Consider the following 71,214-nt stretch of genomic DNA (forward strand, 5'->3'; position numbering starts at 1 on the left):
CGCGATCCCCGCGTCCGCCCCCGCCCGGGCCGGACGCCCACCCATCGGGTCCCAGGTGCCCCGCGCCGCCTACCGCGCCCGGGGTGCCGCCGCCGCCGCTGCTCTCCAAGGCCGAGGAGGCTCGGGCGCCCGGGCCGCGCCCGCCGCAGGGAGCGAAGTCGCCTCCTCCCCGCGGCCCCGGCGCCGGCGCCTGGAGCCTGGTTCCTGCTGCGAGCGCGCAGGCTGCCCGAGCGCGACTTCTGTGCGGAGGAGAAAAATCAACCGACGGCTTTAAAGTGAAAAAAAGAAAAGCGCCGGTGGGTGGGGCCGTCCCCGTCCCCGCCCCGCCCCGCCCCGCCCCCGGCCTCGGGCGCACGGACCACTCAGCACTGCTTGGAAGGCCTGGGGCGCGGGGCGCGGGGCGCGTCAGCCCGACGCTCGCTCTGCCGCCCCCTGCGCCCCCTTAGTCCGCCGCCCTCTGCCGAGCCACCGCCTTGGTGTTGCCAGCCCGAAGCTCCGGTCCCTCCGGAGGCGTCTTTGGGAAACGCGTGGCGCAGGGCCTGGGTTGCAGCCGCGGGAGGCTGGAGTGGGGGCGGGGGTCTTACGAGAAGCAGAAATCTTCTCGGAGAGTGGGGTTGTCCCAGTAATCCCGAGCAAGGCCTCGCCGGCTTCCTCTGAAGTGCCCAGCGGGGACAGGTGGGCGGCCGCCAGGGGGTCCAGGGAGCCTCCTGCAGCGCTGTTTCAGCCCCGCACGTTTCTGTGTCCACGGGGACGGGGGCCTCGGACCTCGAGAACCTGAGGGCGCGGGCACCTGGCATCCGCAGGGGTGCTCCCTGAACAGGTCCCAGCCTCTGAGGACTTGTCCTGTGGCTCTATCTCGTCCAAGGAATGTTCCTGCCCCTTCCCCGAACAGAGCAGTCACTTGGGACAGGGAAGATTTCAAAGACATTGTTGTTTTGAGAGCAACATTTTCTTGCATTCCCCACCCCTCGCTGTGTAGTGTCCATTGAAAACCGTGAGGAGTTAGCCTTTCTGGGGAAGTCGAAACAAATAGCGGGGCTACCGTAGTTATTGCGTCTTTACCATAACCCAATACAGTGAAGGGGGTACTAGTGTCACCCTCACTGTAAAGAGGAAACAGTGCCTGGCCCGAGGCCAGCTGTCTAGAGCTTGGAACCCAGCTGAACTGTGAGATTACAAAGTTTGATGTCTCCCATCTTACGATGCTGAAAATCAGTTTAGTTTAGCTTTGTTTGAACTCAGAATAGGAATACGGAGACTCAACCGACTGCCCTGGGCTGGGCGGGCCTGAGTGGGCATTCTGACTTTCCAGGTGCCAGCGGTTTAGGAATGCTGAACCCAGACTGGTCAGGTGGGCAGCCATGGCCAGCAGTTTAGGGATGCTTCCCAGTTAAAAGAGCACTTGAGGGTGGATGTGGTGGCTCTCACGCCCTTAATCCCCACACTTTGGGTGGCTGAGGCAGGCAGATCACTTAAACCCAGGAGTTCAAGACCAGCCCGGGCAACAGAGCAGGACACAGACTCAGCACAAAAATTAAATAATAATAATAATTGGCCGTGCACGGTGGCTCACACCTGTAATCTCAGCACTTTGGGAGGTCGAGGCGGGTGGATCATGAGGTCAGGAGATCGAAACCATACTGGCTAACACAATGAAACCCCATCTCTGCTACAAATATAAAAAATTAGCCGGGCATGGTGGTGGGCACCTGCAAAACCCAGCTATTTGGGAGGTTGAGGCAGGAGAATGGCATGAACCCAGGAGGCGGAGATTGTAGTGAGCCAAGATTGCGCCACTGCACTCCAGCCTGGGCGACAGAGCGAGATTCCGTCACACACACACACACACACACACACACACACACACAAACACACACACACAAAAGGAGTTCAGGACCAGCCTGGCCAACATGGCAACACTCCATCTCTACTGAAAATACAAAAATTAGCTGGGTGTGGTGGTGCCGTGCCTGTAATCCCACCTACTCGGGAGGCTGAGGCAGGAGAATCTCTTGAACCCAGGAGGTGGACGTTGCAGTGAGCCAACATTGTACCACTGCACTCCAGCCTGGGCAACAGAGCGAGACTCCATCTCAAAAAATAAAAATAAAAGTAATAATAATAATTTTAAAACAGCATGAGTCACGCCTGTAATCCCAGCACTTTGGGAGGCCGAGGCGGGCAGATCACAAGGTCAGGAGATCCAGACCATCCTGGCTAACATGGTGAAACTCCGTCTCTACTTAAAAACAAACAAACAAAAAAATTTCCCAGCTACTCCGGAGGCTGAGGCAGGAGAATGGCGTAAACCCGGGAGGTGGAGCTTGCAGTAAGCTGAGATCGAGCCACTGCACTCCAGCCTGGGAGACACAGTAAGACTCCGTCTCAAAAAAAAAAAAGAAAAAAAAAAAAAAAGGGAGCATATGACCCCCTCCAGCCACTCTGTAGTTTGAGAACTGTTGTTTACTTGGGAGTCTGGTGAGAGCCTCTGGGACAGGCCCATGGGGTGCAGCCCACTGCAGTCATTGCTGAAAATCACAGCTGCCTCTGATGGGTTCATTTCTCTTCCTTGGGAGAGTAGCCCTGTTTGGTGGGTTGGTTATTCACTGTGTGTGTGGCCTCTACCAGGCAGTCATCTCATGGGGCTGGTGCTATGGCCACGTGGTCTGGGGCCATGGTGGTGTCACCTTTCCTAAGAGGATCTCCTCCAGGACTCACCTCTTACCATCTGGGAAGCTTCCAGGGTAGACTGGGGCACTTTGGAGCTAGAGACCCGCTTTGATATTTAAGGCCCTGAAAGACAGTTCCTGATGAAAAGTCTTTAGCACCCTCACCCCACCCCGCTTCGGCGTTAATCTGGAAATCTCAGCTCTGATCCAGTTGAATAATTAGATCCTCCTGACCTAAATTTCCCAGAAGAACCCCTGGGGAGTGGACCTCCTCTCCTCCAGGTCGCTGGGCAGGTTGGCCAGTTGATGGAAAGCTGGTCAGCCGGCAGTGACTGCTGCGGCCTGGGGCAATGTTGAGCAATCCTGGAGGCCAGGTTATGTATCAGAAGGGTCCAGAATCACCGTAGCATGCTGATACTATTGTTTGTTAAAAAAAAAAAAAAAAAAAAAAAGATACGCAATCTTGCAACATTGTGACATAAGCTGATAGATACTATCCAAAAGTTTGAAGGGTGACTCAGGACTTCTTCAAGGATCTGTGTACTGCAGGGGTGAGTTGGGAGGGAGGTGGCTCTGAGCTCCCAGTGGTATCACCCCCAACCCCCCCAACTCCACCCCACCCCCACACACATTTTATCACTTGCATCAGCACAATTTGCTCCTGTCTTTAATCTGTCTCCGGGAAATGGTGAAGAGAAACTGTTAGATGGTGAATTAGCATCAGCTACTTTTTCTGATGATGGCTCTGAGCTTTGAGCTCTTAGCGCAGAATCCTCCTGCCCTCACAAGCATTAAGGGCTGCCATCTTCTCTGAGTCCCTTTAGCCGACTGGAGCGAATGTGCAAAGGATTTGGTAATAGACAAACACAGTGCAACCCCCAGCTCTGCCATTCATCAGCTGTGTGACCTTGAGCAAGTTACTTAACCTTTCTGAGATTTCCTGTTCTCATTTGTGGAACTGCTCTACACATTTCCCCAGAATTTGGGGAGGTGGTGCAATCATTCAACAAACATTAATTAAGCACAATTAATTGTGCTGGAATGAAATCAAGGATTTTGAGAATTTTCAAGATAATAGATTTTTTTTTTTTTTTTTTTTTTTTTAAAGAAAAGCCTGGGATCCACAACACAGAATTGTAGCAAGATCCACCAAAACATAAAGAACACTGGAGCATATTAATAAAATTTACATCTATTATGCATCCTTAGCATAAGATGTATACTTATCTCATGATGCAAAACAGAAGTAGAGTGCTTTATATGTTAATTTAAAAAAAAAAATAGAGGCAGGGTTTTACCATGTTGCCCAGGCTGGTCTTGAACTTCTGGGCTCCAGTGACCTTCCTGCCTTGGCCTCCCGAAGTACTGGGATTATAGGCATGAGCCATCACAGCCAACTACTTACAGAATTTTGATCTCATAATATTCCCTAATTTAGTACATTAATTCATTTTGTAGATCATTTGGTCATAAACTACTGTAGTGCTCACACCGGATCACATATTGTACTACTGTAGTGCTCAACCGGATCACAGATTGTCAGACAGCGACGCCTTCTGGCAAAGCATGATATTGCACTATAGCTCTATCAGACATTGTTAATCACGAATAAAGGAAAAGATTCAGAGCAAAGTTTTGGGGAGATTTAAATGAGACATTAGATGATAAACAGTCTTGGAAATAGTTCCTATGACTTTGTGAAAAAAATAATAAAGAGATGATCTTGGGTTTGGGACAATAACTATTGCAAAGTTCTTCAAAAACACAATGAAGTAATAGTGAGCAGGCTGTGATATTGGTGCCTATCTTAAATCTTCACCAGTTGCTTTTAACAGTATTTCAGTTTATCTTTATCCATGGGACATCTTGAATATACCTTATAATATAATTAACTAATTTTAGTAGTATTAATGTAGTAAAACTCCATTAAACAATCAAAGCAAAATCCCCTCCAAGTATTTATTATTTGATCCCTCAGTATTTATTTTTATTAAAAATTTAGGAACCTAATAAATAAATATGGAACAGTGCTATTCTGCATGCTGGAGAGTGATAAACAATATGGACCAGGCTCTGGGCCTTAGAGAATTTCCATTTCAGTGGGAGAGACCAATAGTAAACAATAAATGAGATCATTCCAGATGGTAACAGTGTTAACAAATAATCATTTTATATAAGTTTGCTGTGGTCTTTTTTTTAAAACTTAGAGAGAGAGGGAGAAAGACCTGTATTCAGTGGCTTCAGTTCAAATTTTAAGGGTCTATATAAATATTCTAGAAAAGTTCACCTTTCTGTCTCAAATAACAGATCAGAGACTTCCAATAGTCAGGGACACATCTCACCCTCCTGTTCCCCACCACAGAGCTTGCAGTGTTTGGTCAACACCTTGACCAAGAGTCCAAACCGACAGGTCCAGCTTCTCTGCTCCATCCTCATCTCAAGATGCCCCTGTCCCAAGCCAGAGGATCAACTGCCTCATTCATTCAGCAAGCATTTACTGGATGTAAGTTGTATGCCTTGCTCTGTGCTGGGAGGTTTTAAAGTTAGCGTTGATCCCATGAGGGACCAGTTTGGAGAATGAGAGTGAATCAGCTCCCATTCTGCCTCATTCCTGGAAAAATACCCCCAGGAGCTTGGAGTGTCAGTCCTGCCACCCTTCTTTTTTCTCAGATGGAGTCTCCCTCTATTGCCCAGGCTAGAGTGCAGTGGCATGATCTTGGCTCACTGCAACCTCCATCTCCTGGGTGCAAGCGATTCTCCTGCCTCAGCCTCCCTAGGAATTGGGGCTAGGGGCACCCGCCACCACGCCTGGCTAATTTTGTATTTTTAGTAGAGATGGGGTTTCACCATGTTGGCCAGGCTGGTCTCAAACTCCTGGAGCTCACGTGATCTGCCTGCCTGGGCCTCCTAAAGTGATGTGATTACAAGTGTGAGCCACCGCACCCAGTCTGTCCTGCCACCCTTCTGCACAGAGCTTGGCACATTCCAGCTGAAAACTCAGTGAGGCTGACTCTGGGAGGGCTGTTTCAGTGGGGATGTCCTGGATCTTTCAGAAGAAATAATTAAGGGTTCCAAACCCATAGAATGACAATAGATGTTTTCAAAGCTAAAATTTATTGAGTGCTATGTGCCAGACACCATGCTCTGTATGGTACAGGGACCATCTCATGTGACCCTCCTAGGAGGTAGGTTCTATGAGGTGGGTTCTATGATTATCTCCACTCTACGGTGGGGAAGCTGAGATACAAAGTGGTTACATAGATCTCCCAGAGTCGCCAAGCCAGTAAGTGGTAGGGCCAGGACTTGAACCCCTGAACGCAAAAGCCAAGTTGCATGTTGGCCCAGGTCAGATTGAGAGTGACTCTTCTGAACCAGAGCACCAGGAGTACCAAGTGGCAAAGAAAAGGGTAGGTGCTCCTTTCGCAGCCCCAGTGACGCTCATAGGCAGAACAATAGCCAAATAAAGGATCTGTGCAAGTCAGGGACAAGCCTGACCGCACAACAAGGAAATGAGCAGACGCTGACTCTAAGGAGTGGCTCCGTGGCCAGAAAGAAAGGTCAGAATGTGGTCAAGAAAAGAATAGGGCACCAGATGGCCCACCGGTGGCCCCCTCCCACATTCCATTCATTTCCCTTCCTCAAGTAACCCCCAACACTGTCCACCCTGTCACATCCTCTGCCCCCACCCCATGCCACTCTGTACTGGGTTGAAGAGTGTTCCCCCAAAATTCATGTCCACCTGGAACCTGTGAATACGACCTTATTTGGAAATAGGGTATTTGCAGACATAACCAAGTTGAGATGAGGCCATACTGGATTAGGACAGGCCTTAATCTAATGACAGGTATCCTTTTTTAAGAGGAGGGAGATTTGAACACGGAAACACAGAGAAGAGAAGCAGAGATTGGAGTGATGCGTTACAAGCCAAAGAATGCCAACGATTGCCCACAACCATCAGAAGCTGAAAGTGGCAAGGAAGGATCCTCCCCTAGAGCCTTCAGAGAGAGCACAGCCCTGCCCACACCTTGACCTTGACCTTGTCAGCCACGTACCACCATCGCCTCTCACCTAGTTGACTGCCGAGCCTCCTCATCCACCTCCTGGCATTCACAGCCCTTCCCAATCTGTTTCCCACTCAACAGCAGAAATGATCTTTGCAAAATGCACATTTCAGACCCCCACCTACCGCTTTTAAAATAGAGTCCAAAAACCTTCTGTGGCCACAGACTCTCTGTGGTCTGACTTGCTCACTGCTCCTATGGCACATGCTCCCATGAACCCCCTCATTGCACTTGTCATGGGGGTGATTTTCACACTTACTTGTCTGATTCTTTCGTTAATCTACATCTCACCAGACTGTTCATTTCATGAGGGTCTGCCTTTGCTTGCCACTGAACTCCCAAGGCTTATGTGGGTGGGGCCTTGACCTGTGGTAGTCCCTTGTGTCAGTCATCCATTGCTGTGGAACAAACCACCCCCAAACTCAGTGGCTTCAAACCATTTGTTCTCACTCTCATTTCTGCAGGGTGGCTGGAGGGGGCTCAGCAGGTCCCCCGGGCTTGACTGGGTGACTGCTTTGGCATGGAGGCTGCCTGGGCTTGGCCCACAGAATGGCTCTGCATGTGTTCGTCCTGGAGCTTGGGCTGAAGGGCGGTGGGAGGCCTGGAAGCTCTCCCTGCGATGGTAGAGGAGAAGAAAAGCCCGTTAGAGCAAGTGCATTTCAATTTGGCTTCAGTCCCATCCATTCACTTCCAGTGGCTTTGCAAAACAAATCCTATGGTCGAGTCCCAGGCCATGGGGTGGAGAAGGACACTGCTCCACTGGGTGGGGGGACAGTAAACATCTGAACACTAATGTAATCTTCTACTGTCCTCAAACAATGTTTGTTGAACAAATTGAGACATTTCCTTGAGCAAAACTGAGTCAAGTGGAAACAAACAGACAGCAGGTGAAAAACCAAAGGAGGACCTTGGGAATCTGTAGGTCTAATGGGCCCCAGCCCCGGCCTCCTGAGGTGGCCTTCAGGAAACCGTCTCCAGGGGACCTGCCAAGGTTAGCATTAGGCTCCTGTGGAAGGATATACACGTACCTGCCCACCTTCACTATGGGGCGACACACGCTGGCCCTGCCATGGCCACAGAAGAGGATTCTGGGACAGGACCCTCTGCCGCTCACTTTCCCCACGGTTCCCATGGGCCCCCCTCTGATCACACCGAGTCACACACCTTTCTACCTTTGTACCCTCTGATCCCCAGTTGATCCTTCGTATCATACTGCTTTCGTATATCGCTTTCTTTCTCCTCTGTATTTAGACTCTGTACCACCTTCTAACGCGGATTATTTCTACTCACTGAGGTCACAGCTTAAATATCACTTTTTCAAGTAACCTTTGCTGATCTGCCCTTTGCCCTAGTAAGATTAGGTTCCCTGTCAAACACTCTCACTTTTCCTATACTGCACTTACCACAATTATTAATACTTATTTCTTTTACTGATTTGTTTAATGTCTATCTCATTTATAAAAATATGTTAAGCTGGGTGTGGTGGCTCACGCCTGTAATCCCAGCACTTTGGGAGGCCGAGGTGGGTGGATCACGAGGTCAGGAGTTCAAGACCAGCCTGACCAACATAGTGAAACCCTGTCTCTTCTAAAAATACAAACATTAGCCAGGCATGGTGGCACATGCCTGTAGTCCCAGCTACTCAGGAGGCTGAGGCAGGAGAATCGCTTGAACCCTGGAGGCTGAGGTTGCAGTGAGCCAAGATCACACCACTGCACTCCAGTCTGGGTGACAGAGTGAGACTCTGTCTCAAAAAAAAAAAAAAAAAAGTTAGCACTAGCACAATTAAAAGTATGCAGTATGTATCCATAAATATTAATTGAATGAATGAATTTCCATTCTAGGAAGCCAGACTCAACCTGGACTCTATGTTGATTTCTAGTCATGCCACAAGTGTAGAATGTGTATATCATATGTATACTGGGCATCCCTGTTTATTAGAATATATGTTTTCAAGTGTATTGCCATAAAGAAGTTTTTCATGGTCTATTCTTTCGATCTTTATATTTTCTATTGTCTCTATATTTAGCTCCCATTTTTCATTTCTAATACTGTTTGCATTTCTCTCTCTGTTTTTCTGTCTTTGTAGTTGATCAAGTTTGCCAAGTGTGAATGTTCTGTTTTAGTCTTTAAAATCATCATTTTTTGCTTTATTGATCTTCTCTACTATTTCTTCATGTTCCATTTCATTGTTTGTAATATTTTCTATTATTCCTTCCTTCTACCGTATTTGGATTCACTCTGCTATTCTATTGATACCTTTGCAGTTCACCCGAGAGCTGAAAGGCAGGAGGAGTGTGTTCTCTGTCAGCCCTGGACCCCAACATCGACTGCCCTCCCCTCCCTCTCCTTATAGCAAAAGAACCATACATTCCCAGCTTCTGGAAGTTTCCTTACAGACCCCCTCCCCAGAGGCAGGCAGCAGTGGACCAATGCTTCCCCTACCCACCTGGAACATGAGCTGGGCAGCCCCCAAATCACAAAATCCTCCAATGCCAGCACTTGGGGGAGTGGATGATCCTGAAACACCCATGATGGCTGAGTGGGGAAACTGAGGCATGCAGACCTAAGTGACTTGTTCAAGGCCCAGAACTAGCGGGCAACAGAAATTAGAAATTAGTCTTAGTGTTTTAGGTTTAAATTCCAAGACTGGAAGTAGAACTGTTCGTAAAGTCTCTCTCTGTGCCATGGACCCCAAGCAAACTCATGTCACACAGGGAGCCCCTCTCCTTCCTCCAGAGTGAGCCCCAAGCTCAGCCTCAACCCCTATGGGAGTCCATTATTTTGATTATGATTTCTGCCATGCAGGCAACTCACAGTCAGGGCAGCCGATTGCTTTTACTGGAGAGAGATATTTGGAACTCAGGATTTGGGTGCCCATTCAGACTGGCCCTTGGCCATGCTGGACCCCTGCTCAAAGAGGCATCACAATGGGGAGGAGGAGGAGGCCAACAGGCTCCAGAAGTGGAATCAATGGGTGACCTTATGTACTGGTTATATTGACAGAAAAGTCACAATTCTGTCAGTGATTTGGAGGGAAAAACTCATGTTAGGAAATTAAAAGACACGGCAATAATTACATACAGGAAAAACAGAGCAAAAAATAAACTAGAAAGGAAATTTAATCATAGTACACTACATGGCTCAGCTGTAAACAATATTTATATACTGATAATAATATGATGAATATTGATTTAACCAAAAGTTGTAATACAACCATACCATGAAGTTGGAAGAAGAGTGTGACTCCTCATCTCTCATACCTGGAAGTTAATAGTAATAATAATAATAGTGCCAACACTTAATTGAGAGTTTATTATGTTCCAAACACAGAATAAATACTTACATGTGTAAACTCCTTTAATCCTCACATGAGCCCTATGGTGTAGGTACTATGATCCCATGTCATAGATAAGGAAACTGAGGCACAGATTAGTGACTTGTTCAGGGTTGCACAGCTAGTAAGTGGCAGCGCCTGGAACTGAACCCAGGTAATCTGGCTCAGAAGTCAGCATCTTAATCATTATTCTATGTAGCCTGTTAGATTTCAGACATTTAGGTAATGCCAGAAATGAAAAGATTATGAAACAGAAGCATAAGCAGACTATTGAGAAATAACAGCAGTAAATATCAGAACAGCTAAAAAGAATAGGAAGTTGTCACCTCTTGGGTGTAGCAGTTGGGTGTGGGAAGGGGTGGGGTAGGAAGTGGTTGGGGTTTTTTGTTTTGTTTTGTTTTACTTGTAACACTCTGACATTTAAAAAACTATTTGTATGTGTCTTAGTCCATCCAGGCTGCTGTAACAAAGTACTGTAAACTGGGTAGCTTATAAGCAAAAGATAAATATATGACATAAATTTTATTTCTCACAGTTCTGGAGGCTGGGAAGTCCAAGGTGAAGGTGCTGGCAGATTTATTGTTCCCTGAGGGCTGGCTTCTTTTTGTGTGACCCCACGTGGTGGAGGAGTGAGGGAGCTCTCTGGGGCCACATTCACAAGTGCACTAAATCCCATCCTAAGGGCTCCACCGTGATGATCTCATCACCTCCCAAAGCTCCTCACTCCTAATACCACCACCTTGGGGGTTAGGATTTCAGCAGAGGAATTTGGGGGTTGGGGGGAACACAAACATTCAGATCTGAGCAGCATGCATTATTGGATGAAAAGGCAAAACAAATCGAGAAAAGGAGATTCCGACAGTATAAAAGGAATCGCCATTCCCCTCTCCAGTGGTCACCCTCTGGCCAGCTTCCTGGGCATTGCCTAGAGCTTTCAGACCCGTCTGTGTTCTCCAAGATAGGTACCTCACACCACACACAGGGCTGCCTCTTTCCTCTTTCCTCAACAGCCTGACTTGAAGATGGCTCCCGTCAGCGCGTCAGGGTCTCTCCTTAGTTCCTATCGCGTGGCTGTGCCTCGTTATCAAGTAGGGCTCCCAGCTGCAGGGGCCTGTGTGAGCTCAAGGGCCCTTATGAGGCCAGCCACAGATGCAGGAGTAGAGCCACCGGGCCCAGGGGCCTCTCCTCTCAGGCAGAGCTCACGGCCTTGGCACCCAACCCAGAAGGAGATGCTCCTGCCCTGGCCACTGTCCATTGACTTGCTTTTCATACAGGCCCAAGTAGGGATCTGGGGCAGGGAAAGCTCAGTAAGCCCTGGAGATCTGGGCAAGGCCTGCCTGCTTCAGGCATCAGAGCCTCCCTGTCACCCTCTTCCTTTTCTTTTTTTTCTTTGTTTAGAGGCAGGTTGCAGTGCAGTGATAGAATCACCCAGGCTGCAGTGCAGTGGCATGATCCTAGCTCACCGCAGCCTCCAATTTCTGGGCTCAAGTGATCCTCCTGCCTCAGAATCCCAATTAGTGCCTGTAGACTACAGGCACATGCCACCATGCCCAGCTAGCTTTTTTTTTTTTTTTTTTTCCGTAGAGACAGGGTCTTTCTATGTTGCCCAGGCTGGTTTCAAACTCCTGGCCTCAAGGGATCCTTCCACCTTGGCCTACCAAAGTTTTGGAATTCCAGACATGAGCCACTGTGCCTGGCCCCTGTCACTCCTCTTGTTTTATGGATCATCTGGTAACCGTGACCACCTCATCGTCTGATTTATATATGCCACAGAGACATCCCATTCCTTAATCAGAGGCCATCCCTCTCTGGATGAATGGGCTTTGGGATATCCAGCCAGCCTCACTCCCACCGTACCCCAGGAGACCTCTCTCAGGAGTGGACAAGCCCCACTCCCTCCTGCATCCTAAATGGCTCCATCCCTCCGAACTGAGGTGGCTCAGTGAGGGGGCGGCTGAGTCTGGGTGAGGTCCCAGGGTGCCCACTCAGAATCCAGAAAGAGGAGCACTGGGGTGGAGTGAGCGAGTTTCCTGTCTATTTAAAGAAAAACACACGTCAATATTTTTAGGTGCCAGCTAAGAAGTTGTTTCCTTTGCAGAGGGTCTGTTGTGTGGCCAGAGGTCGTGGCTGACCTGGTTACAGAGTTGGAAGGGGGAGAGGAGGAGGACTAGGAGGGGGAGGGGGAAGGGGAAGGGGGGAGAGGGGAGGAGGAAGGGAAAGGGGAGTGGGAGGGAGAGGAGGAGGAAAAGGAGGGAGCAGGAGGCCTCTGTCTCCCTAGGCTGGTTCAAGACAGATGCTGACATCTGGTTTTAAGTGAGGGGTCTGTTATTTTCCACACTCAACTGGTGGGTTTGCCTGGAGCTCTAGAGGAACTTTCAGGAAATTGGTGGCAATTTGAACCCCGGGCTCCTTCTGGCCTCTGGATTTCATTCCGATACCAGACCACCCAGGCAGCTGGCACTTCCCAAGATGGGCTGAGCTCTGTCTGGAAGCCGCATCAGGCCGTCAGCCTGTGCTCCTCGGGTCCCAGGCTGAGGACTGCAGGAAGGTTCACAGTGGTTCTGCAACTCGGCCGGATCCCATCTGGCTCCTGGGCCAGCTGGGGAGGGCGCGGAGCTGCAGCAAAGGCCAAGAGAGAAGCTCTGCCTCCTCTCAGAGGGCCCTGGGGCCTGGGGCTCAGGCTGGGAGGTGGAGTGTGCAGCTGTGGCAGGAATGGGGCATGCAGGTAATCCCAATGCAGAGGAGGTGTGCTGAGCAGGGCCCGGCCCTTGGCTGGACTGCTGCTAATCTCCTCCACAGCCTTGATTCCTACATTGACAGAGCCCTGAGCTTTCACAGGGCTACCAGGTTATCAAGTAGCAGGAGATCCTCTCGGCCCTTGGGAATGTCATGGGTGTCACATCCCATCAGAGCCACCGGAACCTGAGAGAGCAGAGCTCCAAGTCCCTCTGCTTGTGGGTGAGGAGACCAAGGCCCAGAGAGGGGAAGCAGCTGGCCGCATGCCACACAGCAGCACTTTCCTCATCTTTCTGCTCCCAGCCGAAACATCTTTTCCATCAGGATGGAATCATGTTCTGTGCTGATCCCCAGGGCCGGCGGGTGCCCCTGCCAGGCAGTCCCCCAGCATCTTCCACATGGCCCAGCCTGGCCCTGCCCCTTGGGGCTACCATCACTTTCCCCACCAGGCCAGGAGCCCCAGACAGGGTCTTCCTTTGTGCTACCACCTTATCTATCCCAGCACCAAGCACAGTGCCTGTCACACAATAAGTGCTCAATAAATACTTGTGGTGGGATGTGAAATCAGTCAGTGGCACTTGCTGAACTTCTAATTTGAGGCCCCCACATGATGGAGATCGTTCCTGACTCCCCAATCTCCTTCCCTCACCACAGAACTGCAGTCTCTGCCCACAGCCCTGTGGTTCCGTCCCAAAGGCTCTCACGACATCTGCCACCCCTGAGAGCGCTCCTTGCCTGTCACTTCCTGAGTGCAGGGCCATGTCTTGGTCATCTTTGTAGAAGACAAAGCCCCTGGCATGTGAGAGCCTGCGGTGAGCAGATGAACAGGTGCACACACAGACACATGGCCCTGTCCCCACCAAGCGGTGCTGCGGGTCTCTCGCTCAGACCCTGGGAGCTCATCGTGGGCTCTACGATAAAGTCCTCACTGTGCGCCTCTTTCCTGGAAAGCAGGGTTTATTCTTCAGTTCACAGAGGAGGAACAAGCTCGCAGCGGTGAAACTGCCCTATGCCACTCTCAGCAGAAGGGGTGGAATTTGAACTCAGACCTTTCTGACTCCAGAGTTCAACTCTTAGCCTTACAGGGTGCTGTCTCCTCCCAGGTGTCCTGGAAAGGCCAAGGACAACAGGGCTCCCTCCATGTGCTTGCTCCTTCCCGCCTACAGAGAGGGTAGAAAACGTGCCACAGGGAAAGCCCAGCACCGGCGTGTGTTTGGACACGCCTGGGGCTCGAAGGAAACCGCTCCATCTGCGGGTTGGATGGAGCAGGGGGGTGGGCAGAGCGAGGGGCAAAGTGAGCACGCAGAGGCAACCCCTGGGCACGGGGATCCTGTATCCGCTGCTGCTGATAAAAAACACATGAGGAGGAAACGCCCACAGGCAGCAGCGCTCAGTCCCGCTGAGCCCTGACAACCGCGGCTGATTCAGTCGTTGACTCAGTCGACAAGCACTTAGCCAGAGGGAGGCCAGGGGATGAGTCGTGGGTCCTTGCCCGCTGCCGGGGGTGGGGCGGGGCGGGGCGGGGAGCGGGGGCGTGCACGGATCAATCACGGTCTGGAATGGAAAGGGAGGGCAACAGGCAAGGACTCACGTGTGCATGGCTGCCTACCCCGCGGCTGCCATTTGCTGAATGAATGAATGAAAGGTTGACTTGAGGAGGAGCCGCCGCTCCTCGCCCAGCCCTGCCTCACTGACCATCCCAGTGTAACCAGGCCTGACTGGACCTCTCCCGAGGGAGACACCCTCTGATCATTGCCCAATGCCCAGGAAACGACTGTCAAACTCTTCCCCAAAAGCACCCTCACCCACCTCAAGTGGGAATAGCTTTGAAGTCTTGTGTCTTCTGTTTGAAAGGGATGGAATTTTGCATTCTGCTCCAGAACGTTTCAGAGTAAAAATAATAGTTCCCTTCAATTCTTGGGGTACGGTTTTTGCTCTGGGGAGATGGTGCCCCACTGGCCCTGTGGCTCCAAGTCTCAGCACTTCTTGGCTTGGTCAACTTCTTGGCTGACCTTCGAGGCCTCAGGGTCTGGCCTTGGGGAGTCAGGCCTCCGACAGGCCTTCATGCTAGCTCCCTCTCACTCTGTCTCTCTCTCCCTCTCTCTCTCGCTCTGTCTCTCTCTCTCTCTCTCTCCCCCCTCTCTCTCGCTCTGTCTCTCTCTCTCTCTCGCTCTCTCTCTCTCCCTCTCTCTCTCGCTCTCTCGCTCTGTCTCTCTCTCTCTCCCTCTCGCTCTCTCTCTCGCTCTGTCTCTCTCTCCCTCTCTCTCTTGCTCTGTCTCTCTCTCTCGCTCTCGCTCTCTCTCTCCAGGGTTCAACACAGCCCTGGGGGGTGTGGGGGAGGCTGATGCTGGGACCCTGGCCCACAGTTGGCCTCTGCTTGACCTGAGGCCCAACCCTTGGCACCTCCCACCTCGCATGAGCAAACTTTCGGCGTCTGCAGAGCTCGTGGCTCATCTCCTGGCATCCGAGTGGGCCAGGAATGTCACTTGCTTCCTCTTCCCTGGAACCTCTACACCGCATTTTAGGACTTGGTAAAAATCCCCCACAGCAGCACATGAAGTCTTAATATTTACAAGGAATCGAACCATGGCTGAGAGTGGAGAGGCTGCGGTGGCCCTGAGATTTCTGAGGCATTCAGGGTCATTTTAGCAGCCTGCGGTGGGGGAGCTGAGGAAGCGAAGCACTGCGGCCCGTGCTGATTTTCGAGAGCAGGAAGATGCTGCTTCCCCTCCCACCTCAGTCTCCTGCAAACTTTGCTCTCAACACAGGTGGGCGTTGGAGCCGACTCCCTGTGAGGCTGTTATAAACGCACCCCTCGGCGTGGTTTTCTTGGGGCATGACTTGCTTCTGAAATAACTTTATGATTAGAAAAACTTTTGGGTGGATATTTCCTTCCCTGGAACATGGAATCACAACTGCTAAAGTTGTTTTTTCTGTTCACTAGACTCCTGATTTCTATGGCCTGGTAGACGCTTAGTGACAAGTTCCCGGGATACCTCAGAACTTTCACCTCCAGCCCCTGCATGGATCCGTGTGGTTCTGTGCTCAGCATTTCCTTCTGGGAGCATCTCACCCAGGGCCGTGCAACACCCCAGGGCTGGACAACCGGCCCCCATCCCCATCCAGCAAGTGATCGCTTCAGACGTGAACCCTACCAGAATCCCCGTGGGGAGGGGTTCTGGGCAGAATCCGATTGGAAGAGGGAGCACAGCCAGGCTTGAAATTGCCTTGGCACAGCCCTTGACAAAGACTGAGAAACTCTCAACTAGTCCTACCCGAGAATTGGTGTGGGAGGGAGGAGGCTGCTGGGGTTGGGGGAAGTGAGAAGGCACCCCAGGGGCTTCCCAATGTTGCAGCCACAGCATCCACAACAGACCCAGCCAGGGCCTCCCTGGGATGCCCAAGGCGCAGCCATGCAGCTGGATGGCCTCTCTTCCTCTGGCATCTTGGGCCGTCAGGACGCTGAGAGCTGTTTGGAGCCGTTTTCCCTTACAAGAAAAGCCAAACGCAGGAGGCAAGAAAATGGCCGATACATACGGTAGAGTTGCCAGATAAAACAGGGGACACCTAGGAACATTTGAATTTCCAATAAATGGCAGATAATTTTTAGTATAAGAATGTCGCAAATGTTGCAAAGGACATACTTACATGAAAATTGTATTTGTTCTTTACCTGAAATTCAAACTTAACTAGGCATCTTGAAGATTGACTTGCTCAATCTGGCAACACGAATGCAAAGGGAGCTGAACTCACAGTTTCCTGGCGACGTTGCTTAATGTCCCTGGACCCAGCTCTGCTGAAGCTGTTTCCACCCCTGGGGCTTCCAAGGAGAAGGGCCAGGACATTTCCTTTTTTTTATTTTTATTTTTTCATTTTTAAATTTAGTTCGAGTTGGGTTTCTGTCCCTTGCAACCAAAGGAGTCCTGGGAAATATAGAAAGTAATGGCCAAAATTCAGGATCAAAGTGAGGTGTGGCATGGAAATCTAGTGGCTTGGAGAGGGAGAGTTTAGAACCAGGGTGATATGGTTTGACTGTGTCCCCACCCAAATCTCATCTTGCATCGTAGCTCCCAGAATTCCCGAGTGTTGTAGGAGAGACCCGGTGGGAGGTCACTGAATCATGGGTGTGGTCTCCCCAGTACTGTTCTCACGGTTGTAAGTCTCACAAAAGCTGATGATTTTATAAGGGGTTTCACCTTTCACTCGGCTCTCATTCTCTCTTGCCTGCCACCATGTAAGATGTGCCTCTCGTCTTCTGCCATGATTGTGAGGCCTCCCCAGCCACGTAGAACTGTGAGTTCATTAAACCTCTTTTGCTTTATAAATTATTCAGTCTGGGCCTGGTGGGGTGGCTCACACCTGTAATCCCAGCACTTTGGGTGGCTGAGGTGGGCGGATCACTTGAGGTCAGGAGTTTGAGACCAGCCATGGCCAACAAGGTGAAAAACTAGCTCGGCGTGGTTGCACACACCTGTAGTCCCAGCTACTCTACTGGGGAGGCTGAGGCAGGAGAATTGCTGGAACCCGGGAGGCACAGGTTGCAGTGAACCAAGATCACACCCTGCACACCAGCCTGGGCGACAGAGTGGGACTCTGTCTCAAAAAAATAAAATAAAACAAGACAAAACAAAATAAAATACACAATCTCGGGTATGTCTTTATCAGCAGCATAAAAACAGACTAATACACAGGGGCCCAAATCTCCTAGAGGAGAATTTCGAGGTCTGGTGTCGTGGCCTCCAGTCCAGGGCAGCCTTTCTTTTCTTTCAAGGTGGGTGCCCTGCATCCCTGCAGCTGCCTACATAGCAAGTGACCTGAGGTTTACTCTTTTCTCATGACCTAAAGCTTTTCTGGGCCTCCACCTGTGCCTGGGCTATCTTGAGTCTTCTAAACCCTCCCTTCCTTTCTTTCTTAGGCCATTGGCTGTTATTGTGATTTGAATTATATCAGCATTTGTCTTCCATTACAAAGAAATTTGTACTTACTGGGTCGTTTTATTTTTATTTTATATTTTTCTCATTAGAATATTATATATACATATATATTTTATTTCAGTAGCCAACAAGTTGTTTTTGGTTACATGATTAATTTTTTTGTTTGTTTGAGACAGAGTCTCACTCTGTCACCCAGGTTGGAGTGCAGTGGCACAATCTTGGCTCCCGGGTTCAAGCGATTCTCCCACCTCAGCTTCCCAAGTAGCTGGGACTACAGGCATGCACTACCACACCCAGCTAATTTTTTGTATTTTTAGTAGAGATGGGGTTTCACCATGTCAGTCAGGTTGGTCTCAAACTCCTGACCTCAAGTGATCCTCCTGCCTCGGCCTCCCAAAGTGCTGGGATTACAGGTGTGAGCCACCACACCCGGCCCAAGGTAGTTTTTACACATAAATAGAAATCCAAGGGGAGAAAATTCACCCTTAACAAACTGCCTTCCCTTTGGGGTAGAAGTGAGAAGAAGTGAGAAGGTGGACAAGCCTCAGCTATGTGCCCCCCATAATTAAATTCACAAAGAGAATAAAGCAAGAGGACAATAGAGCAGCCCAGGCAATAAAAATAAAAGTTACCCCTCCGCTCTCAGGATTGGCAGCCATTGTTTTCGTCTCCTAGATTTGGTGGCAGCCAGCAGGCCTTGGTGACAGCTCCTGCCCCAACTGAATGATACCGTCTGCTGTGGCTCAGTAGGTAGATGCTTCCTGCGGGAGAAGCCAGAGCCGGGGAAACTGGATCCCAGTCTTGGTTGGAGTCATGACCTGGGGACCCTGGGGGCCTGATACAGACTGGAGATGTAACACAGCGTCCGGCGATGGGTCGGCTGCTGCTGGCTGGAGCTGCGGGTTTGCCCAGTGTCAGCTCTTCCTCTGCCTGGAGCAGCTGCTGGTGAAGGGAGTGCACCAAGGGCTCCGGCAGACTCCAGCAGCGTTGCCACTTGGCAGCTGTCATCTCGGGCAAGCTAGGTGACTTCTTAAGGCCTTGGTTTTGCATCTGCAAACTGGGAGCCTCTTACCTGAGCTGTTGTGGGAGTGGTGGCCTCTTACCCTCTTGTGGGGGCAACCTCCAAGCTGTGGATTTGGGAGCAAATAAATAATTTGTTATGTGTAGGGATGGGTTTTAGCCATGTTGGCCAGGCTGGTCTCACACTCCTGACCTCAAGTGATCCACCCGTCTTGGCCTCCCATAATGCTGGAATTACAGGCGTGAGCCACCGGGCCCGGCCCCAACTCTGGATTTTTTCTCACTATTCTCCAGGATCCTTCATTGTTCCTTCCTTGTTTACTCTGTACGATTTGCCCCCTGTGGGCTCCCACCTGGCTGCCTCCCACTTCTAACGCCCGAACTCAAGGCACCGTCTCCTGTCCAGGAGGATGGAGGCGTGACCACGTCTCATTTGTCATCCTGCCGGTAGAGCCCCCTTCTTCTCTGTGTCCTTCTCTTGCTGAGGCCAGGGCTGCCCCATATTCTGGCCATGTCCATCTGTCCCTCATGCATGTGGATGGGCAGGCTGACCACACAGCCCTGCACCGCCCAGCACGCGGGGCTCACGTCCTAACAACTGTTGACTACTGGCTCAGGGCTGGGCACTGTTCCAGGGGATACCAAGGAACCAAGACCCCATCCTCCCGGGCTGTATGCTTTTTGTTCTCTTGAGTCTTGCTTTGCTCCCTTATTTGGGGTTCGCCCACCCATCTTCAAAAGAGTCTTCCTTACCCTCTGCTGTCCCCCGCCAGCTCTCACCCTTTTAACCCACAAAAACTTTAAAGACGATTGAAGGCACTATCTCAGCGGCCACCACTGCCCTGCTGCAGGACATATCCACAGCTCAGAGGCTGCGCCCACAAGAGGGTAAGAGGCCACCACTCCCACAACAGCTGACTCACAGCTCAGGTAAGAGGCTCCCAGTTTGCAGATGTAAAACCAAGGCTTTAAGAAGTCACCTAGCTTGCCCGAGATGATAGCTGCCAAGTGGCAACGCTGCTAACTAAAAATACAAAACAAAACTTACCCAGGTATGGTGGTGTGTGCCTGTAGTCCCAGCTACTTGGGAAGCCGAGGCAGGAGAATCACTTGAACCAGGGAGGCAGAGGTTGCGGTAAACCGAGATCGCGTCACTATTCTCCAGCCTGGGGTGACAAACTGAGTAATCTCAAAAAAAAAAAAAAAAAAAAAAAAAATCCAGAGTTGGAAGCCAGGCAACGGGAAGTGATGGAGAATCAATGTCCACATTTGTCAATAGACACCCCCAATCAAAACTGATTTGGGAAGTTAAAAATCACATTAAAATCCATTAAGGACTTCAGACTTAATGTTTCTTCTTCTTCTTCTTCCTCTTCTTCTTTCTTCTTTCTTCTTCCTTTTCTTCTTCTTCTTTTTTTTTTTTTTTGGAGACAGAGTCTTGGCCTATCCCCCAGGCTGGAGTGCAATGGCACGATCTTGGCTCACTGCAACCCCCGCCTCCCGGATTCAAGCGATTCTCCTGCCTCAGCCTCCCCAGTAGCTGGGATTACAGGCGCCTGCCACCACGTCTGGCTAATTTTTGTATTTTTAGTAGAGACAGGGTTTCGCCATGTTAGTCAGCTGGTCTCAAACTCCTAACCTCAGATAACTGCCTGCCTCGGTCTCCCAAAGTGCTGGGATTACAGGCGTGAGCCACCGCGCCCGGCTTTTCACACACTTCTAATGTTAAAGAGAACTTTTGGGAAATGATATTGATTGTGTGACAAAATATATTTCTGAAGTCCAGCAATTCCTTCAGTTTCTAGTAAAATTATTAATGCACTATTATTTATTAAGATTAAAATTAGCACCAAGAGGAGGATTCCATTTTTACGAAATATTTTTGATCTTCTGTTTGCTTCTGTGCCTCGAAGGCTGTGCGCCTGATGCTGCTGTTGCTAATTTGTGGAGGGTTGGACTACAGAGATTTTCTTTACACACATTTGTGTACTTTTCTTCACTGCTTGAATGCATTTGTAACAAGCATGTGTGATTTTTACAAAAACGTGTGTGTCCAGGTTTTTGCCGTCAAAAAATATATATTTGTGTTTTTTCTTTTAAAAAAGCAAATATAAAAAGACCTCGTACAGTGAATGCCGAGGAGGGCAATCTCCATGGATTAATATTTTCATCTGAGTGCTTACTGTATTTTTTTTTTTCAGTAAAAAAATAAAGACGTACAGAGTAGGAGGAGGGCCTGACTGACAGCATGAGCTTAGTTTGATAATTTTTCCTCCCAACGAAGCTTCTTCAGACAAACAGAACTCATGAGGTTGGGTTTCCGCAGTCAATGAGTGGGGACGGGGGAGAGGAAAGGGCTGTAGTGAGGCCTCTCCGGGGGGCAGAGCGGCCCTAGGCTGTTGGGGGGGCCCCCCAGCTGCCATCCCTTCTGCAGCATCCGGCAGTAGGCACTGACCCTGGCTTTGCTCTCCATCAGCAGCCAGCAGGAGCTGTCAGAAGTGGGGGCCAGACCTTGCCCTGCTTGAGTGGCCCTCCTGTCTCATGGTGCCAACAAGGGTGGTGGCCTGCGATGGCTGGACCACATCCATTGCACCCCTAGGCCCTGGCCCACTCTGGGCACAGGAGACTCATGTGCTCAGAACCTCCCTCCCCTAGAGAAGATGACACATGCCAGGCTCACCGCTGGCCCCACACCTGCTCAGGCCTCCACCCCTCCAGCCGCTCTGCTGACCACTCTCTTATGGAAGCCCCGAGCCCGACCCACCAGTTTTTCTTTTCCTCATCCACAGACACCGGGACTGGTGCTGTGCCACCTGCCTTGGGTCCCACTCGCAGATCCTGCCTGAGCCTTTCCTGGTGACTCACCCCTAGGTTGTGAGCACTGGTTGAGCAGCTGCTGGCACAGCTTCCCCAGGTGACCAAGGAAGCAGCCCCGCTCCGTCTTCCTTCAGAAGACGGCACAAGGTTTTGGCGTCCAGAGCATCAAACCCTACAAGTGTTTGGATGACCTGTGGACGATCACACCGGGACAATCCCAGACCTCTCCCAGCTGGAGACAACAGTTCTTGCCTTGCTTTCATTATTGCCGTTCACTCACTCATTCACTCATACATTCACTGCAGGGTGGCATGTAAAGTATCAGAAACACGAAAATGAGAACACGTGGAGTCTGCCTTCGTGGTCCTCAGCCCGACAGGTGAGTGGGAAGATGGGGCAACAGAGGGCACAGGTGGAGTGGCATCCCCTCCCCTTCTGCTGGGAGCTGGCGGCGGGGAGGGCGGCTGGCTGACCCCACCTGGGCTCTGGCTGCCTCTAAAGAGCTTGTGAGACCCTGGAGAAGGTGGACTCAGGCCAGCAGCCCCTGAGCTTATCTCCACCACGGTTTCTTTTATGATTTGCTCAACTCTTCCCCTCCTGCCCTTCCATCTGTCCCTGCATCTCCACAACTATGGTCTCTCAGGAAAACTCTTCCAATTAAGCAAGAAGAAACCGAAGCTGCACAGTAGGGGTCACCCAACTGGTATTGCCACACTGGCCTGATGAAACCCTGACCCGAAACAGAAGGATCTGTCCTCTTGGTTCACGCGAATCACCTTCTTACTCAGGTCAGTGTAGGGTTTCTGCTGGGGTTCTGGAAGTACGTAACAAAGCTCGTAGCTCCGGTATCTGTTAGGTTCTGCTGCTACAAGGTAGTTTAGGCACCCAGAAATGAGGTCTGCAGGCTGATTTCAGGAGACTGGAATCAGGTCCCAGAGATGGCCCCCGAAGTGGGATCCTGGGGCTCCCCTCTCCTCCATGCCGGCCTTGGCCTTAGGCCCCCGTGGTGCTGAGATGGCTGCTGCAGCTCACCAAGGCCTGAGTCCAGAGCAATGGTGCCGCTTCAACCTGAGTCCTTGGGGTCACTCTGATTTAACCAGGTTGGGCCCTGAGCGCTCCCTGATCCCATTGCTGTGGCTATGGGCATTGGATGTCCTGATCGGCCAGCACTGGGTCCCACGCCCCATGGCTGCCGTCAGAATTCCCCAGAACACATGTACAGGAGGGTCCCCAAACGGGGGCTGGGCACCAGGTGATTCTCCAGGGTGCCCCTCACAGATGCTGGCTGGGACCCGCAGTCCTGCCCGCCATGCTTCTGTGAGGACTGCAGAGCTAGTAGCCATCACCACACGGAAGCAGGGAGGGACACTCTGGGCTACCCCCAGGGAAGCAGCACATCCCCCACGCACTTCCCATCTGAGGGACAGGCGGGGACGGTCACTGCAGCTCTGGTTTCTGGCCTTCGTGACATCTTCCCTTGCAGGTTCTGGGCATGTCTCACCCATCTCTGTCCCCTCTGCCGTGGGGTCCCTGCCCAGAGCTCACCTATTTCGAATGGGCATGCTGCTCCTTTTGCCACCTTGTGCTGTCACCGAACCTGCGTGGCTCCTGCATGCCACTGGTGACAACCTGCAAACCTCTAACTCCTGTACCTCAAGTGGTCCTGAAATCCTATTTGACTTCCCCAAAACACTTACATTCCTCGGAGTGTGACACAGCTTTGAGGGAAGACTGGCAGGGGACAGGAGAGAAGACAAATGAAGGCATCAGGCTCCGGTGTCCTCAAAGACCCTCCCCTCCTGATATCTCCCACACAGGGGTGAGTTCCTTCCCCTCCAGTGGGCTGCGGGGAAGGTTGGGGGACTCTTCCCAGACTGCTTGGGAGTCTATGAAATGCGCTCATCCTGCCCACTGCTGTCTCTCCCATGAGGTCCGCAGACCCTCTTGCAAATGGAATGCACTGGCTTGCTCAGACACACTTATACTTGCAACAGGCATGCGGCTGTCCTCGGTTCAGGGCCCTCACTCACCCCAGCCCTCCCCTCCTCAAAGAACACACACAGCACGATGCTGGGGCCCACAAACCCCTACACCCCATCCCCCAAATAAACAATTAAAGCATGGATTTTGGCAAATCAATTTTATTGTTTAAAAAAATAAATGTTACATTTGACATAGAAAAAGGCATTTAAAAAATGTTTTTAAAAGGTTTAAAAAGGCATTTGTTCTGGCCAGGCATGGTGGCTCACGCCTGTAATCCCAGCACTTTGGGAGGCTGAGGCAGGTGGATCACCTGAGGTCAGGAGGTCGAGACCAGCCTGGCCATGGTGAAACTCCATCTCTACTAAAAATACAAAACTCTGCTGGGCATGGTGGTGTAATCCCAGTTACTCAGGAGGCTGAGGTAGGAGAATCACTTGAACCTGGGAGGCAAAGGTTGCAGTGAGCCGAGATCACACCACTGCACTGCAGCCTAGGCGTCACAGTGAGACTCCGTCTCCAAAAAAAAAAAAAAAAAAAAAAAAAAAAGCATTTGTTCTGAATGTGCCTCATCATCCCAGGCAGCTGTAAGTTTCCATTGTTTCCATAAAACCAGTGGGGTTCCCCTCTCTGAAAAAAAGCACCAACATTCTTCCCGCTTGGCAGTGGGTGGCTCTCATGCCCACGCCTCTCCACCCAAGGGAACAGTCTCTCTGCTCCTCACCTGGCAGAAGCCCAGACCCTGAGTCCCTAGCGCGGGGCAGAGCGCAGAAACATGATCTAGATGCAGCAGGCCCTGCCCCTGTCTAGTTCTCCTGCAACAGCCTCTTAGCACTGCTCCAATCTGACCTGCCCGGCTGGAATCACAGTTCTCACTCCGACACAGGTAAAGATGAGCTCCCAGGACCCAGCAGGGCCTCTGCCCCTAGGATCTGCTGCCAGCTGCCTCTTCCCGGCGGACAGAACTAGGAGGGGCAGGCTGTACCCAGCACATCTCAGAGAGATGGAGGCAAGCTGGGTTCCTGATGATTTCCAGCTAATACAGGTCCTTCCTCCTGCGTGTAGGCAACCCGTTACGCTTTATAACAGACGCCTCTAGACTTCTGTGGGGGTAAAGGACCCAAACTGACACAGGTAGTGTTTGTTCACACTTCCACTTTCAAAGCTAACTACTAGCTGTTCAAATATACTCCATACAGTTTTCAGCAACTCAAAGTGTTTACCTCTCCCACACCAAGGGAAGAAAAGATGCAGACTGCCTTTAAAGCACCTGACAGCAAGGCGAGGGTTTTAGAGATGAGCCTTGAGAATCAAAGCAGCAGCAGAAGTATAATTACCCCAGTGCTCCCCCTTCCCGTGCGTGGGTCACATCCCCAGTGCTTTGCAAACAGAAGCACTCCCAAAAATTGGCTAGAGGGAACGCTTCAGCAAAGGGATCATTTTCTCCCTGGCTTGCTGGACTCTCGGAAATGCATCTGAAAGCCCTTGCCACCCTGTCTTGTGCTGATGACAGCATGAGCCCGGCTGCACCTGGCTCAGCAACAAGCTGCGAGATCCTCAGCTTCTCTCTCACACCCCACCTCGAGCTGCTGACGGCAGCCTGGAGAGCTATGTGTGTGGCTGTTCCTGGATGACATCTGCTGTCACTAGTCTTCCCAGAACATCCGCTGCCCAGGGTTCCTGCTGTCTTCCCCAGTGGACAGATTTTGCAGGGAAGACTGAGGAAATGGGAGGGGGAGCTCTGCTCTAGAGCACAAGGCACAGAAGGTAGGGTTTTTGTTTTATAGGTAGACTGCCCAGTGCATTGCAAAAGGAAAACCAAGAACAGGGAGTGTCCAACTCATCCCCTCTGCATGAGCAAATGAAGATGGACACTGGACTGGGCCAGCTGACCCCGGGACTTGCACCTGGTCAGTGGACAAGAGATAAAAGCAGGCAGAATTATTACAGGAATCAATCTGCACTCCAGTGAGGCAGCTCCCATGACTGAGTTACAATGCTTGGAGCCCCTGAGGGCAGAGCGGCACCAGTTGGGAGGTTCGTACTGCATCATGGCTTCGGATGCCCTCGCAGGCTCTGATTCGCTGCTAGGTGCTGGTGAGTTTGGAAGAACTTCCTTCCTTCCTGTGTACAATGCAAACAGCGCCGCTTCAAGTGCCACCCACACGGGTGCAGCCTCATGGGAGAGTTGCACAGAGAGGGAATGCATTCAGTTCAGCCAGCAGAAGGCCAGGGGTAAGTGGTCCCTACTGGGCCACATGGCCTGTGACATCTGGAGGCTGCCAATCTTCGCCCTCTAGAGTCTCATATGCAGGGTGGACGGGTGCTAGGGTGTCGTCTGGTCACTGTGGCCACCTCACCCTCGTCACCACGGGCTTTTCCTGCGCTGTGCTCACTCTCACACTGAAATGCTGCCAGGCAGCTTTTTTGTTTGTTTTTGTTTGTTTTTTTAAACCAGTGGAGTAAGTTCTAAGGGAGCCCCATGTGCTTAAGATAAAAATGTAGCTGGGGAAAGCGGATGCAGAGGCTGCTTCTGTGAGGCTGCATATATCTTACACAACAAAAAGTTTTGTACCTGAAAACCAAATTCTGGGGAACAGCCCTGCAGGTTTTTGGGAAGCTTCTCCCTCCCTGTCGTGAGTTCCACCTGGGCCCTCTGGGGGAACAGGGACAGGAGAAATGCAAGCAAAGCAGACAGGGCTGGAGTAGGGAGCCTGAGCCCTGCATATTTTGGAATCAAAACCCTCAAGGAACAGTTGACCAAATGGCAGGAAGCTTTGATTACTCTGCCAATTTGGGGGCCCAAGAGTAGGGTACAGCACTGTCTGCAGAGAAACAAACAACAGGGAAATTCAATTAGAAGGGCCTATTTTAACTTGCAGTTAGCAGAAAAATGTTCCCCCAGATTTTGACCTAGCAGAAATCTAGCTTAAAGTTCCATGATTCCTTCCCCTTCCCCTCTACACATGGTAATCCTGCTTGCCCTACAGATGCTGACCAACAAGGTCTCCCAAAGGAGGGGCACTTCTGCCATTTACGGGCCCCTGAGTGCACCCGTGGGCTTCCACGCGGATGGAATCACTGGTCCCCACCAGGGAACCTGGACTGTGGTAACTGCTGCCACCATAGGACCCAAGGGCTCCCAGGCCAGGAAGAGGCAGGCGGCCTGCCTAGGAACACAGGCTGGAACCTGGAACCCTACAGACCTGGGTTCTGAGTGGGCTGCTCCCTGGGCTGCTGTCATCATTCTTTCCTTTTCTTTTTTTGAGACAGTGCCTCACTCTGTTTTCCAGGCTAGAGTGCAATAGTGTAATCACACCTTACTGTAGCCTCAGCCTCCTGGGCTCTGGTGATCCTCCCACCTCAGCCTCCCATAGTGCTGGGATTACACGCATGAGCCACCGCACCTAGCACAATTTGGTGAATTTTAAGAAGCATTTTTAAAAAATGAAAACTAAAAAATAGAGGGTATCTGAAGTCCTAAGGGTTAAGAATTTCTTTATGAAACTTGCTTGGAACACAGTTGTAAACAAATGAACTGATTTATAATGGAAGGCACGTTTCTTCCTGAAGAGCATGGTCTGAAGTTCGAAAGCCACCAGCCTAGAGGGTTCTGAGAACTTCTTCCTAACACAGGGAAAGGGGTGGGCAGGGGCAGAGGCACACGGACATCCCCAGGTTTGGACTTTTCCAACGTATTTGCGGAAGGCACTTGATTCTGGAAAGCAGACTTTTGGCATTTCGACCCTCACCCACGCTCCCACACCCACTCCGCACAGATCTGTGATACATCCAAGGCAGGACTGAGTTAGAACAGGATATCCTAGGCTCTATGGCAGTGACTATTACTCAGAAATGGTGACATCAAGGGCCAGTTTGCCCTTCATCCTTCAGGGATGAAGCAAAGCAGACAGGCCCGGAGTAGGGAGCCTGAGCCCTGCATATTTTGGAATGAAACCCCTCAAGGGAACAGTCTGGAATAGTAGGCCAAATGGTAGGAAGCTTTGATTACTCTGCTAATTTGGGGGCCCAAGAGTAGGGCTACATCCTCAAGGAGGGACCCCACCTCCTTGGGCATGTGGAGGCCCCTTTCTCTCTGGTGTTGCAACCGAAGAGGACTCGGTTCCTGAGGAACAGATGGGAGAGTGCTGGGGCCAGGCACCCGGGTAGAGAGGAAGGGAATGAAAAGAAATCCGGCACAGGAGCTGCACAGGCAGCGGGGCAGTCAGGCGGCGACAGTACGGTGCAAGGGCTCCCCCACGCGGCCAGCTGTGGAACTTCCACCGCGACCCCCAGTTCTCTCCTGAGCCTGCCCATCACGGGTAGCAGCTCCGATGTGGGCGCCAGGAGGATGGCTTCCTGGCTCTGGGCACTGTGGTTCTGTCCTAAGAGGGGCGCTCTCTGGGTATAAAAATAGATGTTCTAGCTGGGTGTAGTGGCTCACGCCTATAATCCCAGAACTTTGGGAGGCTGAGGTGGGTAGACTCCCTGAGTTCAGGAGTTCGAGACCAGCCTGGGCAACATGGTGAAACCTTGTCTCTACTAAAATACAAAAATTAGGCAGGCGTGGTGGCCGGCGCCTATAGCACCAGCTACTCGGGAGGCTGAGGCACGAGAATTGCTTGAACCCGGGAGGCGGAGGTTGTAGTGAGCCAAGATCTCGCCACTGTGCTCCAGCCTGGGCGACAGAGAGAGACCGTCTAAAAAAAACAAAAAGAAAAAAAAAAAAAAGGCTTGGGTTGTTGGCGGCCAGAGTAAGTAGTCTGAACAAGAGCCCCAGCTTGGGAACCATGTCTCAGACTGGTATTGAAAATGAAAGCCAGGATTCCTTTAAATCCATAGCCTTCAAGTATAAACAGTCCAGAGGAGAGAAACTGACTTCGCCATGCTCCCTCACCCATGAAAGCCCTCTCTGAAAATGCGGTAGAAATTTTCTATCTGCCTGATCCAGAGAGCAAGTGTAAGGTGGGGGAGAAGCCAGACAGAAAAATCGACCTTAACCAAGAGTTCTATCGCCCAGCCTTGAGTTGTGGGATGTTGAACAAACAAAATTACATGTGTCCTGGGAATTTTGCTTTGTGTTGTTTTTTAAAAGAAATGTCAGAGCCCTCCTTGGGGGTTTCAGAAAAGCAGGTATGGCTGGCCCATGGCTCTCAAGATCACAGTCCCCAACCTATGCGCACCGAGAAGATACCCAATCACTTCCCCAGTCTCAGGCAGAGAGTTAGTGGTGAAGTGAGAGGTGGCAGGAGAGACCGGCACACAGGAAGTCACGGGGGGGTCACCAAGGGGCAGGGAGAGAAGGCCTGGCTGCAGCCCTGTCACCCGCCAAGTGAGTCCCTGAAAAGGCTGTGGGCAGCCCCCTGCCAGAGAGGCCTGGCTCCTGTCTGGTGGGAGCAGAGCCACCTGGATGGCCCAGTGTCACTTGATGCTGCATCTCTCTCCCGGCTAATGAGCTGTCACCTCTGTGGGTGATTTAACTGGATCTTTCCTGGTAAAACAAGAGGGGCTCCTGAGAGCAGAAACACCTACCTGGGAGTCCGCCGAGATTGAAATGACCCTCTTAAATTGGGGCTCCCCGGAATGGCCTGATTATCTGCACCCAGTGTGTTTCATGGAGGAAGGCTAGCAGGACAGAGGAGCCGCGGAGGGCAGGGGTCCTCCCTGAGGAAGCTGGGGGAATGAGACCTCACCTCCCCACGCAGAGCAGGTCATGGACTGAGAAAGGCAGCTCCGAACAGCACTGAGATTTCTGGGGCTGGGCGCAGCAGCTCACACCTGTAATCCCAGCACCCTGGGAGGCTGAGATGGGAGGATCGCTTGAGCCCAGGAGTTTGAGACCAGCCTGGGCAACAGAGCAAGAGCTCATCTCTGCAAATATTTTTTTTAATTAAAAAAAAAAAAAAATTCTGGAACCCTTTTCACAGCCTAGTCTTTGCTGCTGTATTCGTGTTACCAGCCCTCATTCTCTATAAATGGAGTCTGAGAAACAGCAAAGACACAGGGAGGAGCCTGGCATTCCTACCGCATAGCCAGGATGGAGGAGAAAGGGATGGCAAGTGGGAGCAGGTGGAGGCAGTGAAGAGGAGGGCCAGAGGCTAGATGTGCAGGGGTTCTAGAAGAACAGGCAGCTGGGGAAGGAGAGGCTTGACCCCCTCAGGGTCTCAAGACAGTCCCCAGTGCCCCTGCTTTGCACAGGGTAATGTACTCCCCTGGGCGCCTCTGCACCCTTCTGTCTACCAATCATGCTCTGAATGTTCCCCGGGAGCCAGTTCAAGGATCACCTCCCCCAGGAAACCTTCCCTGATTAACCTCAGCCCACCACGTCTCCTCTTGTGAACACCGGAGTTTGGCCGCTATCCCGTGTTGTGCTGGTTGATGTGGATGTGTAACTGGCTAGAGGTCTTTTCTTAAGGCTTCTCTTCTGGCCCGGATTTGAAGCTTCTCATGAGCAGATTCCATTTCTTCCTTGTTTCTGCATCTACCCACCACTAAACAGAGCTGCCTGTCAAAGGCATCGGGACAAGGCCTTGTCCTGTCCTCTGCGGCCTGACTGTGGGGCAGCAGGTTCTGGAGAGCCAGGGCACACTGGGCAGGTGGTGGAGCCAAGAAGGGAGGGAAGACACGGGTGAAGGAAAGCACAGGAGCAGAGTGGGCAAGGGGCACAGGCGCCCTCATGCCAGGAAGGCATCGTAGTCCATGTACCACACCAGTTGGCCAGAGTGCGGCAGGACACCCGAGATGGGCCACTTCTTGGGCTCATAGCCCACCCGGCTCACCAGCGCGGTGATCTCACGCTTCATCCTGCCCATGACTAGGACTGCCACCTTCTTGGCGCGGTTGATGAGAGGCAGGCTAAGGCTCATGCGGCGGTGTGGCTGGGAGGGGCTCGTGGTCAGCACGACCAGCTGCTCGCCGTCCAGGCCAGTGGGCGACTGTGGGAAGAGGGAGGCTGTGTGCCCGTCGGCACCCATGCCCAGCAGCACCAGGTCGAAGCTGCTGTTGGCCACCAGGGCGGAGATCTCCCTGGCGTAGATCTGGGCGCCCTGGTCCTCCTCGGCGCAGAGCCGCTGCTGCAGGTGCACGGGCATGGGGTGGATGTTGTAGTAGGGGACCCGCACGTGCTGCAGCAGGTGGGCCTGCAGGCCCTGGAAGTTGGACTCCGGGTCCGAGAGCGGGACGCAGCGCTCGTCAACCAGCCACAGGTGCGTGTGGGCCCAGGGGAAGCCGTAGTGCGCCATGGCCAGCTGCTGGAACAGGGCCACGGGGCTCGAGCCCCCTGACAGCGCCAGGTGGAACTGGCCAAAGCGCCGCACGGCCCGCACAGCAGTGGCCTCAATGTCATTAGCCAGCTTAGAGATCAGCTCCTCGGACCAGGCAGAGACCAGCGGGCTCTCTCGGTACTTGGCCCTGAGGACCTGGAAGTCACTGGGCATTGGGGCCGGCCCTGGCCCTGGCACTAGCTGCTCCGGCTGCTGCTGGGAAAAGAACAACCGGCCGCTACTGAACTCAAAGTCCAACAGACGGCCGTTCTCAGCTCCTCCAGGGTAGAGGCGTGGGGTCTTATGGGCCAGGCTCTCCAGCAGAGGGGTCCAGAAGCCCCAGGAGGCCAGCAAGTTCTCTGTGGTGATGAAGGAATCCTTCCGGCCATGGAAGATATGGGATAAGAGGACAGAGTGGGCGTCCCGCTCCTGCACGGGGCTGTAGGCGTAGTAATCGGACAGAGGGCTGCCGAAAAGGCGGAGCCCAGGTGGGCCCTCCATTTCCTTCCAGCTGGAGGGCAGGGAGGGCCTGAACAGGTTCCTGCTGACCAGCACGGCGGGGCTGCCCAGGTCGCCGTGGCCGATGTGGAAGATGAGCTGCCGAGGCAGGCACTGGCTCTGTGATGCAGCCCAGTGCTTTTCGCTCTGCACGCAGCAGGCCTGGTTCTTGAACAAGATCCGAGCGTAGCCCACTCTCTCGTCCAAGGCTTTGCCAGACATCAAGATGAAAGGCACGCCCTCCCAGCGAAGATTGTCGACGTGCACGAGAACGGCTGGGGCGAGGGAACAGCAGAGGGTGACTCTCTGGCACAGACCAGGACTCTCCGGCCAGCCCTCTCCTCTCCTCGCTGGGCCCTCTGGGCGTCCCCCTGCCTCAGGGAAGCCCCTCACCTTGCCATGCTCACCCCTCACCTGGCATCTCTTCCATGACCTTCTCTTCCCAGTCCATGCTTGAAAACCGGCCTCTGGGGCTATCTCTACGGCTTTGACACCTGCCTTCCTTGAGGCCCCTCTTAGAGTTATGGTCCGCCAGCAAAGGAGAACCGGGCTGAGAACATCCAACCTGGAGACTCTAAAGGACGCCCCACAGTGGGGGCAAGTGGGGTGGGGGACCCTGACTCTTAGGTGTCTGAGGGGGCGGGGGTCCTACAGAGAAACGTGCTCCCCTCCTGTTTGTGAAGCATTCAGGATGCACCCGACGCAGGGTCAGAGGTGCGGGGTGGGGAGACAGGCACCCCAGCAGAGGCCCGTGGGTGGAGTGTTGGCGAGGAGGGGCAAGGCCTGGTGGCAAGAGCCAGGGGCTGACACTATTCCATGCCCAAGTTCCAAGCCTGGTTCATTTTGACGACTTCACCGAGTCTTATGTTTCCTTGCCTATAAAACGGGGCTGATGGCCCCTGCCTCGTGGTTGGTGCGTGAGGCTTGTATGAGAGGCATCTATAAAGCACCTGGCACACGGCGCATGCTCAACAGGCAGCTGTGGCTCTCACTGCCTGGCTGCTACCTGGTGAGGAGCCAGCCCCTCCCAGAAAGCCCTGGGCCTCTGGAACTGCCCAGAGGACAGCCCTGGCATGGCACTTGGCCGCTGTGTCTCTAGCTGCGGCCAGGCAAAAGGCATGCGGCCTCACTCAGGAGGCCCTATGAGGCAGGAACCAGGTCTGTCTGAGCCTCACACGACAAACCCTTGGGAGGCATCTGGGACTGAACTGGGGCTGACGTGAGGCCACAGCCATCGGGATGTCCTTTGCGCGGAGAGCACCACCAGCTGGCCTGCCGCTTCAGGCTGGTAGGAGGCCAGGGAGACAGGGGAATGCCATCCTTGCCTCCAAGCACCCTGGGGGAAATCCCACCTCAAGTCCCCTCCACCCCACCCAAGGGCATCTGCTTTGGAAAGCTGCCCCCGGCGAAGTGGGCAGCCCAGTGCCCCATGCCCGGCCCCAGGGCCCACCTGCGAAAGTCGGCGTCAGGCTGTGGAAGCTGTCTGGCTTCTGCAGCTCTCTGCGCACCTGCTCACTGTAAGACTGGTACTGGCCCACGACGGCACTGCCCCTCTGCAGGCCCCGCAGCGCCTGGAAGACCTGAAGCTTGTGCTGCAGCACAGCCTCCGCACTGCTGACATTGAGGGGCAGCTCCATGGCCACAAGGGTGAGGACCTCCGTCAGATGATTCTGGAGGACGTCGCGAATGACACCATACTCCTCATAGAAGCTGGTGCGGCCTGGTGGAGGGAGGTGGAGAAGTGGGGAGGACATAAAGAGAGGCCAGAGCATCAGATTTCCCCAAGGTGCACCAAAACCCCAGCCCGCACATTTGTCCTGCATCCTCTTCCCCCAGTCCACAGGGCCTATAAAAGGGTGCACACCAAAACCAACCTCACCACGAGAAGGGACGGAGGAAGTCTGGGAGCCACCTCTGTCAATGAGAACTATTGTAAGAGAAGGTGACAAATCCGTGAGCCTCTCCAGAAATCCACATGAAAAAAGTTCTATTCCCAGCAAAGGACAGATTGCCTCTGCAGATATGGCCAGCCCCTCACCCTGCCCTGCCTGGCCACTGCCAGCAGGAGGCTCAGCACTGTGGCGGCTATGGCACCACGGCGGGGGCTGCGGCACCAGAGTATGACTGCCACTTACTAGTGTGTGATCTTGGGCAAGTTACTTGACTTTTGTTCCTGCGTCCTGCCCTTGGATGAGGCTAACAAATGCCACCTCACTACTGGACGCACACCTGTGCCAGGCAATGTGCAGGGGAGTGGGAGGGAGGGAATGTGGGAAGAGAAAAGGAAGTAAACAAAATTAGAGCAGTTGTGACAGCAGGTAATGAAAAGGCCCCTCCGAGACCTAAAGAGCCAGCCTCGCAAAAACCCAGGGAGAAAGCATCTCAGATGCAGGGACCCTCAGGTGCCAAACCCTGAGGCAGGAAGGAACTTGGTGTGCTGGGCCCAGATGGAGGTGAGGAAAGAGTGGGGACAGTGGTGAGGCTGGAGAAGAGTTCAGGGGTCTTGCAGGACAAGGTGAAGAGGCTGGACTTTCTTCTAAGCTCAGTTGTAGGGAGGACACTGGAGGGTTTGAGGCAGGAGAAGATGAGACCTGACCTATACTGGAGATCGACCCCTGGCCTTAGGGGGAGAATGGGTGCAGGTGCAGGCAAGGCAAGGAAGAGGCTGCAGAGCTGCCCAGCAGAGACGACCGGGCCCGGACTAGTGGGCAGTACAGGAGCTGGAGGGGAGGGAGAGGCACCTCAGAGTCAGGATTGACTGGACCTGCTGACAGATGGGGTGGGTGTGAGCAAAATGGAGGCCCCAAAGATGAGCCCTGGAAGTGGGGCCTGAGTGGAGGGACGGGCAGTGGAGGCGCTCACAGACATGGGGAGGTGGGAGCAGAGGGGTTTGGTGGAGGGTTTAGGTGTGTTTAGGCTGAAGACTCCTAGGCGCAGATGTCCAGTTGTCAGGTGCACGGGGTAACTGTGAGAATAAAAGGGAAGGACACCTGGAGAACACGGAGCAGCACGCCCAGCGTAACAACAGCAACATAACACCACCAGTGGAACAACATAACACCAGCATAACAGCAGTGCAGCAACACCAGCGTAACTACAACAAAACAACACCGACGTAACAACAGCAATGTAACACCACCAGTGTAACAACATACCACCACCAGTATAACAGCAGTGCAGCAACACCAGCATAACAACAACATAACACCAACACAACAGCAGTAACATAACACCGGCGTAACAACATAACACCAACATAACAGCAGTAACATAACACCGGCATAACAACATAACACCAACATAACAGCAGTAACATAACACTGGCGTAACAACAACATAACACCAGACTAACAACAGCAACGTAACAACACCAGTGTAACAACATGACACCAGCACAACAACAACAACACAACACCGGCATAGCAACAACATACCACCGTAACAACAGCAACATAACAACACTGGTGTAACAACAATGTAACACCGGTGTAACAACAACATAACACCAGTGTAACAACAACATCACAACACTGGCCTAACAACAGCAACATAACACCACCGGCATAACAGCAATGTAACACTGGCATAACAACATAACACTGGTACGACAATGACATAACACCAGCGTAACAACAACATAACACCGGCATAACATTAGCAACACAACACTGGCGTAACAACAACATAACAACCCTGGCATAACAATACCGGTATAACAATGTAACAACATGGGCATAACAGCAATGGAACAACACTGGCGTAACAACACCAACATAACAACACCGGTGTAACAACAGCAACGTCACACCAGCGTTAACAATACTGATGTACCACCACCACCACAACACTGGCATAACAACACTGGCATAACAACACTGGTGTAACAATAGCAACATAACAACAGTGGTGTAACACCAACATACCACCACCACAACACCATCAACGCTGACAACAGCCGCAGCCCGCACTGGGCCCGCGCCGCTCCTCCCCATACTCACAAAGACCCTGCACACAGGCACCATGATCACTCCTGCTCCACGAGGGAGGAAGGAGACAGGTGACCAGGCTGGCGGGACAGAAGCAGGCACTGCTTAACCGCGAGCTCCACTCCACTCCCTCCTCCGAGGCTCAACCCCAGTGAGCACTGATTATCAGTGACCCAAATACACAGGACAGGCCCAGAGCTCAGGGTTCCAACGCATACCACCTCGCAGGAGAACTCCAATGCCCAAGTCTCCTCACAACCTCACCTCCAGAGACAGCCTGGCCTCATGACACGAGGAGCCATCGTTTCTCAAAGGCTTCTGCATGCAGGACCCCTAACCTGGGATTTGTTTGTTCACCCAGCAAACTCCCACTCATCCTTAAGGGCTCGGCTTCTAGGAGCTTTGGCCTACCCCTTCTGAGGGGCCCTGTTTCTCCTGGCCCAGCTGACTGTAATTCAGGCCTGTTTCTCTTTCTTCCCTTCTACAAGGGAGGCTCCATCTGAGTGGTATCTGCCCTCTGCTGCATTCCCAGCCCCTAACACAGCACTACGTTCAGAGAGTGGACAGCAGAGAAAATGAAGATCCACACGTCATCACGGACAAACCTCCAAAACCTAATGTGGTGAGAAAGCAACATGATTACTTTGATAAAATAAAAATTAATTTGAAAATAGGATATAGGCCAGGCGGAGTGGCTCATGCTGGTTATCCCAGCGCTTTGGGAGGCCAAGGCCGGAGGATCACTTGAGCCCAGAGTCCAGGAGTTCAAGACCATCTTGGGCAACAAAGTGAGACCCTGTTTCTACAAAAAATAATAAAAAAAAAAGTTAACCAAGTGTGGTCCCAACTATTTGGGAGGCTGTGGTGGGAGGATTGCTTGAGCCCAGTAGGTCAAGGCTGCAGTGAGCTGTGATCGCGCCACTACACTCCATCTGGACAACACAGAGTGAGACTCTGTCTCAAAAAAAAAAAAAAAAGAAAGAAAAAGAAAACAGGATATAAAGTGACCAAAACAAACAGAACTTCAATCAATGAAAAATGTAATTGGAAATTAGAAATTCAGTAGATGGGCCTTACAGATGAGAAACAGCTGTACCGAGTCAGCTAGCAGAAGACAGAGCTGAAACAATTCTCCCAAATGCTGGACACAGAGACAAAAGGATCCATGCTTGGACACATACAGGATGACTCTTGTTCAAAATTAAACAACAGGTTGTTTAGGGAACGAGGCGTGCATGGAAACATAAGGAGAAGTGAGGGGATAATCTATCCGCAACTCGGAAGCGTGAGATGAGGAAATAGGTCAGAATGTGGGGAGGGACACGCAGGAGAATCAAATTCTTTTTTAAAAACGGTGGTAGGTGGATTGGTGTTTGTTATACCATAGTTCTATATCTCTTCCATGCATTCTGTAAACTTCAATTTTACCTAGGACCTAGTTAACATTTAATTCAAACAGACAAAAAGCAGCGGATTCTAAGTTCAGGCCTGCTGAGCCCAGCATGCTCCCTGCCAGCAGCCACTCTGGGTCCACGGCACCAATCCTGAGCACCTGCCCTGACCGGGTTGCTGGTGTGCACTCTCGGGTCAACTAGACAGCAAGCATGCCCAGGTCACGGCTGGGGGAACAACCTGCCCTGAAGCCAGCCCGATATGCCATTCCTGACAGCAACACCAGTGTTGGGGGCAAGAAATGAAGCCGGCAGCCACTCGTAGGAAGGCACCCTGTCCCCGGCCATAGCAACCAGAAGCTAGAGGGTGCAGCTCTGTCCAGGGATACTAAACCCTGAAATGAACAGGAAGTCCAGCCCAACTGTGCCAACCAAAATGCCAAGAGTGGTCCCCACTGGGAAAACAATGGCTGAGGTCCCCCAGCTCTGTAATGTTATGGCCTTCAAAGTTCTTGTGCTGTTGTTGAGAAGACATCCAGAAAAAGAGAATACTGATGACAGCAATGTCTGTGGATCAGTCCATTTATCCTCAGAATAACAACCTATAAGGAGGCCCTTCTATTTCCCCTATTTTAAAATATAAGGAACCTGAAGTTCAGAGAGTTGATAACTTACCCAAGGTCACACACAGCTGGTGAAGAGGTAAAAATGAGATTCAAACCCAGGCAGTTGGCCCCAGAGCCTGCAAAACATTTCCCTTTTAATTACCTACTACTCAACCCTACAACAGAATGGTGTGAAGTTAAGTGGCGTGGGCACCACTGGCCTTTAGAAACAGAGCACAATGAAGAAGCCGGCTGAGCTTCTGGAAGGAAGGGTCTCGGGCAAACATCAGAGATTCCAATGCCTACCGGAGCCAGCAAAAGCAAAGAGGATGGAATAAGGCTGGTGTCTCTCAGAGGGACAGTTAAGTACCTCAGCTGCATTCAGGTGGTGCCTCACAGGAGTGTGGGCCCAGGGTGACCAAACCTTCCAATTCTCCTTTTCGGGAGAATGTAAAAAGACAATTCTTCCCTTCCCCTGCAATAGTAGAACAGGAAAATTAGGAACATCTTATATTTGAAAGGGACCTAAGGCCTGGCACAGTGGCTTATGCCTGTAATCCCAGCATTTTGGGAGGCTGAGTCAGCCAGATCTCCTGAGTCCAGGAGTTCAAGACCAGCCTAGGCAACATGGCAAAACCCCATCTCTACAAAAAATACAAAAATTAGCCGGGCATGGTGGTATACATCTGTGGTCCCAGCTACTTGGGAGGCTGAGGTGTAAGGATCACTTAAGCCTAGGAGGTCGAGGCTGCAGTGAGCTATGATTGCACCACTGCACTCCAGCCAGGGCAACAGATCAAGACCCTGTCTCTAAAAATAAAAAATAAAAAATAAATAAATAAGAGTTCTTGGCCTCAAACAGTTAAACAGAGTCATGATCCAGCAACCCCACTCCTGGGTTTATACTCAAGGGAAATAAAAATGCAGGTCCACACAAAAGCTGGAGCATGAATGCTCATTGCAGCATTATTCATAATTGCCAAAAAGTAGAGACAACCCAAATGTCCACCAACTGGTGACTGGATAAATTATGGTATACCTATACAACAAGATAATATTCAGCAGTAGAAAGGAATAAAGTGTTGGTACCTGCTAGAACACGGGTGAACTCTGAACACAGGATGCTAAGTGATAGAAACCACACACCATATGATCCTATATGTACAAAATATCCAGAACAGGCAACCCCACAGAGAGAATGCAGTTCCGTGGTTGCCAGGAGCTGGGGGGAGGGGGAAGTTAGGGGATGACAACTAAGGGGTACAGGGTTTCCTTTCCCGTGATGAACATGTTCTAAAATTGATTGTGGTACTGACACACAACCCTGTGAATACACTAAAGCCCACTGGCCTGTCCACCTTAACTGAGTAAAGTGTAGCAGGATTTGTGAGTTATGGCTCAATAAAACTTTTTAAAAAAGGTTTTAGAACAGGGAAGCAAAACCACGAAAGAGGTACTTAAGGCAGATGAAGCTGTCTGCGACCCACAAGAGGAACAGGATGGGACTGGTGGTAGTGAAATCAACGAGGCAGCCTTTGCTGCAATCAAAGGAAGTAACAAAGGTAGGAGGGAGCAAAGTCACAGTGAACTGCAAAGAAGTTATTATAGATGAATACAAACTACTTGGTGGCTGGCTGGATCTGTGAACGGTGGTGCACAGCTGTGATCTGGAGTGTGGTCTCTGGAGTCAGGCTGCTCCAGTATTTTATTTTATTTTATATATTTATTTTATTTTATTTTATTTTATTTTATTTTATTTTATTTGAGATGGAGCCTCCCTCTGTTACCCAGGTTGGAGTGCAGTGGCGCGATCTTGGCTCACTGCAACCTTCGCCTCCCGGGTTCAAGCATTCTCCTGCCTCAGCCTCCCGAGTAGCTGGGATTATAGGTACATGCTACCACACCTGGCTAATTTTTGTATTTTTAGTGGAGATGGGGTTTCACCATGTTGGCCAGGCCGGTCCGGAACTCCTGACCTCAAGTGATCCACCTGTCTCGGCCTCCCAAAGTGCTGGGATTACAGGTGTGAGCCACCATGCCCAGTTGGCCCTGGTTTAAATATGGGCTCTACCATCTTTCAGGCCTGTGATCTCCAGTAACTGACATCACCTCACGTGTGAACAAGCAACAATCCCCGCACCTCCCTTGCAGGGCTTCTGGGGGCCTTCAGGAGTGAATATCCATACAGGGCTTCGAACAGTGGGTAGCACATAGGAAACACTGATAAATATGGGTTGGAATTTTTCTTATGACAGATGCTGTAAGAGAAGGGCTACCGGCCTGGTCACTCAGAGAGCACTGTTCCCATTTGAAATAAAGAGGTTAGAAAAAGCAGTTGGTGTTTCATGAGAAAAATGCAGTGGTGGTTTTCATTCTAAATCTGCTGAATCTGAAGTGATGGTGCAGCTCCCCGTGGAGCTCTCTAAAAGGCGGCTGGAGGCATAAACTAGGGCCTGGGGAGACAACAGACACTGGAGAGAAACTGGATTTCATCAAACCTGAAATGCCATCAGTGGTGGAGGCATCGCTGTTTTATAACCCCTAAGAAAGAAAAGGGTTTCCAGTTCCACTGTGTCACCCCATTAAGGATAAACCCAACTTCAGAGATGTCCAAATATGAAAAATATGTGTCTTTTGATCAATGAATTACAGATTTATATGTCAACAACATAGTTAAAGCTTTAAAAACAGATGAATTTTTGATGAAGGGAACACAACAGAGTCCCTAAAAGCCCTGTTATCTGCTTACTATTCATTAATGTAGCAAATCCCTAAGCGGCCCCTTTCCTATTTTTATCCTCTCTCAATTCTCAGAAAGAATGCATTCCACGGGTTTACTACCTGCTGGGTAAAAGAGAGCTTCCTTTATTCCTTAATTTCAAGCTTCAGGGGGTGCGCCTGTGTTTAACACGGCCTGTAGATTTATGGACTTTGCTCCTCTCCTGGTTGGCTCTGTCTTTTCAGAGTTTAATGCAGTGACCGGGACCGTGGCCTGGCACCTCCCCGGGAAGAGGCCATGCGGCTGAGTGCAAGGACAGGAGGTGAGGGGCTGGCCCTCCTGCTGATGCTGATCTTTTCTAGTTACTGCCAGTTATTGTGGACTGATTTCTCCTAAAAATGATCTATATTGGCTCCTAGTATCTTTTCCTGGGTTGAAAGTTGAGGGTTGAAACCCATCAGTATATGAAAAGGATAGAGAAAAGCATAACCAGGGTGGACATTGGGAAGAAAGACCCCCTGTAAACTTGGCTCCTGCCTGTGCACATCCAGAGCCCGTCCAAGGTCAGAGGATGACAAAGCAGGGGGGCCATGACTGCGCCCGCCGGCTCTGCTGCTCAGTCTCGTAACAGAGAGCAACAGCTAGAAAGCACTTCTTCCCCTTGGCCCAGTCGTTCCACTGCAGAAGCATATACTTACAGGGAAGATGTTTCTTTAAAATGCTCATAAATGTTCTCGAATTAGATAGTAGTTGCATAACTTTGTAAATACACTGAAAACCACTTAATTTTATAATTAAAAAGCGTAAATTTTGTGGTATGTGCATTTGTATCTCAATTTTTTAAAAAGCTCATAAAGTAATATCTAAGATAGAAGCCAGGGGAGGCGGGGCACTCCTGTAGTCTCAGCTACTTGGGAGGTTAAAGCAAGAGAGGATCACTCGAGACCAGGCGTTCAAGAGCAGCCTGGGCAACATAACAAGACTCCATCTCTAAGATTATAATAAAATGGCAAAACACCAGAAACAACCAAAATGCTTAATAAAAGATTTTATAACACATATTCTGTGGTATGAACAGAACTGAACAGAAATACAAGTATTAAAAGGTATATATTGTGCAGACTGCTAATACATAGAGATTTAAATACATATACAACTGTGTATGTATATGTGAGAGAGAAATATGACATAAAGAATGGACCTCAAAGAGTATGATAGATCAATTTACAGGATTTATATAATAATCCAATATAAGTCACGTGGAACTCAGACACACTGCCGCTGCCTCTCCTTGCAAACTTGGAAGAAGAACAACACTTCCATTTGTAACGTATTTCCGTGTGCATTATCTGATTTAATTCTTAAAACTACCCGAGAGAGAGGTACCAGGGCTATCAGCATTGTACAGAGGTGTGCTGAAGGTCACAGCCTTCAGAACCCGGACCAGAAACCCCCTCCTCATCGCTTCCACATTGTGGGAAATCCAAGTTTCCCCAACAAAAATAGATTAAAAAAAAAAAAAAAAAAGACAAACAACTAAGAGCCAGCTGCAATCCCTATCAACACCGTCTGGGATTACTAAAAATAAAAAGAGGTGAGGGCCAAGGAGAGCGCGGTGTGCTGGCTGGTGCTCTCTCTGGACAGGAGATCCAGCAGCTGCCCCGGGCTCACCTCGCAGACAGCTCTGCAGATGGGGCGAGAAGCGGAACTGGCCCTGCTGAGCGAGCTCCTGGCCCCTTCTGGCACACCAGGATGGAAGGCGGGACAGCTGGTGTGTGCCTGGAAGGACCCTGGCTGCCCTGGTCCCTCAGTGAGAGGCACTGAAAGGTCACTCCAGCCCTCAGAGGTGGGGCAAGCATCAGGCTCCTTTCCCCATGTCAGGACAGGGACCCTCCCAGCAGTGACATCCTCAGGAAGTCTCCCTCCTTCTTTCTAACAACAACAACAGGCCTTCTACACAGAGGGGAAACTAGGGCAGCGGCGAGACTGGCCCTGAGTGCGTTCCAGCAGGGAGGCCAACTGCTGAAGGCCTGGCCAGCTTGGGAGGCTGTGGAGCTCAGTGGCTAGAGGCTTGGGCTCTGAGGTGCCCGAGACCTCGGTTCCAATTCCAGCACTCCCGACAGAAAAGGCAGCCGGACCCGGACAGCTGAACACAGCCCATTAATCACATGGGCCCGCCTGTCTGCAGAGCCCTCCCGATGCCATGACGAGGGCCAGCCAGGGTCATCTCTGGGATGAAGGAGGCTCAGCAACTCTCCTTCTATGGCCCATGCTGCTTCAGAGACCCCAGCCAGGGTACCCTGGGTGGCTGTGCCTCTCAGGGGCTCACAGACTGGGACACACAGGAGGAGCACCCCAGGTCAGGCTGAGGGGAGCTGGGTACCAGATCCCTTCTTCCTTTCCTCCTCCCCACCCCCTCCGGCCTGTGCAGTAGCCTTGACTCTGCAGCAAACTCCTCTGGGCCAGAGGCTGCCGCAAGAAAAAAAAAAAAGCACTCACCCAGCATGGAGGATGGAGGATGGAGGATGGAGGGGAGGGAGCCGGGGAAGCCGGCTTCCACCCACTTAGATGTGTGCGATACGGATGGGGGAAGACATCCAAACGACCTTGCAGCTCAGAAGTCCCTTTCCTGGGGCCTGCGGCAGCTCTGGACCAGGAATGCTCCATTTCCCAGGCCTGGCTTGCAGCCTCCTCCCTTCCCAGCACTCAGGGTGCTGGCTTGGGTTACGCAGGTGCCATTCCTGCCTAGGGAGTCAGCTAGGGTTGCACCACTGTGGGGGTGGAGGGCAGCTGGGATCCACTGGAATCCTTGGCAGGGGCAGAGCACAGGGTGGGGAGTGGGGGAGAATGGCCTGTGGTGTGTGTGGGGTGGGGAGTTGGGGATAATGGCCTGCCGTGCACTTTGCCCCTCTGCTTAGCAGTCAGACCACGGGGCTCTGAATCCTGCCTTGGAAACGTTCTGCCCACGCTGAGCCCCACTGCAGTGGCGCTCGCCTGCCAAGTCCACCAAACTCCAGTAGAAGGCAGCATTTCCTCCTGTCTGTTTCCTGTCCTCACCCGGGGCAGCAGTGGCAGCCTAGGCCCTGCTGTGCTGGGCACAGGGCTCCTGGCCATGCTGGGGTGTGCTGCAGGTCTGCGGTGCCTGTCCCCTCTCTCCAGCCTGAACTACAGACGGGGGCCCCCTGAGGGACTGGCTCCAAAGCAGGACCCAGAGAAGACAGCACAGAGCAGTGCTTGGGCCAGCAGGGCTGTACCAGGCCACCTTCTTGGGATGTAGAAAGAATGTGTCCTCTGGCACGCAGGCACACAAAACTGAGAGAGACAGCAAGCAAGCTCATTCTGTTGCCAAAGCACCCTGTGTCCAAGGCCCACTTGCTGGGGGGCTGGGCACAGCAGCAGGCAGTCCCTCCCTGCTATGAGTTAGGCAGGGCCTGCCAGTAAATGGCAGGTAAACAAGCCAATGAGTGAGGCCCAAACCCCAGGACGGCTGCAGTCCTGCTGGCCACTTCTGACAAGAAGCATGGACTGAATGAGCCCCACTCTGGCCTCAGCAAAACAGGCTGCAAGCCTCCAGGACTAGTGGATCCCCCACTGCCTGTCCTGCGCTGAGGCTCCCTTTGCCCCTGGGCTGAAGGTGCAGGGCCCAGTTGAACTAAAGGCCTTGGACTCTGAAGCTTAGGAGCAGCGGACCCTCCCCCAGAGCACCACATGGCAGGCAAGGCTGGACCTCCTTTAGTCCCCGCAGCTGTGACAACAGGGCTCCAAGTGGCTCTCCCTCCTGGACCTTGAGGACAGCCAGCCCAGGCGGCTGTGTTGCTGTTCAAATTCAACATCCTCAGACTGTCTTGGCAAACAGACCCGCCCAGAGCTCCGCCTGTCTTTCTTTCATATCTTCCATGTTTCTTCCTCCAAAATCCAAAAGTACCTTTGCTAGGATAATCAGGCCTGCAATCTGCCTGGTCCCTGGCTCCACGGGACCTACACAGAACCCACAAATGGACACTACATACCAAGAAGGAAACGGTGGGAGGGTTGGAAGAACTAAGAGGCAACAGCACCAACAGGTAACGCCAGACATCATGGCTCTTCCCCAGCCCAGGGCGGGGACAGGAAGGAGTTGCCAGAAAGGGGAGAGGAGAGGAATCCTGGTCTCCCAGCCTTGCTGGGGATGGGGCCAAGTCCAGGTAGAGAAGGGCAGGCTCCACCCACTGGCTGCAGCAGGGGCAGGGCCCCCTCCCATTGTGCTCCAGGCTTTCTGCACCAGGTGCAGCTCACTTCTCTGAAGATGAAGCAGGGATAGGCCCAGCACACGTGCCTGCTGGGATATCAGGCACAGACAGGCCTGGGGGGAAACCCATGATAGGCGCCCCGTTGAGGACTGGGAAGGAAACTTGGAAGGGCTGGAGGACGATTCCCTGTGACCCACTGCAGGGGGCAGGGCCTCTTTCCTGCTGTGGGTTCTGGAGTAGAGAAACCCAGTGCCTTCTCGAGCCCAGCAATGTCCTTCAAGGCCTGGCTCGGGAAGTCCTACCTGGAATCCCACCCACCCCCGACATTGTCCCCCGACCACGCTGCCTGCCTGCAACACCCGTCACCCATTTTGTTTTCTTTTTCAAAGACAGGGGCTCACTATGCCGCCCAGGCTGGTGTCCAACACCTGAGCTCAAATGATCCTCCTGCCTCTGTCCCCGAGTTTCTGGGACTACGGGTGTGCCACAGCGCCCGGCTGCATTTTGGAGTTTGTCCCGCCAGCCAGTGTGATGAGATCATCACCCCCACAGCACCCGTGAATCTGGGCAGTATGAGGGAGCCATATCTGAGAGGCTGAGTTTTGTACCTCACTGTGGCACCTCAGCCCCGCAGAGAGCTTCTGGCACTAAATACACATTCGGAGAGGAACGGAGAAACAGCTGAAGAGAGAAACCAAGGTGGGGGAAAGAAAAAGAGAAAATGGCCCAGAGAAAGAGCAAGGTAGACAGAAAAAGAGAAACCTCCTGGCCCATCCCCGGGCCTGCCCTGTGGCGGGCACGCACTGCGGGGGCTGGGGGGGGCAGTGGCCTCGGGTGCTCCCGCTGCAGCTGCAGAAAGCGGCTGTGGGGATGAGCTGGCCACTGACGCAGCGCTGGCAGCACGGGGCGGCGGCGCCAGGCCTGAGTGCTGGGGCCAGACTATTGCCCCCAGGATCAGGCTCCACCACCTTCTACTGTGGGGCTGTGGGCTCACCACCATCTTCATTTGTAAGGAGGCTAATAACAGCGCGCACCTCACCCGGCAGCTGGGGGACTGGGGACACAGTAAACTTTGGCTGTTATCATTACTGGGCAAGAGCCGGTGCTTTCCATCTTCACGGTCAATGCTCCAAAACTTTGCTACCATCACAGAATGCCAGGTCCCAAAGGGACCTTAGCTGTCCTCATTGACAGGACATGCTCATCTCACAGCTGCAGGGAGTGACATGCTGAAGCCACCCAGCTGAAGGCAGAGGTGGGCCTGACGCAGGGCCCCCCACCTCCCGGGTGTTTACTCAGCGTGTCTGAGGTGTGTGGCAGGTGCCGGAGAGGCGGTGTCCTCCTGGAGCCTACAGGCTGGCAGGAGGGACAGGGTGGAAAAGGACGAGGCAAGGGTAACACCATACAGGGCAGGGGAGGGAGGTGTGTGGTGCCATGCGGGGGAGGGGAGCAGGTCTGCAGGGCTCAGAAAGGCTTCCTGGAGGGCCATGGAGCTGAGATCTAACAAGCGAGAGAGGGGCCAGGAAGTGAGGGGGACACGACAGGGAGTACCCCAGGCAGGGGGCGCCACGGCTGCAAGCACCACAGTCGGAGAAACCCTCACGCAGCTCCCATGGTCTCTACACACTCAAAAACTCAGGGGGTCTCAGGGGGACTCCAGCCTCTACTGCGTGCCAGTGGTTTCCTGCCTCTGTGCCAGGTCTACTTCTCTGGACGATACGCTCCCCATGGGCAGCAATGGCTACTTGGGCTTTGCCAGCTGACACCCTGGGGTTTAGCCCGGTCCAGAGCTGGGCACATGGCAGGCTCGAAGGGAGACCACAGGCCCACAGAAAACCTCCCTCTGAGAAGCGCCCCACGCCTCACCGCAGACAGCGGGCAAGCAGAGACTGGGGGACCGAGGGCGCCGGGCCAATCACACACCTTCGGCATCCACGGTCTCTTTCATGATGATCTCCACCCGCTCCACGTGGTGCCGGTTCCAGAGGCTGTCCAAAGCCTTGCGGTTCTGGTCTCGGAAAGGCAGGATCTGTGCCACGGCCTGTCAGGAGGAAGACTGGGCATGCTGCAGGTTCCTCTCGTGATGGAGGAGGAACCCTGACTCCTGGGAAGGGCTCTGACCTCTCTATTCCGTGCTCAGAGCAGAAGATGCCCTCCGAGCAGCAGTTCTGGACTTCAGGATCTCACAGGCCAGTAAAGGTTCCAAAAACTTGCAAGTGACCTCCAAACGGTTACCAGATTTGTATTTTGCCAAGAAAAGAAATAGTTAAAATTACCTATCTTCTATTACAATTTTTAATAAAATAAAGATAGGTTTAACACCAAAAATGTAGCAAGAAAAGCTTCGAATTGAGCACATTCAGTATTTCTTCTCATCTTGCCATAAACAAGTGAAAATCTCCTCAGGACTGGCCCAGTTCTGAGGACCACTACTTAGGAATCCTACTGTGGGCAACTCCAGGCAGGGTGAGATGGAAAGCCATGTCTCTGTCCTCAGCAACTACCTATGCCCACCAGCACCATGTACCAGAACACAGGGCTGCTGCGCTCTCTGCTGGGGTTCCTGGGACAGGACGCGCCCAAGGGCCTCCAAGGCATTTTGAGTGAACCGGTCAACGCACGTGTCACCCAGGAGGTTACCCCATGCCCCTGCCCAGGGCTTACAGTCCTACTACTCCCTGGTTTAAGCTCTTGTTGCCAACCTTCTAGCTCAAAACACAACTTAGGAAGAAAAAGATTTTGAAAAAAGGTAGATGGGGTAGGGTGCCGTGGCTCACACCTGTAATTCTAGCACTTTGGGAGGCCGAAGCGAGTGGATCACTTGAGGTCAGGATTTTGAGACCAGCCTGGCCAATATGGTGAAACCCCATTTCTACTAAAAATGCAAAAAATCAGCCGAGCCTGGTGATGCGTGCCTGTAATCCGAGCTACTTGGGAGGCTGAGGCGGGAGAATTGCTGGAACCCAGGAGGCGGAGGTTGCAGTGAGCCGAGATTGTGCCACTACGCTCCAGCCTGGGGACAGAGCAGACTCTGTCTTTAAAAAAAAAAAAAAAGGTGGATGGGTGCAGGAGAAGAAAGCTCGTTCTAATTCCCACAGCACACCCAACAGGAAGCCAGGTCCAGATACCAGAGTTGCTGGGCCACCTCCACAGAGGATGCAGGGCAACCGTGAGAAGCCAGAGCCCAGACTGGGAAACAAAGAGAATGGGGGTTTTTGCAGAGGACAAAAGAGGCCAGACACATGGACAAGGACCCAATAGTCCTGCCCTGCTGCTGTCTTTCTTTTACCCCCTCGCCTCCTGCCTACCTTCAAGGAGACCAGGGCAGCTCTGAGTTCACAATGCCCTGGGGCCTAGCTCCACAATGAGTGAGTGGCCTTGTTGCTGGGGTCTACCAGCATCCAGCTCACCCTAGCCCTGGCAGGCTCCACGCTAATGCTCACCTGCTTGCCCAAGTAATGGTCCACCCGGTACATCTCCTCCTCCTGGAAAAAGCTCCCGAGTTCTGTGGCCAGCTGCTGGGCTGAGAAGTGGTCATGGCCAAAGGGTTTCTCAAGGACAACCCGCAGCCAGGCGCCTGGGCCTGGCCGGCAGCTGCTGTTGATGTTGCGGGCAATGTCTGCATAGGCAAAGGGTGGCACTGAGAAGTAGAAGATCCTGCCAGCCTCCCGGAGGCCTGCGTGCTGGAGCTGTGCCTCGATGTCCTTGTTCAGGGCCTGATAGTCCTCGGCCGTCTTCAGTTGGCGGGTACCGGCTCAGCTGCAGGAACTGATCCTTTTCCTCTGCACAGTGACTTGGTGCCATGTCCTTGGGGCAGGAGAGGGATTCCAGGGCCTTGGCCATGAGCTCTTGGCCCTGCTTGGGGGCTGTCAGAGCAGCTCCATGGAAGCTAAAACTGTGGCCCCTCCCCACTTCATCCAGGTACAGCTGGAACAGTCCCTGCCATAAGTACTTCTTAGCCAGGTCCCCGGTGGCTCCCAGTAGGATTATGGAGACATGCTCCTGGAGCTCCTGGGCCTGCAGGCAGCCCAGAAGGGCCACGCATATCACCACTATGAGCATCTTCCACATGCCTGGGTGCCTGGGGTGCACAAAGAGACAGACGAGGAACAAGGAAGGATCAGACACGGTTCAGGTGGCTATGATGTGGAAACAAACATTTCCTGCCTGGCAAGAAACCACCACGTGTTTCTTGAGAAAATGTTATAGGCCCAGAGCTTGTCCCTCCCTCGTGGCGGCCTGGTTTCTGTTCCAGGAAGCCAGTGGGTAGGGAGCCTGCCCTGCAGACAGGGACTCTGCCTGAGAAAGTTAGAGACCACTTGCTAGAGATGAACCACTTTGCTGCCAGGAGCATAGGAAAGTGGCAAAGGCCACCAGGACGGGCAGCAGGCCTGGGAGTAGAGCTGTCCACTTTATATGACCAAGGCCAGTCTCCTCCAGGAGCACAGGTCACCTGGACGAGCAGGGCAGCCCCAGCCTAGGTATACTGGCGGGTCCTCAGGTGACAGCTGGAACAGTAAGAGGGTAGGACCACCTCCTCTCGCCTCTCACCTGCCTCTTCTCCATGTCTACTGGGCTCCAACTACAAAATGATGACTAATAACTGGGATGGCATAGTGACAGGAAACATGGATTCCAGACCAACTGCCCGAGTCTGAATCCCAGCTCAACCCCTTAGTAACTGCACAATTATTTAACCTGGCTGCCCCTCAGCTTTCTCACCTGAAATAGAGGTCATAGTGGTACCTACACCACAGAGTTGTGATAAAAATAAAAGGAGTTCATGCTTGTAATGAGCTTAGGCCAGTGCCTACCACCTACGAAGCACTGAGTGGTAGGTGTCATCCCGGAAGATGATACCAGCAAACACTTAGTGCTGGCACTGAGTACTTATATGCCTTAGAGCTCAATGAATCCAGACAAGAATCCTGGAAAGAACCACATGGGGTGGGTTCTGTTATAGTTCTCCCATTCTGCAAATGGCAAAGCTGAGGCTCAGGTCAATGAAGGTCCCAGGGTAAGAAAGCAGGGGAGCTGGGACTGACTGTGCAGTCACTGCATGACACGCCCAATGACCTCTCCACCATCGCTATACAGAGGAGACCAAATCTGCCTCCTGACCCTGACTTCGACCCCCTCCTCCACCGCCCCCTCTGCCTCTTCCTCATCGCTCTCGAGATCCATCTCCAAGAGGGTCCTAGTGAGTGACCAACCCAAGGTGAGGACCCAACAACAGTGTCTGAGCCAGAGTCTATAGGACACACGACGCGTCCATCACTGGAGCTTTAACTAGAGGATCGGGGCCACACGAGTGACTCCCCAGCCTTCCTCTCCCACTCTCCCTGTATCTGCCCTCACCCCTAAATACACACATGGACCACAGGACCATTCTGCTTTTTCCTCCTGCTTTCCAGTCCCTGTCCTTGGTCCTTCAAGCATTTTTTCCTCAACCGGCAATCGCCCGTCTGGAGAGAAGGAGAAGCTGCAAGGTCAGTGCAGGAGAGGGCGAGTGAGAAATCTGAAGCCCAGAGAACAGCCTGGAGAAGGAGGAGCCGCCAGCTGGCAGGCTGTGCTTCAGAGCTGCTGATCGGATCCGGGTAGCCAGGGCTCTGGACGTGCCTGGTACAACGGGAGGAGCTAAGCCCCCAGAGTGCTGGCATGGGCAGGTGGGGGAGCCCCAAGGACCAGCACCTCTGTCCCCACCCCAGAAGACTGCAGACAGCTGTGATGGATGGCCACCTGGCCTGAACTGACTCCTGGTCCTCTATTTAATCCTGTTCTGACTCTGAGATTTGCCACAGTCCTCCCTAATGAGTCCTGTTCTGGGTCCCCGGTTCTCAGGTTGGCCTCCCTTATCTGTTATGTTCCCAGCACTTCTTTAAACAAATCCAAGATACTGGGTATTACAACATGATTGTTTACTCTGTGTTTGCAAAACAACTAGAGAACAACTCTTTCCTAAATGGGTGTGGGTGCTATGTGTGGATATTTGGTTTTTTATTATATGTTTTTTAACCTTTACAGTGTTTCTCAAACTTTAATGAGCATTTGAATTTCCTGGGGATCTTTTTAAAAGGAGATTCTGATGCAGAAGGAAGGGGACCTGAAGTGCTGACAGCTGGTCCAAGAGCACACTTTGAGCAGCAAGACTCTGGAATACTGAGCAGTGCGTACCAGAGCAACGATTCTCATCAAAGGAGGGCATCAGAACAAACACGCGTGCCTCACCTCCTGCTGCCTTTCTCAAGACAAAGACATTCTGATCCAGAAGGCATAGGGTAGGTCCTAACACAGGAGTTTCGAAACAGTCTCAAATGGTTTCATGTGTCCATCCCCTTGTAAAAACTGGTTGTTCCTGAGTCCGATAATAATACCTGTGTTAACCAAGTAGTCAGCGTGTGCCAGGTGACTTAAACGCACCGTTCCAATCGTTCCTCACAACAGTCTTGCGGAGGGGGTTCTGTGAGGAGTCATTCTACAGACAAGGAAACTGGAAGGTGAAGGAAACTGTCAAGCCACAAAGCCTGGGGCCTCAATCACGATGCTAAACAGCTTCCTTAGTCAAGCAGAAGAACGAGGCATTTGGGTCCAAGGACCTGGGCTCAGGACCACTGCCTAGCTTCGTGGTCTAATTAAGTCAGCTAATTAAGCCAGGCACAGTGGCTCACGCCTATTATCCCAGCACTTTGGGAGGCCGAGGCAGGAGGATCACTTGAGCCCAGGACTTCCAGACCAGCCTGGGCAACATAGCGAGACCCCCATCTCTACAAAAAATATTTAAAAATTAGCTGGGTGTGGTGGCACATGTCTGTAGCCTCAGCTACTCAGGAGGCTGAGGACTGCTTGAGCCTGAGAGGTCCAGGCTGCAGTGAGCCATGATCGCACCACTGCACTCCAGCCTGGTGACAGAGAGAGACCCTGTGTCAAAAAAAACAAAATAAATTAAATAAATAATTAAATAAATCGGCTAATTAAATCAGGGAGATGCCCTCCACCTTTCCATAAGGGCAGGTAGGTATTTAGAGCCTTAGCACACACATTTCCTCATCTATAAAACAGGGCAAATACCATCACCCAAGGCAGGGGGTGGGGGGTGGGGGCAGCGAAGACTGAGATGATACATGTGACAAAAATGCTATACAAATGTTAATTAATTAATTAAATGCAAAGTTCCTCCTGGCCCCCAAGGGTGGTATAATACCATTGCTCTCAGGAAAAAGACTGTGAACCTGCCTCCTCTCCTGGGGCTACAGAGCCAGGCCCTGCAGCCAGCACTGGAGATCAAACCCTGGTTCCCAACTCAACACTCCCGACTAGTCTGGAAGCAGCAGGAGGAAGGCTGGCTTGGTCATCCTCCCTGCTGTCCTGACAGGGAAATAAGCAGGCCCAGAGAAGTCCAGTTAAGTCAAAGTCAGGAACAGAGGGACCCCAAACTCTGGAGCAGAGGCACCCACAGCTCTAACACATCTCCTGGGCTTCACGCCTCCTCCTTATGCTGCAAGGCCCTGCTTCAGAAGGTTTTCCTCTGAAGCACTTCTCCCCTCTGCCTCCTTGCCTACTCTGAGAGGAATGGCCTATGAAATATATCTTCTGAAATTACATACTTGAAGTTAGTCAAAGAGCATGGAAGTAGCCTTCCAAAGGCTTATCCAACTATGAATCACTTCTTTTCAAAAAATGAACAAATCAGTGAGAAAATCTTTAGTGAGAAGTTTGAGCAGCTGTAAGAGGAGGGGGCATCAGACTGGGAACTGGAATGTGCGGTGGCTCTTGTCTAGGCCCTGCCTCTAAACAACCACATAACCTTGAACAAGTCATTTAGCCTGGCTGGGCCTCAGTTTCCTCAACTAGGAAATGGGAGGGTGAGATAAAGGATCTGTGTGATCTTTTAGTGTCCCTAAGTCCTGTTTTCCGAGGAAAGGAGATCCGTACCCTATTATCTGGGAACTGCCCTCCACTTTTCTATAAGGCAAATGAGTGCTTCAAGCCTTGACCTCTGCAGCCAGGCAGGGAAACAGAACTAAAATATGAAGCCAAGAGCTGAGAACTGTGCGTCATTCAGCAGTTAAGACAAAAACTCTTGAAGCTGTGACTTACGTGTGTGGAGGATGCAATTTCATTTACAATTCTTATTTAAGATACTTGCCAGAAATACACTCACTACGAAACAAAGTGCTGTGGGGGCATCCTGTAGGGAGGTGGAAAAGACCTTCTTCTGATGGTTCATCTTAGAGCCAGGGCCGACTGCAGGCACATGACCCTGGCCTGGGCATCCTTCACTGTCTCCAACTCTACTCCTGAGAGGCTCCTACCAGTCATCCTGGGAGAGACTTACCAGTTAAAAGGCTCTGCTAACATCCCAGAAGGTGGGAGCACTGGCTTGGCCAGCCAGGGGGTTGGGATCAGAATCCAGGTTCCGGCCTTTGTTCTCACCCAAGCGGAAGAGGCACGCAGCTGTCCCCAACCAGACCCAGCATAGACAGACCCAGCCTGTGCTGAAGCTCCAGCCGCAGAGCGTTTTCTGGTAAACCACAGAAGGAAGCAGTTCTAATCCTCTTATGCCCAGCCGACAAGGGGTGGGAGAGAGGAGCTGGGAGGTAAAGGTCAATGTCTGCTGCTGCCCTGTTCCCTTTCCTGGCTTTTGACGTTACCTTCTGTGCGCCAGGCAGGAGGAAGGGAAATTTTCTTCAAATCATGACCCATGAGTTTGGAATTTTTTAAAAAGAACATGTGGGAGTAAAACAAAAGTTCAAACTAAAGATCATTTGAAACTAAAGCACACGGCGATGTGCGTAGTCTTTTTACAATAGCCAACCCAAGGTTTTTGGGGTTTTTTTGTTTGTTTGTTTTCTTTTTCGCACTCTTCCTGTTCTAGTCCATTTATGCTGAACCCATCAATGCAGATAAAAATCAAGCCTGCTATCAATGACCTCTGATCTGCATTCACTGCCCTCGTGGCCAGAATGGGGACAAAAGCTTCCAGATCGGGCTCTGGAGTCCTTGTTCCACTCTCATCTCAGATAATCCTCATTCCCATCTTTAGGTACCTGTCCTGTAATCCCAGCACTTTGGGAGACCGAGACGGGAGGATTACTTGAGCCCAGGAGATCGAGACCAGCCTGGGTAACATGGCAAAACCCCATTTCTACTAAAAATACAAAAGTTAGCAGGGTGTGGTGGCAGGTGCCTGTAATCTCAGCTACTTGGGAGGCTGAGGCAGGAGAACCGCTGGAGGTTGCAGTGAGCAGAGATCATACCACTGCACTCCTGGGTGACAGAGCAAGACTCTTGTCTCAAAAAAAAAAAAAATTAAAAAGGTAATAAATACTGAAAACTCATTACTTCCTAATCATCTGACTGCATTTCACTAATATCTATGCTCTTGATATTATTTATATCCACTGCATCTATGAGGTGAAGATATTCCATTTTAGTGTATTTGAAGTTGGCCAATGTGGGAATATTTATACCACAGATATAGGCAAAGGCTATAAATCAGGTTCCCCACTACCAACCCCACCCCTCACAGAGTCAGTTGGTAAACATTACCAGCACACAACTGCCTATCTGCCCAAGTCATTATTTACAGCCCGAACTTCCCCTAAACTCCAGACTCATGCAGTCAATTGCTATTCTGAGAGCATGAGTGGGATGTTTGCCAGACTTAATATGTACAAAACTGAACTGATTTCTCTCCCAACCTGCTTCCAATGTAGCTTTCCCCATTCTCAGTAAATGGCAACTGTATCCTTCCAGGTGTTCAGACCGAGAAACCCTGAGGTCATCTGATCTGTCAGCAAATCCTGTAGTTTCTATCTTCAAAATTATGCAGAATACAACTGCTTCTCACCACCTTCCACCACTCCACTCCAGTGCCAGCCACCGTCATCTCTGTCTGGATTACTGCAGGAACTTCCTAATTGGTCTCCTCTGTCTATCCGGACCCTCTATGGTTGAGCCTCAACACGGCAGTCAGTGACCTTTTTATAGCTCCAGCTGGATCATGCCATTCCTCTGTGCAGACGTCTGCAGAGTCTACACATTCTGGCCTTCCACCCATTACCTCTTTGAGCTCTTCTCTTACCATCCTGCCCGTCTAGGCTCTGGACGCCCAGCCTCCTGCCTCAGGGCCTTTGCACTTGTTCTCTCCGCCTGGCCAACTCCCCTATGTCCCCCACCATGTCCACATGGTTTACTCCCTCACTAACTTCAGTTCTTTGCTAAAATGTCATCTTCTCAGTGAGGCTTACTCAGACCACTCTAAAATTGTAAACCGCCCACCCCCATCCTCCTCTCCTGCTTTATTTCTCTCTGCAGTACATCGCTTTCTAATATACTGTATGATCATTACATTCATTTTGCCTATTGTCTGCCATTCCTTCCCCCAAGAGTGTGCGTGCCAATGAGGACAGGGACTTTTGTTTGTTTTGTTCTCCGCAGTACCTCCAGTATCCAAAACAAGGCCTGGCATACAGAAGGCGCTCTATAAATATCTGCTGAATGGACAAATAAATCCCATTTGCACAGGACCACTGTCATTTCTGCATTTGAAATATGGACAAAGGAATACATCTCTAATGGTGACTTCAAGCACTGTGATACAGCACACATTAGCAGCAGCTTACTACTTGGAACAATACTTTTAATAATAAAAGAGCTATTTATGGAGTATTTAACTATATGCCAAATGCTAGGCTATCAGTGTGACATGCATCATACCATTTAAATCTTGCCACAACCATATGAGGTAGGTCCCGTGATTATCCCCATTTTAGCAGTGAGTAGAGAGGAAACTAAGGCAAAGAGAAGTCAAATAATGTGGCCAGGCGTGGTAGCTCATGCCTATAATCCCGGCACTTTGGGAGGCTGAGGCAGGAAGATCACTGGAGGTCGGGAGTTTAAAACCAGCCTGGCCAACATGGTGAAACCCCGTCTCTACTAAAAATACAAAAATTAGCCAGGCGTGGTGGCAGGTGCCTATAATCCCAGCTATTTGGGAGACTGAGGGAGGAGAATCACTTGAACCCAGGAGGTGAAGGTTGCAGTGAGCTGAGATCGTGCCACTGCACTCCAGCCTGGGCAACAGAGCGAGACTCCATCTCAAAAAAAAAAAAAAAGAGAGAAGTCAAATAACTTACTGAAGGTCAAGCGATTAGAGGTGATAGGTTTTGAATACAGACAGTCTGGTCCCAGAGCTAACCTTCCTGTAAAATGTGACTACATCCCTGAATGGCAAAATGAACACTGTATTAGTGTAGATACTGAACAGTGGTTTAAACCAGACAGGCTATTTCTCTGCTCCATGAAGTCAATTTGTTCCGAACACTACCCGCGGTAACCAGCCTCGACCTCCCGGGTTTGCTTTGCCTTTCACAGTTCTTCCTTCTGACAACAGGAAGACATCATGCGTAGGCCTCAGTTGCTTTGTTGAAACCTGGAAGACCTTCAAGGGCTAGTTTTTGGAGAACTGGTTACATGAGAATATTCTGGATTCAAATCCCTGCCACTCAGTAACTATGTGCCCTCAGACAAGTGATTTAACCTCTCTGTACCTCAACCACAAAATGGGAAAACAAGTCAGTGGGAAGCAAGGCACTTAGCACAATGCCTGGCATACAGTAAGCACCCAAGAAATCCTAGCTGCTTTTTTTCTTTGAGATGAAGTCTAGCTTTGTCATCCAGGCTAGAGTGCAGTGGCACAATCTTGGTTCTTTGCAACCTCCGCCACCTGAGGCGGGGCAGTTCACGCGATTCTCCTGCCTCAGCCTCCCCAGTAGCTGGGATTATAGGCATCCACTGCCCCCAGGCCCAGCAAATTTTTGTATTTTTAGTAGAGACAGGGTTTCACCATGTTGGCCAGGCTGGTCTTGAACTCTTCAAGTGACCTGCCCGCCTTGGCCTCCCAAAGTGTTGGGATTATAGGAGTGAGCCACTGGGCCCGGCCAGAAATGTTAGTTTCTATCATTAAACCATTAGCATCACGAATGAAGGCCTTCTTGCTAGCTTCTTGAACTGCTGTTAAAACCAACTAGCTGGGCACAGCCTGTAATCCCAGCACTTTGGGAGGCCGAGGCGGTGGATCACCCGAGGTTAGGAGTTCAAGACAAGTCTGGATAACACAGTGAAACCCCGTTTCTACTAAAAAATAAAATTAGCTGGGCGTGGTGCCACGCGCCTGTAATCCCAGCTACTCAGAAAGCTGAGGTGGGAGAATCGCTTGAACCCGGGAGGAGGTTGCAGTGGGCCGAGATCGTGCCATTGCACTCCAGCTTGGGCAACAAGCGTGAAACTCCGTACCCACCAAAAAAAACCAAACAACTAACCATCCACCACAGAAAAATGCCAAGGAAAAACTCAGACAGCTTATCATGACCTTCCAATCATAATGATGAAAAATTAAAGGGATATGATGCATAATTTAAAATATGCTATCTGGGTGCGGTGCTTCACACCTGTAATCCCAACACTTTGGAAGGCTTAAGCAGGAGGATCATCTGAGCCCAGGAGTTCGAGACCAGCCTGGGCAACATAGTGAGACCACTGTCTCTACAAAAAGCCAGGCGTGGTGGTGCGCACCTGTGGTCCCAGCTACTCAGGAGGCTGAGGCAGGAGGATGGCCTGAGCCCAAGAGGTGGAGGCTGCAGGGGGCCGTGTTTGTGCCACTGCACTCCAGCCTGGGCAACCGAGCAATACCCCATCTTTTATAAAAAAGTTAAAAAAATAAAAAATAAAAAATATGCCCATTTGACACCAGTTTTCCCTCATCTGCTGCCTTTCATGGTCCATGGGCCTGTTGGGGGTGCAGGGGGAGTGGGGAAGGACACTTCTTTCCAGAAGTTCTCTCTTCTGGCTAAGCATTCAAGGTTGGGTGAACTGATTTTCAGAGATCCAGAGAGGTTTGCCTCTGGAAAACCGTTCACTGGATCCGGGTACGGGAAACGCTATGTGAAACCCGAGGGTCAATCAATGCCAAAGACTAAGCAGGTCCCGGGTCAAGCACGGAGTTCCCCCTCTCCTGTAACTCAGTTCCGGGAAGCCCAGGAAAGGACCGCTCGGCCGCTCGGAGCGACCCTGGAGGGACCCTGGCCGCCTCCTGAGCAGCCCCAAAGCCGCCAGCCAGGCTCCGGGGTTCGGCGCGGCCTCGGGCCCGGTGGCAGCGCGGGTTGGAGGCGCTGGGGCGGGGGCGGGGGCGGCGGCGGGGCCGGCCGGGGGGCGCTTACTTCCTTTCGCGCGGCGGCGCGGGCCGCTCCTCCGGAACGGCCGGGGCGGCGCTGAGGGCCCGGCCCGCTCCCGAGGGCTTCTCTGCGCCCCGGACCGCACCTCCTCTTCCGCAGGGCCCGTGGCCCCGACAGGTGCGCGTGTGACGCGGCCACGCGCCTCACGACACTCCGATACCGCCCGCGGAGGCTGCGGCGGCCACAGGGGAAGGCGCGAGGCCAAGGCCAGCCCGGCCACCGCCCCTCCCCAGGCCTCAGGCCTCCGCGGCCTCGCGCGCAGCGAGACTACGGCCCGGGCCGGGGGCGCGCGCGGCGGGGGCGGGGCGGGGGCGCCGGCGAGGCCACGCCCCCCCGCTGGCGGCCGCCGGGGCGGGGCCTCGGAGCTTCCGGGGCGAGTTGGTAAGTCCGCTCCGAGCCTCCGCCCCTGCTCTTCCCTTCGGCCGCTGGGTTGCCGTGCGTCCTAGAGCTATCCTGCCGCGTCCGAGACGCGCTCAGGACCCAGAAGTGGCCGAGGGACGTGGTTGTGTCATGGAGGGAACCAGGGGTGCTGGCGGCTCCCTACGATCTGGCACCCGCTCTGGGACTCCCCAGGCCTCGCTTTTCCCCATCTGTAGAATGAGCGGCTCGGTCCTTGCCGTCTTCAATATCCAGAGTAGGGATTTAGGAGTTGGAGCGCACACGCTGGCCAGGCCTCCGCGCACAGCTTCAGATCTCTGCCACCCCTTATCACTTGTGTGACCTTGAGCTCAGTTTCTTCATCTGTACAGTAGGGACAATGGGAATACCTGCCTCCGGGGTTGTCTGGCACGTGGGTGCTTAGTAAGCGGAAGCTTGGACCCGTGTGACAAATGGAAGACGTTTGCTAAGACGTTGCTAAGAAAGACAGCAAATGGAATCAGGGCTTCTCTGTAGGGTGAGAGGTATTTAAGTGAGAAAACGGGACCAGCTGCCTCTCAGAGCCCTCAGTCCCCTTCCTGTCCCCCACCATTATCAGGTAGTATGTGGCCCTCCTCCTCCCCCCCAACCCGCTCCCCACTTTTTTTTCTTTTTCTTTTTTTTTGAGACAGGGTCTCCTTCTGTCACCCAGGCTGGAGTGCAGTGGCGCTATCACAGCTCACTGCAGCCTCCACCTCCCCGGCTCGAGTGATCCTCCCGCCTCAGCCTCCCAAGTAACTGGGATCGCAGACGTTCGCCACCACGCCTAGGTTTCCAACATTTTGTAGAAACGGGGGTCTCACTTTGTTGCCCAGGCTGGTCTTGAACTCCTGGGCCCAAGTGTTTCTCCCACCTTGGCCTCCCAAAGTGCTGGGAGGAGATTCCGACCTGAGAGAGAAAATGTGCTGCAGCTTTTTATTTCCTGATGGTTCCATTAGAGGTGGGAGCATCTGGAACTAGCAGAGGGAACTTGGCAGTGGCCGGCAGGACTGAGTGGGGCCAACAGGCATGATTACCACACAGGATGTTAGGCAAGGGGTTCCGGGAAGGCTGGGAGCCGAGGGGGGCTGGGCCTCACTGTCACCAAGGCCAGGGGGCATCCGGGCGCCCGCAGAGGACTGCCAAGCCTTGGCAAGGATTTAGGTCACACTGAGTGGGCCTGGCGGAGGGGGGAGTCAAGGAGCCAGGCACTCTCTGGGCTACCTCCACAGCTGGAAGTGAGCAGGAGGGCTTAGGGCAGGAGCCGGCCAGAACTGACTCAAATGGTGCCGGGACTCTTGGCCTAGAGCCCTTCCCATATCTGTGGCCCTGAGTGTGTCAGGCACCCACATAGCTCTGAAAACGGGGGCCCAGGAAGGCACAGATAGGAGTGGGCAGGTGTTCAGAGGATGACCTGGGGGTTGTTTCCCACATCTCCATGTGGCCATCAGAGGGTGATCTGCTACCTTGAGGGCTTCTTTAAAAATAGCCCCAGGCCAGGTGCGGTGGCTCCTGCCTGTAATCCCAACACTTTGGGAGGCTGAGGCGGGTGGATCCCCTGAGGTCAGTAGTTCACGACCAGCCTGGCCAACGTGATGAAACCCCCATCTCTACTACAAAAAAAAAAAAAGCCAGGTGTGGTGGCGTGCCTGTAGTCCTAGCTACTGGACTGACTGAGGCACAAGATTCGCTTGAATCCAGGATGCAGAGGTTGCAGTGAGCCGAGATCGCGCCATTGCACTCCAGCCTGGGCAACAGGGTGAAACTGTGTCAAAAAACAAAAAAGCCAGGCGCGGTGGCTCACGCCTGTAATCCCAGCACTTTGGGAGGCGGAGGGGTGTGGATCACCCGAGGTCGGGAGTTCGAGACCAGACTGACCAATATGGTGAAACCCGGTCTCTACTAAAAATACAAAATTAACTGGGTGTGATGGCGGGTGCCTGTATTCCCAGCGACTCAGTAGGCTGAGGCAGGAGAATAGCTTGAACCCGGGAGGTGGAGGTTGCGGTGAGCATTCCAGCCTAGGCAACAAGAGTGAAACTCGGTCTCATAAAAAAAAAAAAAAAAAAAAAAAGCCCCAAACTGAGTCAGTTGTAACCTGCTTACTAAGAAAACATTCATCTGATTAGGTAATGTTGGGATGAGGTCTGAGGAGGGAATTAGCCTAGGGTGTCACGATGTCCTCCTAACCCTATGTCCACTCCCACACCACCGTGAGATGTTTCATTTCTCTGCCTGTCTTTCCTCGCCTTACCTTCACCTCAGTCTCATGCCGCCTCTGTATCTTCCAGTTTTCTCTGGGCAATCAGTTGCTTTGCTTTCTTTCCATCATGAAGACGATTAAGTCGTGCTAAGCCCCAATCATCCTGGTGTGAGAGTACTGCCACCCAAAACAGAAAAATCTAAAACCTTGTCCCTGTGGGCCCTGGCATTGGTTTCCGCACCTTAGCCTGTCTGAAGCTCTTCTCGTTTCTGTGCTAACAGCAGCTACAAGGGACGAGGTGTGCCCAAAACCCCGTGAAGGAAGCCAAGAGAATGAAGGAAGCAGGGAGAAAGGAATGATGCCCCATGGGTGGGGCTGGGGGTGTCCTGTGGCCAGAATTCTGTCTGTGGTTTATCTCTTGCTTTATAAGGAGCACCCTGGGGCTCTATTTGGGGGGATTTTTCTTCGTAGCCCTTTAACTGTGGGGTAGGCAGAAGTCCGGGTGAATTCGGCCTGCTTTACAGACGTGGAGAGTGAGACCCAGAGAGATGAATGACTCACAGAGATGCCTGTGGAGTTAGAAATAAAATCCCGTTGCAGCTCCTATTTTCAGGTGTCACTCCCTAAGGCAGCTCTGCTGGCTTCCTCTTGCTTCTCGCAGGAGGTGGAGAGGGAGGGGAACAGGTAGAGATTTTTCAGCCACTGGTAGATCTTTTCATCCTCAGACATGAGGAGCCTCTTTTTAAATTTTTTTATTTTATTTTTTAAGACAGAATCTCACTGTGTCACCCAGGCTGGAGTGTAGTGGCACGATCATAGCTCACTGCAGCTTCAACCTCCTGGCTCAAGTGATCCCCTTACCTTAGCCTCCTGGTACCTGAGACTACAGGTGTACGCCACCATCCCTGGCTAATGTTTTTCTTTCTTTGTTGTTGTTGTTGTTTTTGTAGAGATAGGCTCTCACTATGTTGCCCAGACTGGCCTCTAACTCCTAGGCTCAAGGTATCCTCCCACCTCAACCTCCCAAAGTGCAAGGATTACAGGCACGAGCCATTGTGACAGGACTTTTTTATTTTTAAGATTAGCTTCCTAAAGTCCACATGAAGTAGTTATGCAATGGTTTCCATTGTTGCCATAACAATATACCACCATTTAGTGGCTTAAACAACGCAAATTTATTATCTTACAATTCTGGAGGTCAGAACTTGGGTCTTACCAGGCTAAAATAATGGGTCAGCCTAAATTCCTATCCAGAGGAGCCATTTCTGGTCAAGGCATAATTCAGTATCTTGTGGTTTTAGGACGGAAATCCCCGTTTCTTTGCTGACTTCAGCTGAAGGCCATTCTCAGCTTCTAGAGGGTACCACACTCCTTAGCTTGTGTCCCCTTTCTTCCACCTTCAAAGCCAGCAATGGGAGGTCCAGTGATTTCTCTCTCCCCTGTGCCTTTTTCAGGGTCATCTCTCTGACCCAGCTGGGGTAGTCTCTCTGCTTTCTTTCTTTTTCTTTTTCTTTTTTTTTTTTTTTTGAGGCGGAGTCTCGCTGTGTCACCCAGACTGGAGTGCAGTGGCGCAGTCTCAGCTCACTGCAACCTCCGCCTCTTGGATTCAAGTGATTTTCCTGCCTCAGCCTCCCAAGCAGCTGAGATTACAGGTGCCCTCCACCACGCCCGCCTCATTTTTGTACGTTTTAGTAGAGATGGAGTTTCACCATGTTGGCCAGGCTGGTCTCGAACTCCTGACCTCAGGTGATCTGCCTGCCTTGGCCTCCCAAAGTGCTGAGATTATAGGCATGAGCCACTGCGCTGGGCCCACAATTTTTCATAATAGCTGTATTGAGAGAAAACTCACCTACTATGCAACCTACTCATTGAAAGCGTGCAATTCAATGGTTTTTAATGTATTCACAGAGTTTTGCAACCATCACCACAATCAAGTTTACAATATTTTTGTCACCCTGACAAGAAACCCTATACCATTAGCAGTCACTCCCCATTCCCCTCCCACCCTCTAGGCCCTAGGCAATCACTAATCTATTTTCTGTCTCTATGGATTTGCCTATTGCTGACATTTCATGTAAATGAATCATACAATACATGGCCGTTTGTGGCTAAATATGTTATATACAGACACAGGCATATATGTGTGTCTATATAATGTTTTCAGGGCTGATGTATCGTGTATCACTGCTTCGTTCCTTTTTTTTTTTGAGACAGCCTCGCTCTGTCGCTCAGGCTGGAGTGCAGTGGCCTGATCTCGGCTCACTGCAACCTCTGCCTCCTGGGTCCAAGTGATTCTCAGCCGTCAGCCTCCTCAGTAACTGGGATTACAGGCATATACACTATGCCCAGTTAATTTTTGTATTTTTAGTAGAGACAGGGTCTTGTCATGCTTACCAGGCTGGTCTTGAACTCCTGGCATCAAGTGATCTGCCCACCTCAGCCTCCCAAAGTGCTGGGATTATAGGCGTGAGCCACTTCACCTGGCTGCCTTGTTGTTTTTCATTGCTAAATCATATTTAATTATATGGATATACACCACATTTTGTTGATCCATTCATTGATTGGTGAACATTTGGGTTGTTTCTGCTTTTTACTGTTATGAATAATGTAGTTATGAATATGTGTGTATATGTTTTTCTATAGATGTTTTCATTTTTCTTGGGTGTGTACCCGTGAGTGGAGGAACTGGGTCAGCTGGTAATTCTTTTTTTTTTTTTTTTGAGACAGTCTTGCTCTGTCACCCAGGCTGGAGTGCAGTGGCGAGATCTCGGCTCACTGCAACCTCTGCCTCCCGTGTTCAAGCAATTCTCCTACTTCAGCCTCCCAAGTTGCTGGGATTACAGGCACCTGCCACTGTGCCCAGCTAATTTTATTTTTTTTTTAGTAGAGGCAAGGTTTTACCATATTGGCCAGGCTGCTCTCAAACTCCTGACCTCAGGTTATCCACCTGCCTCAGTCCCCCAAAGTATTGGGATTGCAGGTGTGAGCCACTGCGCCTGGCCCTTCACCTGGTAATTCTATGTTTAGCCTTTTCAGGAACTGCCAGACTGTTTTCCAAAGTTACAGCACCATTCTCTGTTCTCAACATCAGTGTACAGGGGTTCCAATTTCCCCACATCCTCACCAACACTTACTATTGCCTGACTTATTTTTTCTTTTTAGACAGTGTCGCTCCGTCACCCAGGCTGGAGTGCAGTGGCACGGTTGTGGCTCACTGCAACCTCTGCCTCCCAGGTTCAAGCGATTCTCCTGCCACAGCCTCCCAAGTAGCTGGAATTAAAGGTGTGCAACACCACGCCTGGCTAATTTTTTTGTATTTTTAGTAGAGATGGGGTTTCACCCTGTTGGCCAGGCTGGTTTTGAACTCCTGACCTCAAGTGATCTGCCCGCCTTGGCCTCCCAAAGTGCTAGGATTACAGGGTGAGCCATCACACCTGGCCCCGACTTTTTTATTATAGCTATCCTAGTGGGTATGAAGTGGGAGTTAATTGTCATTTTGCTTTCACGTCCCTGATGGCCTGTGGTGTTGATCATCTTTTCATGTGTTTATTGGCCGTTGAGTGTCTTCTTGGAGAAATAGCTAGTCAAATTCTTTGCCCAGTTTTATTTATTTCTTAAGAGAAGGAGTCTTTTTTTTTTCTTTGTTTTTGAGACAGAGTCTGGCTCTGTCACCCAGGCTCGAGTGCAGTGGTGGACTCTCTGCTCATTGCCATAGCAGCCACCCAGGGGGCTCAGGCCATCCTCCCACCTCAGCCTCCATGGTAGCTGGGACTTCAGGTGCACGCCACCACACCTGGCTGATTTTTGTATTTTTTATAGAGATGGGATTTTGCCATGTTGCCCAGGCTGGTCTGGAACACCTGAGCTCAAGTGATCCACCCACATCGACTTCCCAAAGTGCTGGGATTACAGGCATGAGCCACTGCACCTGCCCCCTTTTTCAGTATTTTTTTTTTTTGGTCTTTTTTAATTGAGTTGTTAGAGTTCTTTACACATTCTAGATACAAATCACTTACCAAATGTATGATTTGCAAAAATTTTCTCCCGTTCTGTGGATTGTCTTTTCACTTTCTTGATGGTGTCCTTTAAAGCTTAAAAGTGTTTAACCGCCATGATATTCTATTGATTTTTGTTTAATCCTGATGATGTTCAGTGTATCTATTTATTTATTTTCATTTTTTTGAGATGGAGTTTCACTCTTGTTGCCCAGGCTGGAATGTAATGGCGTGATCTTGGCTCCCTGCAACATCCACCTCCTGGGTTCAAGTGATTCTCCTGCCTCAGCCTCCCAAGTAGCTGGGATTACAGGTATGTGCCACCATGCCCAGATAATTTTTGTATTTTTAGTAGAGATGGGATCTCACCATGTTAGTCAGGCTGGTCTGGAACTCCTGACCTCAAGTGATCCACCTGCCTCAACCTCCCAAAGTGCTGGGATTGCAGGAGTGAGCCACTGCGCCCAGCCATCTATTGATTTTTGTTGCTTGTGTTTTTGGTGTCATAGCTAGTAAAGGCTTTGCCCAATCCAACTCATGGAGATTAATGCTTGCATTTTCTTCTTCTAAGAGTTCAGTGGTTTTGGCACTTGCATTTAGGTTTTTGATCATCTTTAGTTAGTTTTTGTCAATGATGTGAGGTAGGGAGTCCAACTCCCTTCTTTTGCACATGGATGTCCCATTGTCCATGGGGACAGCCCAACGATGCAGGCTGTTCCGTGGCATGCTCCAAGAGCCTTTGCTTGCATAGACATGCAACACGGTATGCCCAAAGTGCATCCCTGGTCCAGAAGGCAGACCCTGGAAGACCAATGCCTGGCAAATAACAGGCCCTCAAAAACTATTTGTCAAATGAACGTGGTGTAAGCTGGGGAGCCAGAGCCACCGCATCCAGGTGCTGGAGTCTCATTCGTTCTACAGAGGCTCTGAGGGACTTCAGCTTGGCCGCAGTCTGTTGGTGCCCCTGGGGAAAAGGGACAAACCATCAGTGCTACTACTGCCTGAGCAGGATCTCAGGAGAAGGAAAGCCCCACATTTTGTACTGAGGCTGCCTGGGGGAAGGAGAGTCGAGGGAAGAGAAGAGAGGAGATTGGGGAGCAGCCAGCCTGGGTATGAACCAGGACAGGGGACCTTGAGTAATGAAGAGGGAAGCTCCTGTACTCAAGGTCGATGTTTCTTGCCTTAAACTTCAAGAGGCAAAGGCAGGGAGAAGCTCTTGGCTAGCAGATAAAATGGGAAGATGAAAGTGCTGGCAGCCACCCCAGACATCTCTGCACCAGCAAAAGCTGCATCGTATCCTTTGGGCCAAGTAGAGACGCAGCCTGGGGACAGCCAGGCGATGGATGAGCCTGGGGTCTGGGGGAAGGACAAGGCACCCTCGGAGGGGAAACATGCCGGTCAGCAGGACCTCACCAGACAGTTACTGGCTTCCCGTTGGCTTCTCCAGGAAGCAGGCACTGTCTGCCTTTCCCTAGCCCTGACACTGCAGTGGCCTGGTCTGGGGCCAGAAGTTTGGAAGCCTCTGGTGAGGCAGCAGTTCCCAAGTGGCTGCAGGGTCACAGCAGGAGACAACCGTGCATTGGTCCAGCCCTGGCACCTCTCCGCTGTCCAGTCCTGAATGAGGTAAGGCACCCCTCATTCATGGAACCAACAAACATGCACAAGGCATGTGCCAGGCTCAGGGGGCACAGCAGCAAACCAGGCCTCTGCTCTCAGGGAGCTCAGATTCTACTCCAAGTAGGCAGGCGTGGTGGGGGGACAGACAATAAACAAGTGAGTCATGACAGAGAGTGGCAGATGCCACAAAGCACATAAAACCGAGTGATGGAAGAAAATGTCTGACTGGGTCCTTAAGAGTGGCCTCTCCAAAAGGTGACATTTGATTGACACTAGAGGGAAAGAGGCCAGTCATGCAAGAGCTGCAGGAGGAGCATTCTGGGTGGACAGAACAGCAGGTGCAAAGGCCCTGGGGTGGGAACAGGCTCGGCGTCGCTGAAGACCGGGAAGGAGACCAGCAGGCGAAGCGCTGAGCTGAGCGCCCAGCAGCAGATTGCAGGGCTGATACCTGCAGGGCCTCGTAGACCACAGTGGGAACTGTGGGATTCACTCTGATTTGTAACAGAAGGTTCTAGGGAATTTTAAATGAGAGAGTGACGTGATCAGTTTTCGTTTCAGCAAAGTCTTTCGGGCTCCTGGGTCATAGGCCTAGAGGAGAAGCACGCTGGTCAGGTGTGGAGGAGTCTCTGGGAGGGTTCGATGGGCTTGTTGCACAGTGCTGAGGTATTTTAAAGTGATGGCTTTATAGGCCAGACGTGGTGGCTCACGCCTGTAGTCCCAGCACCTTGGGAAGCTGAGGTGGGTAGATCACTTGAGGCCAGGAGTTCAAGACCAGCTTGATCAACATGGTGAAACCCCGTCTCTACTAAAAATACAAAAAAATAGCTGAACATGGTAGTACACACCTGTAATCCCAGCTACTCGGGAGGCTGAGGCAAGAGAATCGCTTGAACCCAGGAGGCGGAGGTTGCAGTGAGCCGAGACTGCGCCACTGCATTCCAGCCTGGGTGACAGAGTGAAACTCTGTCTCAAAATAAATAAATAAATAAATAAAGGTTTTATTATTATTTAGGTTTGACAAAGCCCAACAGATCAGGATACAAATGCCATTGAAGGATACTTGTTTAGACTCACAGACTCCAAGAAGAGGGAGCACGCTTGGCTGGGCATCGTGGCCCACGTCTGTAATCCCAGCACTTTGGGAGGCTGAGGCGGGCATATCACAAGGTCAGGAGATGGAGACCATCCTGGCTAACACGGTGAAAACCCATCTCTACTGAAAATACAAAACGTTAGCCTGGCGTGGTGGCGGGCACCTGTAGTCCCAGCTACTCGGGAGGCTGAGGCAGGAGAATCGCTTGAACCCGGGAGGCAGAGGTTGCAGTGAGCCGAGATGATGCCACTGCACTCCAGCCTGGTGACAGAGCGAGACTCTGTCTCAAAAAAAAAAAAAAAAAAAGAAGAAGAAGAAGAAGCACGCCACACCTAGGGGGTCCATGCGGAAAAGCACCAGTGTGGGTCATGGGGGTAGAGAAAGCAAGGGGCAAATGTGGCAGAGCTCTGACTGTGGTTTCTGTGGAAAAGTGGGTGAGGCAGGGCAGACTGGCCTAGGATTGGATAGCGTGGATGATTCCGGCGGGCTCTGGTTAGAGGGCTGTCCCCAGCCATCCGGTCCCTTGGCCTGGGGTGACTGGGGCAGTGGATGGGGGCCCTCCAGGAAGACCCTGATTGAGGAGGTGATGGGGTATGGGCTCTGAGTGGGTTGGCATGAAAGGTAGGCTCGCAGGCAAGACCTTTACTATCTCTAGAAATTGGCCAGCCCTGGGAGGGGCAGTCCCTCAGGGACAGCAAGGCCCCAGAGGTCAAAGCATCAGAAACACAGGGTTAACACACAGAGGACGTCTGTGTTCTATGGAGAGAGGTTAGGGAGAGGAAATGGATGGGATTTGCTGATGGATTCGATGTAAGTGACCAGGGAAGCGGAATAATCAAAGATGATGCCTTGGCTGGACGTGGTGGGTCACGCCTGTAATCCCAGCACTTTGGGAGGTTGAGGTGGGCAGATCACTTGAGGTCAGACCAGCCTGGCCAAGCTGGTGAAACCCTGTCTCTACTAAAAATACAAAAATTAGGCCAGGTGTGGTGGCTCATGCCTGTAATCCCAGCACTTTGGGAAGCTGAGGCGGACGGATCACAAGGTCAAGGGATCGAGACCATCCTGGCCAACATGGTGAAACCCTGTCTCTACTAAAAATACAAAAATTAGCTGGGTGTGGTAGCACACACCTGTAATCCCAGCTACTCGGGAGGCAGAATCGCTTGAACCCAGGAGGCAGAGGTTGCAGTGAGCCAAGATCATGCCACTGCATTCCAGCCTGGGTGACAGAGTGAGACCTTGTCTCAAAAAAAAAAAAAAAAAAAAAAAATTAGCCAGGCATGGTGGTATACACCTGTAATCCCAGCTACTGGGGAGGGTGAGGCAGGAGAATTGCTTAAAACTGAGCTGAGATGGCGCCATGCTCTCCGGCCTGGGCAACAGAGCAAGACTCCGTCTCCAAAAAAAAAAAAAAAAAAAGAAAGAAAGAAAAAGACGCTGTCTGGGCTTTGGTTCAAGCAGTTGAGTCCTCCCATTCTTTACTTTTTATTTTTATTTTTCACTGTTGTTATTTATTTTGTGTCTTTTTGGCTCCTCCTAATTCTTGAAGCATGTCTCGGGGAGCCAGGAGACATGACTGTGGCCAGGGAGCTTCAACTCTCACAGAGGAGCCCAGCTTCAAGTGGAGCAAGCAGGCCAGGTGAGGCAGCAGCGGTAAGCTCCGTGAAGCATGAGTGGACCTTGCTTTAAATAACAGAAATGTGGTTAAAAAGTAACGCAGAGTGCAGAAATTCATATTCACCATGTAGAAATACTGTTTCCCCCATGTACTTAAATTATCATTTCAGCAACCATGATTTCTGGTTAGCATTCCCTTATCCAAAGCCCAGGACGCTGCCATGACGGTCTCTGTTACTATAGCCCACGAATCGAATGCTTCAAGAAACAAATCTTATTTGTGTTAGAGGATCTCCTCATAGGAATTTAAGACAAGCCTTTTAAAAATATAGACTCTTTTGACCATGTAAATTATTACCTTCTAACATTTTTTGTTTTGTTAGATCTTTTCTTTGGAGACAGAATCTTGCTCTGTCGCCTGGGCTGGAGTGCAGTGGCGTAATCTCAGCTCACTATAACCTCCGCTTCCCACGTTCAAGCGATTCTCGTGCCTCAGCCTCACCAGTAGCATGTGCCACCACGCCTGGCTAATTTTTGTATTTTTAGTAGAGACAGAGTTTCACCATGTTGGCCAGGCTGGTCTCGAACTCCTGACCTCAGGTGACCCACCCGCCTCAGCCTCCCAAAGTGCTGGGATTACAGTGTGCCCAGGCCTGTTTTGTTAGATCTCATTTTATTACATTCAATTTTATGTAACAGTAAATAACTGGTTTTTTTTTGTTGTTGTTGTTTTTGTTGTTGTTTTCACAACTCACTGCAGCCTTGACCTCCTGGGCTCAAGTGATCCTTCCACCTCAGCTTCTTTAGTAGCTGGGAGTAAAGGCATGTGCCACCATGCCCAACTATAATTAAACGATACTTTTTGGTTTAGATAGGGTCTTACCATGTTGCCCAGGCTGGACTTGAACTCCTGGCCTCAAGTGATCCTCCCACCTTGGCTTCCCAAAGTGCTGGGATTATAGGCATGCACCACTGCACCCAGCCTATTATTGTTTTTAAAAATCAAGAATAAGAAAACAGAGCACCAATATAAAACACAAAGTAGGTGCTCAATAAAAAATGTTTTTGTGATTTGTTCTGATGGCACAGCCTCCACAAAAGGCAGAACTGGTGATGTTTTTATTAAGTCTATTGCAAAGCCACAAAAGAGCTCCCTGCCTAGAACATAACGTTGACCTGGTGAGAGACTAAATGAACTGGGGATATTACAACACCTAAACGTAATGCTCTTGAATTCTTGCTAACTAAGAGGTCACGCAGCACCTATTGTATGGATGGAGCTGTTGATTGCTGGTGAGAAATTTGGTTGTGCGTTTCAGGGCAGGTGAGGAAGACCTTGTGGGGCTTTCTCTGACCAGCCTCCTTGGACATTGGAGCATTCCAACCCATCAACTGAAATTCACACACGTGAAATCATCATAGGGCATCTACAAACATCATTGTTACTGTTTTTCAGCCTTTCTTTTTTGTGGGGAGTGTCTCGTCAACTAGACTGTAAACACTTTGCAGCCAAGATGTCTGGGAGCTACTATCTTTTTTTTTTTTAAGAGACAGGGTCTTGCTATGTTGCCCAGGTTGGTCCCAAACTCCTAGACTCAAGCGGTTCTGCCACCTCAGCCTCCCATAGTGCTGAGATTACAGATGTGAGCCACCACACCAGGCCAGGCTACTGTATCTTATTCATAGAGCCCTCCCCAGCATCCAGCACCAGGCTCTCCTTCTACATGTTTGTGGGTTCAATGGGTGAATGGATTAATACAGCATAGTTGTCACCTAGCCAATCTTTGTCAGATCAGTGATTATTTTTTACATATGCATAAAGTCACATTTGGTTATGCGTCAAACGACACCATCAAGAAAGTGAAAAGACAACCTGCAGACCAGGAGGAAATATTTGAAAGTCATGCATCTCATAAATAATTAATATACAGAATATATAAAGAACTCCTACACCTGAACAGCAAAAAAACCAAACAACCCAATTCAAAAACTGGCAAAAGACTTGAGTAGACTTTTCCAAAGAAGATACACAAATGGTCAATAAGCACATGAAAAGATGCTTAATATCATTAGTCACTAGGGAAATGCAAATCAAAACCACTAGGAGACACCATTTCATACCCCTAGGATGGCTGTGATAAACAACAACAAAAAAGAAAATAACAACTGTTGGCAAGGACATAGAGAGGAAACCTCCCGCATTGCAGATGGGATAGTAAAGCAGTACAACTGCTGTGGAAACAGTTTAGCAGTTCCTTTAAAAGTTAAATATGCTGGGTGTGGTGGCTCAAGCCTGTAATCCTAGCACTTTGGGGGGTGAGACGGCGCGCGCCTGTAGTCCCAGCTACTCGGGAGGCTGAGGCAGAAGAATGGCGTAAACCCGGGAGGCGGATCTTGCAGTGAGCTGAGATCCGGCCACTGCACTCCAGCCTGGGCGACAGAGCGAGACTCTGTCTCAAAAAAAAAAGAAAAAAAAAAGTTAAATATAGGCCTGGCTCTGTGGCTCACCCCTGTAATCCCATCACTTTGGGAGGCCAAGGTGGGTAAATTACCTGAGGTCAGCAGTTTGAGACCAGCCTGGCCAATATGGTGAAACCCCACCTCTACTAAAAGTACAAAAATTAGCTAAGCATGGTGGTGTGAGCCTATAATCCCAGCTACTTGGGAGGCTGAGGCAGGAGAATTGCTTGAACCCAGGAGGCGGAGATCGCACCACTACACTCCAGCCTGGGCGACAGAGCAAGACTCCATCTAAAAAAAAAAAAAGGAAAAGAAAAGAAGGTTAAATATAGAACTGCTGTGTGATCTGGC

At 51.4% G+C, this 71,214-nt stretch overlaps 2 protein-coding genes across 2 annotated transcripts in view; both read right to left on the minus strand.

Annotated features, from left to right (window-relative positions):
• Positions 1–261, minus strand: part of SPSB1 (splA/ryanodine receptor domain and SOCS box containing 1) — a 75,629-nt gene extending 75,368 nt beyond the window's left edge. The window contains exon 1 of the mRNA XM_007980639.3: positions 74–261. The gene's annotated coding sequence lies outside the window, so the exon portion shown is untranslated. The remainder of the gene's footprint in view (positions 1–73) is intronic.
• Positions 262–23,699: 23,438 nt separating this feature from the next.
• Positions 23,700–57,379, minus strand: H6PD (hexose-6-phosphate dehydrogenase/glucose 1-dehydrogenase). Its single transcript, XM_073007857.1, is given in 6 exon segments — positions 23,700–31,589; positions 32,765–33,034; positions 46,168–46,285; positions 47,688–47,990; positions 47,992–48,325; positions 52,580–57,379. Coding segments are annotated over 6 exon segments (2,409 nt in total). The 5' UTR covers positions 52,603–57,379; the 3' UTR covers positions 23,700–30,228.
• Positions 57,380–71,214: the final 13,835 nt, after the last annotated feature.

This window comes from Chlorocebus sabaeus, chromosome 20 (genome assembly GCF_047675955.1).
Source record: "Chlorocebus sabaeus isolate Y175 chromosome 20, mChlSab1.0.hap1, whole genome shotgun sequence".
In the NCBI taxonomy this organism is placed as follows: Eukaryota; Metazoa; Chordata; class Mammalia; order Primates; family Cercopithecidae; genus Chlorocebus; species Chlorocebus sabaeus.